The 60,948-nt window shown below is 47.3% G+C and overlaps 1 protein-coding gene across 2 annotated transcripts; it reads right to left on the bottom strand.

The window, feature by feature from the left end:
- Positions 1 to 8,220: 8,220 nt before the first annotated feature.
- On the bottom strand, positions 8,221 to 25,139 carry KCNJ16 (potassium inwardly rectifying channel subfamily J member 16). 2 transcript variants are annotated; one of them, XM_033076791.1, is made up of 2 exons: positions 25,035 to 25,139; positions 8,221 to 9,668 (listed from the first exon to the last, which is right to left on the bottom strand). In XM_033076791.1, the coding sequence occupies exon 2, from the start codon at positions 9,611 to 9,613 to the stop codon at positions 8,342 to 8,344; it is 1,272 nt and encodes a 423-aa protein (XP_032932682.1). In that variant the 5' UTR covers positions 9,614 to 9,668; positions 25,035 to 25,139; the 3' UTR covers positions 8,221 to 8,341. The 2 variants fall into 2 exon arrangements, with proteins under 2 accessions (XP_032932682.1, XP_032932683.1); XM_033076792.1 differs by lacking the exon at positions 25,035 to 25,139 and adding an exon at positions 13,228 to 13,283.
- Between the last annotated feature and the right edge of the window lie 35,809 nt (positions 25,140 to 60,948).

The raw sequence follows: 60,948 nt of genomic DNA, 5'->3' as shown, positions 1-60,948 counted from the left end.
GAGATCTGAAAGCCTTGATGCATAATTCCTGTTTTTCCTTCCCCACCTAGCCCAACAAGGCCAGAATTCCTGCTGGAGACACCCATTCCAGCTCAGAGCAGGGACTGGGGAGGCTCTGGGGCATCCTCCCCCCTGCTGCTGCTCTGCACCACGGTCACACAGAGGCCACCAGCTCCTTTTGGCACCTGGGCCAAGCAGGGATCGTGACAGACCCAAAACAGTCCCTCCCCCATCAGGCAGGGCTGGGAGACACCCTGTGATCACAGATGGGGAAGCACGAGGAGAGAACACACTGCCCAGTGGTGTCAGAGCAGCTGCCTGACACTTGTGGAGCTTCCCCGAGCGTGGGGAAAGGATGTGCAGGATGAGGGTGACATGGAGGGCTCGGCAGATGTGCAGGAGGAGGATGACATGGGGGGCTCAGCAGATGTGCAGGAGGGTGACATGGGGGGCTCGGCAAATGTGCAGAAGGAGGAGGACATGGGGGGCTCGGCAGATGTGCAGGAGGATGACATGGGGGGCTCGGCAGATGTGCAGGAGGAGGAGGAGGACATGGAGGGCTCGGCAGATGTGCAGGAGGAGGACATGGAGGGTTCAGCAGATGTGCAGGAGGATGACATGGAGGGCTCAGCAGATTTGCAGGAGGAGGAGGACATGGAGGGCTCGGCAGATGTGCAGGAGGAGGGTGACATGGAGGGCTCGGCAGATGTGCAGGAGGGTGACAAGGAGGACTCGGCAGATGTGCAGGAGGAGGAGGACATGGAGGGCTCGGCAGATGTGCAGGAGGAGGAGGACATGGAGGGCTCGGCAGATGTGCAGGAGGAGGACATGGAGGGCTCGGCAGATGTGCAGGAGGGTGACATGGAGGGCTCAGCAGATGTGCAGGAGGAGGGTGACAAGGAGGGCTCGGCAGATGTGCAGGAGGAGGACATGGAGGGTTCAGCAGATGTGCAGGAGAAGGAGGACATGGGGGCTCAGCAGATGTGCAGGAGGAGGAGGAGGACATGGAGGGTTCAGCAGATGTGCAGGAGGAGGAGGACATGGAGGGCTCGGCAGATGTGCAGGAGGAGGACATGGAGGGTTCAGCAGATGTGCAGGAGGATGACATGGAGGGCTCGGCAGATGTGCAGGAGGAGGAGGAGGACATGGGGGGCTCGGCAGATGTGCAGGAGGAGGAGGAGGACATGGAAGGCTCGGCAGATGTGCAGGAGGAGGGTGACATGGAGGGCTCGGCAGATGTGCAGGAGGAGGATGATGACATGGGGGGCTCGGCAGATGTGCAGGAGGAGGATGACATGGAGGCTCAGCAGATGTGCAGGATGATGACATGGGGGGCTCGGCAGATGTGCAGGAGGAGGAGGAGATGGAGGGCTCGGCAGATGTGCAGGAGGAGGAGGAGGACATGGGGGGCTCGGCAGATGTGCAGGAGGAGGAGATGGAGGGCTCAGCAGATGTGCAGGAGGAGGAGGACATGGGGGGCTCGGCAGATGTTCCACTGCAGCTCCTCCCGTGCGTGAGAGAACGCACGAAGCCGCTCGGCGGAAAATGTGCATCCAGAAGTGGACATGGCACTGGGGATGAGATAATTATTAAGGCATTTCTATTCTGGAGCTTTTCTGCGCGGGGTTTTACACAATAATAAATGTCAGCGTTGCCGCTCTACACGCACACGTGTTCCCTGGCCCAAACAAACAGGCGGCTCTGGGTCACTGATATGTCCCCAAGTCTGTCCCTTTGGCCACAAATAGCTCATTGCCCTATTTGAAAGGTTCCTGGTGGAGTGCAGCCAGGTTTGCCCGGCTATATTTACCTAAGCTGGCAAATCGGGCCAGCTCCCTCCCAGCCCTGCTGCTATATATAAAGGGGGAGGATACAAAATAAACCAGCGATTGATTTGATAACAAAATGTGTTCTGTGCTGATTGACAGGGCTGAATGTGAGAGCTGTGCCCACACTTCTGGGGATACTGGGGATACTGGGAATACTGGGAGCACTGGGGATACTGGGGATACTGAGCATACTGGGCATTCACTGGCAGCAGGTTGTCTGGTTACAACCCCGCTCGTTTTGGGGTGACACTTTGGGATGGGTGGGGGTCCCGTCCCGGGTTGTGCAGAAGGGCCCCGAGGGGCTGCAGGGGGAGGAGCGGGGCCGGCAGTGGCGCGTCCTTCGGGCCGCTGTCGCCGCTGTCGCCGCTGTCGCCGCTGATGCTCCGGTGACCGCTCGGAGCCCGCCGCAGTTCCGGGCGCTGCCGCCAGGTGGCGGCCGAGGGAACGGGATCGGGATTGGATTGATCGGGATCGATCGGGATCGATCGGGATTGATCGAGATCAGGATCGGGATCGTATTGATCGCGATTGGATTTATCAGGATTGGATTTACCAGCATCAGATTGATTGGGACTGGGTTGATCAGAATGGGATTGATCGGGATGGGATTCATTGGGATGAGATTGATTGGGATGGGATTGATTGGGATGGGATTGATTGGGATGGGATTGATTGGGATGAGGATCGGGATTGGATTGATAGGGATTGGATTGATCGGGATTGATCGGGATCAGGATCGGGACCGGATTGATCGCGATTGGATTTATCAGGATTGGATTTACCACGATCAGATTGATTGGGATTGGGTTGATCAGAATGGGATTGATCGGGATGGGATTCATTGGGACGAGATTGATTGGGATGAGGATTGGGATTGGATTGATAGGGATTGGATTGATCAGGATTGGGATCAACATCAGGATCGGGATTGGGATCACAAAAGGGATTGGGGTCGGATAGATTGGGATCAGGATCAGGATCAGGATCAGGATAGGGATGAGGATGAGGACAGGATCGGGATCAGACTGACTGGGATTGGGACAGGGATCGGGATTGGATTGATTGAGATCAGAATCAGGATCAGAATCAGGACTGGGATCGGGATCAGGACCAGGACAGGGACAGGACCGGGATCAGGATTAGGATCAGGACTGGGATTGGGATTGGTCCAGACTCTAAAGGGAAATGGCAAAAAACAGGGAGAGTGCCTTGTTCCGTGGGAAGACAGTGACAGGACAAGGGGCAGCGGTTTCAAACAGAAGGAGGGGAATTTAGATGAGATATTTGGGAGAAACTCCCCCAGGAGCTGTGGCTGCCCCATCCCTGGAGTGTCCAAGGCCAGGCTGGAGCAGCTGCCCTGTGGAAGGTGTCCCATGGGGGCCTGGATGAGCTCTGAGCTCCCTCCCATCCCAAACCAGGATCCCAGGACACACCTGGGTGGGAAATTCTTGTGCATTTTTGACAGTCCAAGGTAACTTTGTGTTGCTTGGCCTGAAGAAATCACTGAGAGGTGTCAAGGTCAGGGTTCCAAACCCTCCTGGCTTTCCAGGGAGCCCAAACCAAAACTGCCCAACCTCACCCTGCCTTTGCTCTGTGCCCATCCCCAGCAGCTCCTCATCCACCAGGACTGGCCTCACAAAACCTGGCAATCCTGGAAGTTTTCAGCTCCATGAAAACACAATTTCCAGCCCAGATGAAAACTTCCAACTTCTTGTTTTGGCCTGGCTCTGTCACACTTCCCCTTGCCTGCCTGTGTGACTCTGTTGTCAGAGCTTCTTCCTTTTCCCTGCTTTGGGCCCCTCCTGCCCACCACAGACACCAACTCCTGTTTGCAGGTTCCCAGCTCCAACCAGCCAAGATTTAAGAGATAAAATAAGCTTGCAAGCCTTTTTTTCCCCTCCTACACAACATTTCTGGTGCCCTGAAGGGTACCTGCTATTTCCTGAAGTGAGCTCAGACCTCCTGCACAGCGTGTGAGAAACAAGGGATGAACAAGGGGATGAGATCCTGTCCCACATCTGAAACCCAACTTCACAAAAACTATGCACTAAATGACACATGATAACGGGGAAGGAGATGCCAGCTGCCCTAATGAATGGTGGTGAGCGAGGCTGGAAAAATAAATTATATAATAATCTCTTATTATATCCCCTTTGACATAAATTAATCCTGACCCGGAACAACGGTGCTGCTTTCCAAGGGAAAATAACCAGGGTGAAGTTTTAATCATGAGTCAGGAGGCCAGTGCAGGGTGGTTTGTGTTTGCTCTTTGTTGTTTAGAATTTTGCTTCAGCTGGTAAATTTTGTGGAAAAGTCAGGGACGGGGGTGAGCAACTTTCACACAGAAATTCCAATTCCTGCCTCTTATTGGAGCTGCTGAACCTCAGCTTCAGGAATTGGCTTTTGGAAGCCCCAAGGAGATGTGCAAGGCCCTGGAAGAGCAGGAAGGTCCTGTTGTTTCACCATGGAACTGCCCAAAATAGATCCAGAATTCCCCTTGGGCTGGTGGGAATTTTCCCCCAATGAACTGGGAATGGCTGGGGGCTCAGCTGTGTGTCCTTGCTGGGGGATGCACGTGCTGGGGCTTTGGTTGGGTTTCTGAGAGCCTTGTTTGCTTTCTTATTACTCAGCCCTACAGTGGGGATGAAAAAAAATCCCTGGGAAATCCTCAGTGAGAAAGAGGAGATGGGGATGAAGAGTGTCCCCCTCATTTATCCTGGTTTTTTATCCTATTTATCCTATTTATCCTGGTTTTTAATCCTATTTATCCTATTTTTCCATTGTCCAGTGCCCTGCAGGAACCTTTCCTGGGTAGGAAGGATTAAGATCTGGCTCTACCCAGAACAGAGTCAGGGCTCACTTAAATACAAACCTGGAGAGGAGAAGGATCCAGGGAGAGCTCAGAGCCCCTTCCAGGACCTGAAGGGCTCCAGGAGAGCTGCAGAGGGACTGGGGACAAGGGACAGGACACAGGGAATGGATTCCACTGATGGAGGGATGAGGAATTAGGAAGGAATTGTTCCCTGGGAAGGTGGTGAGGTCCTGGCCCAGGGTACCCAGAGAAACTGGACATGGAAACTCAAAACTTGTAGCTGAGGACAAGAAAAGCCCAATGTGCTCTCACAAGGTGTGTGGTAGAGGAATGTTCTTTATTCTGATGTCTTTATTCATTAAAAAAAATAAAGAAGAACTGCATGCTTGGCTATTCATCATTGTTTTACACAGTGTTTGTACTGGGATAAACGAAATTAAAGTAGCAAACAGAAAAAAAGCCAGGCTGGGTGAGAGCAGGGGCTCCCCAGCATCCTGTCTCCAGGACAGGCTGGGATCAGAGCTGCAGATCAAAATAGAAGAAAATATAAATTAGCTTTTTATGAATTAACATGCCCAGGAGAGGAGTTCCTTCCTGACCCTCCCAGCTGACCCAGGCACACCTTACCACACTCCTGTGTTTGTATTTATTATTTGTACCTCTCTGTGCCAAAAAACAAATCCCTAAATCAGCCTTCTGCTACTTTCACTGCCAGCAAAGCCATTCCAAAGGAAGAATTTTTTTCCTGGGGCTTACAGGGAAGAGAATTTGGGGAGGGAAAGGCAGCTGAGCTGCTGAGCTGCTTTGGCTCCCAACACCTGGAATTGGCACTTTGGGAAGGAATGTGGGGTTTGGTCACTGGTCTCAGGAATATCTCACCTCTCCCACCTCTCTGAGTGTGGGATGGAGCAGGGGGAGCTCCTGCAGGGCAGCTGTGCCCACGGGGGACATTCCCTGGAAATCACAGGGTCACAGAGCAGAGCTTGGCCAGTCCCAGGCTGGCCTTGGTGTCTCAGTCCTGACTCTGCTTCCTCCTCCTCCAGGTGTCCCAGAGCACCCCCAGAGGTTACAAACCCTCATCTCTGTCACCCTCACCCTCATTAAGTGATTCCTAATTATTTTCCCTCCCTTTTGCCCCATCTTTTCCTGTCCCATCCTCTCCCAGCCCCACATTTCCCCCTCTCCAAATCCAATTTCTGTGTTTGGGAACTCTTTGCCTCCCAACCCTTTTTAGGGCTGAAACACCTCGAGCCATTCCCCTCCTTCCTCCCTGACAGCTTTTCCACATCTCCCCATCCCCTTCCAATTCCTCCACATCTTTCCCCAAAACGGGTGCCCAGCATTAAATAAAAGCATCCCAGGCAGGACCTGAGGGCATGGAAGGGTTAATTCCCATGTCTGGAAGGTGATATTCCATTTTATTCAATCCCAATGGTGTTTTTTCCAACACCACAGAAGTACTGAGACCCTTCCACATTCTCCTACATTTTCCTACATTCCTTTCCATTTTTTCTAGACTATTTCCCCCATGTCTGCCAGTGTTTAAATCCAGGATACAAGAAGATGGTTTTTTACTGCACTTATAAGTGGTTGCTCCTGATGAATCAGCATGTAAAACAGGCTAATTAATGAGTTTTGGAATAAGTAACACCCTCCAGGCTTCAGTTTTATCTAAAGGGATCATGTTTATGCAGAGACAAGTGCTAGCAAAAGAGAAATACGTTAAAATAATCCAGCAATCCTACTACTACTACACGGAGTAAATTGCAGGGGAAAAAAAAAAAAAACAACACTCAGCAGGCTATTTTTTCTTCATTAAACGTGATGAGCTCATAAAAACCCAATTAATTAGTCAGAATGATGCGAGTGACTCGTCAGACCTAATTTTAGCAGCCTAAAGTCAGCCAGCATTTGCACAGCAGTCGTTTCATCTCCTTCAGCAATAAATGGAGAGGGATGAACACTCCCAGAACAAACTCATCCTGCTGCCCTCAGCTCCCTAAAAACCTGAGGAAGGTGGGGTGAGCTCCCCTGTGGAGACAGAAGAGCTCCAGAAACCACAGAGAGCAGGCAAACATTGAATTTCTTTGCTGCAAAGTTCAGGTGACAAACTCCAGTATGATTATTTTATGTTTGCAGGGTAATTAAACACAATGCAAATGAACTGCAATCATCAGGGGCAAGAGCATGATGAGGCATTGCTCACAAAATAATCACAGAGATGTGCAGAGCACGGAACTTCCACGTCACAGACACCTTCAGAGCATCAATGTTTTCCTTTTTTACCCCAGTTTGAGCCAACAGAGGAATTGTTGGATTTCTCTGTGAAGGATCATTTTTACACAGCCATCTGAGACAAGCATTTTTCATTTTGACAAAATCACCCTGTTTGTTCTCCAGATTGATCTTTGCCTTTGCAAGGAAGTGCGACACGCTAAAAAGAGAAGCAAAATGAAATGAAATGAAAGAGGATTCGATATAAAATATTGCACAGCTCACACCAGACACGATCTTCTCCTCAAGGTTCAACCTGATTTTGCTGATTTTAAACTGGAGGTGTTGTTTTGATTTTTTTTTTAACCTCCTGCATCCCTCCAGCTGCTGAGGGAGTGGCACCTCAGGGAATGGCTCAGGATTAGGGAATGAAAGCTCTCCAGGATCCCACTGTGGATCCCACAGGACTGAGCAGGGTGTGAACAGGTGTCCAAAACCACCCAGGGTCAGTTATTCCTTTGTCTTACAAAGAAATTCCCCAGAGGATCTCTGGGATGAGGAACCATTTGCTGGGATAATGGAGCTTCAGAGCCTCCTGGAGGGACTGGGAATGGCCTTTCCAAACCGGTGAGGCAGCTCTGAAACCCTCCCCAGAGGGCACAGAGGGTTTGTGTGCCCTGCCGAGGTCATTCTGCCTCTGGTCACCGCCAGCCCTGGTCCCTGCAAGGGAAGGAAGGTCACACAGGGCAGGGGCTCTCTGGGCATCCCAGGTGGGAGCTGCTGCCTTGTGCCCACAGCACCCAGCAGGTGTGACAGGTGTGACAGGTGTGACAGGGTGTGACAGGTGTGACAGGTATGACAGGTGTGACAGGTATGACCGGGTGTGGCACGTGTGTGACAGGGTGTGACAGGGTGTGACAGGGTGTGTGTGACAGGGTGTGAGAGGTGTGACAGGGTGTGACAGGGTGTGAGAGGTGTGACAGGTGTGGCAGGGTGTGACAGGGTGTGACAGGGTGTGACAGGTGTGGCAGGGTGTGTGTGACAGGGTGTGACAGGTGTGACAGGGTGTGACAGGTGTGACAGGTGTGACAGGGTGTGGCAGGGTGTGACAGGTGTGACAGGTGTGGCAGGGTGTGGCAGGTGTGACAGGTGTGGCAGGGTGTGACAGGTGTGACAGGTGTGACAGGGTATGACAGGTGTGACAGGCGTGACAGGGTGTGACAGGTGTCACAGGTGTCACAGGATGTGACAGGTGTGGCAGGGTGTGTGTGACAGGGTGTGACAGGGTGTGACAGGTGTGACAGGGTGTGGCAGGGTGTGACAGGTGTGGTAGGGTGTGACAGGTGTGACAGGTGTGACAGGTGTGTGTGACAGGGTGTGGCAGGGTGGGCACACGAGGTCTGGGATATAAACACTGCTGCACACGAGTTCATTGTTTGTATTCGAGGGGAGAATTTGCTGGGAGGGGTTTTAGCAGCAGGAAAAGTCAGATTTGGGACTCTATGGAGAGCCTGCTCAAGGTCACAGCTGCTTTCCTGTAGGAAACCTCTTCAGGAGCCTGGCTGGAAGCTGTCACTGGCTCTTCAGGATCCTCACAACTGGTGACGAGGGCAACAGCGCTGAAGGACTTTTGGTTCGACTTGATTTCCAGGGCTGACTTCTCCGCCGGCTTCTCCCGCGCCCTCTCGGCGCGGCTCCACTCCTGCTCCTTCCTGTCCAGCTGCATGGCGCTGCAGTGAGGCGCGTACACCTCCGTGGTCTCCTCAAACTGCAGGCAGTCCACCTTGTAGTGCTTCTTCTTGACGTGCAGCACGTCGTTGAAGCGGTGCCCCCACAGGATCTCCCTGGGCACGTAGGAACTCCGCGACTGGTGGGACGTGCCCGTGGAGTCGCCCGTGTAGACGAACGTCACCAAGATCTCAAAGTTGTCCTTGGCCAGAGCTTTGCGGTCCAGGCCGTACAAGGGGCTGTCGCCGTCGATCTCGTGGACCACGGTGACGGGCGTGACCAGGATGATCTGGTCGTTGAGCAGCTTGAGGTCGCGGTACTCCATGGTCATCCTGCCCTCCTTGTCCTCGCGGTAGCGCAGCAGCTGCGCGCGCACCGAGCCCTCCACCATGTGGTTGGGCCTGAAGTCCCCGATGCGCCACATCAGGCAGAACTTGCCGTCCCTCAGCCCAACCACGGCGTAGTAGCTGAAACGGATGGTCTGGGCCCTCTTGCGGGCCGTGGCCATCTTGGCCAAGGCCGCGCCGATGATGAAGGTGTCGATGACGCAGCTCAGCACCGACTGCAGGATCACCATGAGGATGGCGAGCGAGCACTCCTCGGTGACGCAGCGGTACCCGTAGCCGATGGTGGTCTGGGTCTCCAGGGAGAACAGGAAGGCTCCCGTGAAGCTGTGCACGTTGGCCACGCAGGGCGTCACCTCCTCGTCGCCGAACAGGTCGCCGTGCTGGATGGCGATCAGCCAGAACGCCAGGCCGAAGAACAGCCAGGACAGCACGTAGGACAGCGAGAAAATCACGAACATGTGGCGCCACTTGATGTCCACCAGCGTGGTGAAGATGTCCACCACGTAGCTCTCCCACTCCCCGAAGATGTGCTTGAAGTAGACGTTGCAGCTGCCGTCCTTGTGGAGAAATCTCTTCTGCAGCCTTTTCACCTCCCTGTCCGCGCTCTCCCGACAGGAGCTGACCTTGTTTCCCTGGATGTTGACAGGCCTGTAGCCCCCACTTTGGTCATTCATCTTCCTCATCTCTGCCTCGCCTCACACAAGGTCCCAGGGGTTGTTGTCTTTGTTCATTGGGAATCTGTGAAATAAAGGAGAAAGTTGGTTTTTTTATATGGTTTTCCAAATCTGATCCCGTTTACTCCGTGCCCATCACGGGTAATTTTTGGAAAGGTACAGGCTGTGACATCCATTACACAGCTCTGCTCAAAACCAGGCCTGGAAATAGGAGACAGCTACAAATTCAAGCAGTTGGAGATACCCTTATCAACCCTAAAATTGCAGATAAAAAAAGAAATCAAAGCCTTCATGGTGACCCTGTTGATAGTAACTCATTTAATGATCCCATGAAGCAACATTAAAAGCAGTCACATATGGCACAAATCACTTAAATTTGGCCAAATATTGGAGGTAATTAATTGTTTTTTGCAATTTTCCTTGTTTTCTCCCATTTAAAAAAAAAAGGGAAAACCCCATTATTTAGAGCTAAAACTTCAGTCACATGGACAGGGAAATTCAGTGCTGATGTTTTAACCAAAAAATTTATCAAATACACAATCATCTATCATTATTTGTGTTCCAGCATTGCCTAGAAAAACCTGCTCTTGTGAACTTGACTGAGCTGGTGCTACAGAGACATGTTTGTTCAATTTGGAGAAAATTATTTACATTTCAAATGAGAAAAGAAACCCCTCTGAGGTCCTGGAAAGCCTCTGAAATCCTTCCTCAAAGCAAACAAAAAAATATCCGGCTGCCAAAAATATTTAAATCTTGATTAATGAGTTTGGAACAAACAGGGAGGGCGTTAGTGGGAGTTGTGGGTGACACAAATTTAGGAAGTGATGTGGATTAGGAGATTCCTCTGTCAGAGCAGAGAAAAACTGAGCTGTGCCATTCCTGGGCCATATTTAGTGACCAAGAACAAGAATTATATTAGAAATTGAGACCTCATCACCTGGAGTCCAATAAAAACCACATCATTTAAAAAGGCAAATCCTTTTCCTGCAGGTCTCCAGCTCATTCCACAATATCCCAACCCTTAACACACAAACCAATCAGAAGTGATGGGGACACAGCAGAAAAAATTCCAATTTTTTGCTAATTTCATGCTGCTAACTGATATTTCTAAAGGAGAGGAAAAAATCCCTAATATTTTTGTGGGAAACCTGTCATTATTCTTTCAGAAACTACAGGTTTTTGATGGAAAAATGACAAGCTCTCTTCCCCTTTTCAAGCTGGTTTCAGAGTTCGGATGTAGGTTTTCAATGGAGTCAAGAAATGCATGGAAAATGAATTTAAGGAAAGCAAATTTCAGAAAAACCAGCTTTCCATGGGGAATTCTTTTCCTCAGGTCTTCGCTCCCTTTGCCTGAGCAGAAATGACTGCACACACTTCCAGGCAGAGGAGAGTCAGGCCCATGGAGTGTAAAATATATTGGATGGACTGGATTAACAGCCCAAGAGCTCTCCCCTCATCCAAGGAACAATGACAAGCATGCAGAGACATTCATCCAAAAACACTTAAAAGCCAAACATAGTTTCCATTTCTTTTTTTTTTCTCTCTTTTTTTTTTTTACTTTTTTTTTTTCCAGTCCAGAAATGAATGTGACATATGGTGTCGTAGCCTCAGAATGTGGCCTTCATTAAAAAACACAACATTAATGTTTCCAAAAATACTTCTTGGAATAGGGTCTTTGGAAACATTCATAGGACTTGCTTTACTCAGAGTTTTAAACAAACAGTGCAGCCTGGTCGATTGAAGACGCTTGACCCAACATTTTCAAAGTCGTATTTAACAACAAACAAAAACTGGAAACTGTTGAGGGTTGGGGTTTTTTTGTTGGTTTTTTTTTTTTAAGGAGTTCATAATGTGAGGTGTGAAAATGGAGTGAGCTGTAACCAGGAGCTGATTTGATCTTAAATAAAAACATTTGTAGGGTTTTGTGTCGAGGGGCAGCTCTGATCTCTGCTCTCTGACAGGCACAGGAACCAGGGAATGCTGGAGCATTGCAGGGGAGGTTTTGTTGGATTTTCTTCCAGCCCCAGAGCTCCAGCAGGGTTTGGACAGCACTGCCAGGGATGCCCAGGGTGGGATTTTGAGGTATCAGGGCCAGGAGCTGGACTGGATGATCATTCCTCCCTCCCAACCCAACATTCCATGATTCTACTGATTATCGACTGCTTCAAACCAGAGCTCCTTGAAAATCCTCCCAAACACCCCAGGCCTCAACAAGGGACTCAACTTCATGAACCAAAGGCTGCTGAGTGGATCCCACTCTTCTGTCACCATCAGAAAATTTCCAAAACTGTGTTTTGCTGGCACCACTTTGGATTTTGGTGGGGATGGTGACCCACAGCAATGGGTCACAAGCAGGACACAGCTTTGTGGTGACTTCTCTTGGGAACTCTGGCTCTACACAGGGTTTCTCTAAGTGATTGTGATTATAGAAATGCTCCCATGGATGTCTGAGATGAGTTTTTGGTATAGGAAGCCAGGTTGGGATTTCCCAGAACAATCCGAAGTACGTCTGCAGTAAGAAAGGGAATGTGCTGCAGAGCTCCCTAAACCAAAACCAAACACCAGCCCTGGAGCTGGATGGAGCAAAAAAGAACCAGAGCAGAGCTACCAGACAAGGATTGCTCCCAGGACCTGAGTTCAGCTCTCTTGGTTTTGTTAAAACTTGGATTTCTCAGAGGCATTTGGCATTGCACGGTGCAGACTTGCCCCAGGTGACCTAAAACCCTAAACTGCACAGTACAAACTGTTCCAGGTGACCTAAAATCCCAAATTGAACCGTGCAGACTTGCCCCAGGTGACCTAAAACCCTAAACTGCACAGTACAAACTGTTCCAGGTGATCTAAAATCCCATTTTGAAGAGTGCAGATTGCCCCAGGTGACCTAAAATCCCAATCTGAACATTGGAGACTGCCCCAGGTGACCTAAAATCCCAAACTGAACAGTGGGGACTGCCCCAGGGGACATAAAACCCCAAATTGAACTGTGCAGACTGCCCCAGGTGATCTAAAACCCCAAACTGAACACTGAAATCTCTGGAAAGAGCCTCCCCAGCCACTCCAAAGCACTGAAAAATTTTATTTTGTGTGTGCTTAAACACAATCCAAACCTGCACTTTTTTCAAGGCCACCTCTTCAAGTCTCTCGAGTGCAATAACAATCATAATAATAAATAATCATGCATGGTGATTAATCACTCTCTGACATTGATGGTGCTCAGAACATTCAGGTCCAATGAACCCTTCAGTGCTCCTGGATTATTATTATTAAATCAGGATTAGGATCTGTCCCTCGTTCCTGGGGACACCATGCAGCAGCCATGTGATTTCCCTGTTCCAGACAGGGAGTTTGGGAACCCAGATGTTCCTCCCTCCCTCTGCTCAGGCACTCTGACTCCTGCAGAACACTCAGAAAAATCTGATTATTACCAAATGATTACCAAAGACCAGAGAGTCCCAAGCAGACTGATGACCTCCAACCCTAGAGCAATTTCAAAAATCTGATTTTCCCAAGTGGAAATATTTGACACATCCCTAAGAAAGGCCCACGATTCCATGAGAGGTCCTGTTACCTGGTAAAGATTAACAGAGGGGGTGGGGGAGGATTTAAAAACATTCTCTACTCACTAAAGCTCGGGGATCTGCTGTTGCAAATGACTCTCAGATGTTGCCAGGAAGCGTTTTCACCTTCCCCTAACACTGACACATAAACCCTCCCCCTTTTCTGCCTTGCTTTTACTTTCTGTGGTTTTTTTCCTGGATTGCTGGGCATGTTTGTGCACATCGTGAGCCTCCCCTTGCATTGCAGCACAGCTGAAGCTCACAGCATTTTTGCTCTCCTTTCCTATAAATGTATTTCCCCCCTTCAAATGAAGGTTTGTCAGAGATAAAAATAAAGCAGCAAAGCCAGGCAGGGTGGTAGGAAGGCAGAAAGAGAGAAATCTCAAAAGATTTCATTAGGGTAAATGGCAGAGTGTTGTTCTAAAGAATAAATGTGTCAGAGTTCAGAATAATTCTTAATTTTCTATATCAAGGCCAGGATTTTGCTGTGTTGGATCCTGAAAAGCTCAGGGAGACACAGAACTGCTCCAGGGATGTGTGTTCAGAACCCCAGATTCAGAACCTGGTATTCTTTATTCTTTATTCTTTATTCTTTATTCTTTATTCTTTATTCTCTATTCTTTATTCCTATTTAATTTCACCCCAAGCAGACAGGGGAGGAAATTCCTGTATTTCAAAGGTCATGAAGCAGTGCAGTGGCAGAACCAGGAACAAACCCAGCACCTGCTTCTATCCAGTTTGCCACAAAGCAAACACCAGCAGGAGCAGATTTTTCTTGTCATATTTATATTTTCGTGTAGCTCCTCTCGAGCTGTGCCAGAGCTGCTCCTGATTGTCAGCTCGCTCAGAGCACTCACTCCAAAGCTTCCAGCACCAAGCTGAGCCTTTCAAAGACTTGCAGGGGATGTAATTGTCAATTTAATCCCGATATTTGGAGTTTAGGGCTCAGTGTTTTGTGAGGATAATCCCTCTTGCACCGTAACCTAATACCTAACAAATTGCTGCTACACCCCTTTTATGACTCCCTTTTCCCACTGTGTAAACAATAGGGGTGAATTTTTGTTCGGTGACAACTCCACTCAACAGCCTGTTTGTAAAACACGAAGCAAAACAATGTGAAGATCTGGGATAATTCTGTTCCGAGATCAAATCAAAAAGAAAACAACCCCAAAGCTCCAGATGGAGCTGGGTGCTCGGTCCCACCCCACACAAGTGGTGTGTGACTCTGCAGTGTTCCTTCAGCCATCACCTCAGTTCCTGCTCCGCTTTGGGAATGATCTGAAAGGTTTCCAGTTTTAGTCATTGTTGTGTAACCCTGGAAGGGTTTCAGAGCTGCGACAAGTCAGAACCTTCGGAGCTGCTTTGGGATTGGCTCCAAGGCTTGTTCCTTTTAAAAAAAAATAATCCACAAACCCTAAATCAATCTATTGCAGGGCAGCATTAAGCTCTTCCTTTTTTCTTTCCTTCCTTCCTCTCACTCTTTTTGTTGCAAAGGGATTTCTCCCTTTCTCACAGCCAATCTTTCTGCTTCTGATCTGTGCTCCCACTGTCCCTGGGTGATCCAAACCCCAATGTCCAGCCTGGACTTGGACATTCCAGGGAGCCAGAGGCAGCCACGTATTGCAAATAAAAAATAATTTTAAAAAAATTATATATATATATATATATATATATATAAATACACACATATATATATACATATAAAAATACATACATATTTATATATTTATATATATTTTTATATAGTTATATATAGTTATCTATAGTTATATATAGTTATGTTTATTTTACAATGTATATAATTGTATATATCTGTATAATAATGTATATATTTTAATATTTTAATAAGTATATTTTAATAATATATTAACATTTTATATTATAAAATTAATTTATATTTTATATTATATTTCTATTTTTATATATTATATTTTTATATAGAATTAAAATAAAATAAAATATAACATTTTAAAAAATAAAATAAAAATAAAATAAAATAAAGTAAAATAAAAAATAAAATTAAATTAAAAATAAAATAAAATAAAATAAAATAAAATAAAATAAAATAAAATAAAATAAAATAAATAAAATGATCTTTAAGATCCCTTCCAACCCAAACCATTCTGGTTCCAATACACCAAACCCAGATTAAAAAAATTACTTATTTCTTAGACTCCTTACTGAATGTCTCCATACAGACAGAACCCTAAAGTATCGATATCAAAGTGTTTGTTGAGCATTTTAAAGCCCAGACATAGACACCAAAGAGCAGCAGAGCTCTGCAGAGATTTTTGAGTCACGCAATGGTGCCGTGATCCCCAGTGGAACAGCTCACAGCAACAGATAGATTGACATTTAATTCATCTAAGTGAAACCAGATCTGCTTACAATAAAACCAATAAAATAATAAAAATAAAAATGAAGAAGTTTGGTCCCTTGAAGTCAGAGAAGACAGACTGGAAGCTGCCCCTTGCTGAAGGCTGGTTGTCCATTTTGGAGCCACAGGACAGGTTCAAAGGGAAGCAGCTCCCTGCTCCCCACTCAGAGCAATTCCCCAAATCCATGGAAAGCTGTGAGTGCCTATTTTAATTTATTTGCACTGTATGCACTGCATGGCTCCAGCCAGGAGCCAGCAGTGGAAACACTGAAATACCAGGAGAAATGGAACGTGCTGGCAAGTGGAAGCTCTGGATTTGGGGCCTCGCTGCCATCCTTTGTCCCAGACACTTTGGCAGGGGGGAAACCTGAAACTGTTCCTGGGGGGAATATCTTCCTCCTCTTAACCCTCAGCTCCCAGCAGCTCCTGCAGGAGGGGACTGGGCACAAACTGGGCACAAACTGGGACCAGCAGGGACTGGGCACAGCAGGGACTGGGCACAAACTGGGCACAAACTGGGCACAGACTGGTCACAAATTGGGCACAGCAGGGACTGGGCACAGACTGGGACCAGGCACAGCAGGGACTGGGAACAAACTGGGCACAAACTGGTCACAAACTGGGACCAGCAGGGACTGGGCACAGACTGGGACCAGGCACAGCAGGGACTGGTCACAAACTGGGCACAAACTGGGCACAAACTGGGACCAGGCACAGCAGGGACTGGGCACAAACTGGGCACAGCAGTCCCAGCTCATCCTCCCCTCTTGGGCTCCTGGCTGTGTGCCCCAGGCTGCCCCAGTACGGCTGAACCTGAACTGGGACTGAACTGGGATGGCCCAGCAGGGAAACAGAGCACCCAGCAACTCCAGAGGTGACCCTGCCCTGTGTCCCAGCTGGAATGGGGCAGCTGGATCCCCCCAGGGCCACTGCCATCCCCTCCTCCTGCCTGGAAATTCCCTGTCCTGCTCCTCTTCCCATCAGTTGCATTTTGATGTTCAAGAGTTTCCATTTCTGCTCCAGCCTCTGCAGCTCCAAATCTTAAAGCTGCAACAGCTGGGACACATCCTAGAGCTGAAAATGATGGAATGGTTTGGGCTGGAAAGGACCTTAAATATCATCTTCTTCCAACCCCCTGCCATGGGCAGGGACCCTCCCTCTGGACCAGGATGCTCCAACCCCCATCCAGCCTGGCCTTGGACACCTCCAACCAGGCAGAGATGGAACAGCTAAAAAAAAAAATGTGTTTTCTATCCAGGCTTCTCTCTTTGGAAATCAGTAACCAACCTGTTCCTTAATTCAGCAGGATTTAATGCAAATGAGTTGTGAGGCAATCAAACAGCAGCACTAATTAGCATTTCCTCCTCCCCTGGCTCACGGGTGTCTGTCCTGATGCCCAGGGAAGCCTCATCCCCATCTTCTGCAGATTCTGCACATCATGGATTTCCCTCAGCCTTCACAGCCCCAGAAAAATTCCTCGAGGAACTTTTCCTCCCCCCCACCCTTGCTGGCCAGGAGCAGGAGAACAGTTTGTTGCAGCTCTGAATAGCCATGATGTAATTAATGAATTAATGCAATCAGTGGGTGAGTGGCAGGTCAGGAACAATGACAGAACAGATCAGAGAGTGCTGAGCATTCATTTAACGGAGCCAACACCCTCAGCTCCGTTATTTGCTGTTCTGTCCCTTCCCAAAACACAAGAAGTTATTAATAATAATCTGGGGATCTGGGGGCGGGCAGGAGCTGATATTCCAGAAGGGTTTTCCAGGCTCAGGAACAGCTTCCCTAACGTCACCCAGAGTAGAGCAGCTCAGCTTCCTGAGCAGGCATGAGCTGCTCTCCTTCCTGTTTGCTGAAGCAGGAGCCAGCAAAGGCCACGGGGACAGCACAGCCTGCAGCCCCTGCATCCCAGCTGGGTCCCTTCTCCAGGGATATTCGACATCCCTGGGTCCCTTATCTGGGATATTCCAACATTCTTGTTCCCCCTATCCAGGGATATTCCAATATTCCTGTGACCTTTATTTGGGATATTCCAATATTCCTGTGCCTCTTATTCAGGGATATTCAAATATTCCTGTGCCCCTCACCCAGGGATAGTCAACATTCTTGTGCCACTTATCTGGGATATTCCAGAACTCCTATGCCCTTTATTCAGGAATATTTAACATCCCTGTGTCCTTATCCAGGGATATTCCAATATTCCTGTGCTTCTTATCCAGGGATATTCAACACTTCTGTGTCTCTTATTCAGGGATATTCCAGTATTCCTGTTCTCCTTATCCAGGGATATTCCAATATTCCTGTTCCCCCTATCCCTGGATATTCAATATTACTGTGCCACTTATCCAGGGATATTCCAGCATTCCTGTGTCCCTTATTTGGGGATATTCCAATATTCCTGTGCCACTTATCCAGGATATTCAAATATTCCTATGTCTCTTCTCCAGGGATATTATTCAGCATTCCTGTCCTCTTTATCCAGGGATATTCCAATATTCCTGTGTCCCTTATCCATGCCTGTAGATGTGAGAAATGTACATATCCAGAGGTTGCCTTTCATTAAAAAATTTAATGTAGGGATTGTTTTAATGGGGATTTTTGCCTCCCTGTGTCCTGCCCAGGGCTGATTTGTGCCCTCCAGGCCCGGGGTTGGAATTGTGTTGTTTCCCTTTGTGCTGCTGAGTGCAGGAGCTCTGTGATGGGAACCGAGCCCATCCTGAGCTGTTTGCCACTGGCTGCTCAGCCAGCCGTGTTTTTCCTGTTTTACTTCTCCAGGCAAACAGTGTGAAGGAGCGAGCAGATCTTATCAGAGCCCGTGTTAACAAAAATACATCAAATAAAAACCTGCTACATTGCAAATGTCAACACTCCACACACAAAAAAACCGATATCTAAACTGCAGTAGGGTTGATTTTATTGCCAAAGCAATTCCCAAAGATTGTTTTGAGAGACAACTTTTCTGTTTGGCCTCACAGGTGCTTTAGGCCTGTGAAATAATAAATGTCTCTCTCATTTATTCCACATTACCTTTACAGTGGTGCTGTCAGCAGAGACAAGAGCATGGCCAAACAGAATTTCACCCTCTGGTTTGAAATTTACTGCCACTGTCCCCTGATTCACTCCAGATTAGTTGGGAGGTGGACAAATGATCAGAATTAAATTAAATTCAGGAGTGATGTGCACAGCCTCAGTGGGAGATTTATCCTGTTTTGTATTCTGTATTTTTCCTGGGTGGCTTTTACTCCTGTTTTCACTGAATAAAATGGAATTACAGCATCCCTTGCTCCCACTCAGAACCAGGGTCCTTCCAAATTCACAGGGATCCAAAGGTGATTAATGAAACCCCAAATCACTCCCAAGGCAAGCCCAGCCCACACCACGAGCTCAGGGAGCTCAGCTCATTTTCCCTCTGGAACATTCCCTGTGGGGCTGAGCTGCATCACCTCGGGATGAGAGGAACTTCGGGAATTGAAGTCTTTGAGGGACACAAATGGTGTTCCCAGGGAAAAAAAAAAAAATTAAAAAAAAATAGACATCACTAAGGTGCCTTAATTTGGGATCACACACAAGGCTGATTATGGGAGGGAAGGAAAATTCGGATTAAGGAGATGAAAAAGTGACCTCAGAGGTGCTGGAACAATGCCAGGAGTGCTGGAACAAAGGGAAAATTATCTGAGAGCAAAAACGGCCAGAAACAACTCTGAGGATGAGCTGATGCCTTTTGGGGCTACCTAGAACCAGAGGCCAGACTAAATTAAGGGAATAAATATCAGTTCTATTTATTGAAGGCATTCAGGTAGATTTTGGGATGGGCTACACCCAAAAAGGACAATGGGTCACAGGTTTCACACTTTTATAAGTTTGGTCCATTTACACATTGGGGGTTAATCTCCCAATTACAGCTCCAGGTAATGAAGGCATTTACTCAAATTTGGTCCTGCAAATATTTTTTTGTTTCCATCTCTGGGGCAGTGAGGTGTCCTTGATTCCAGCCTGGAGAGGAATTGTTGTGTCTGCACAAACTGGGAGAGAAGCAGTGACACTGGGTGTAGAGTTTAGAGTTATGCACTGAGGAATTACAGGATTACAAATAGCTGAAAATATAAAAGCTGAAATGCTGAGGAACCAGAGGCTGCAGCCCAGCCCAGAGCTGCAGGGACAGCTCAGCATCCCTACCCAGGACTGGTGTCTGGAGGAGCTGCCAGGGCCTCCAGCCTCGCCCTGACGTGTGTTGATAATTATGATAATTGTGATCATTTTGATCTTATGCCATCGATCTGCTCTCGGGGTGTTTTTCCAGTCAGGCTCCGAGATCTCTTTGTTCTGCCTGTAAAGCTTTGAGGTCACTCCTCGCCTTCCACACCCTTGGCTGCACCAAGCTCCGAGCCCATTTCCCACCGAGGAAGACAAGAATCAGGTTGTGTCATTGTCTGCCTCAATTGTTCTCCGGGACTAATCCCAAGGAGAGGAATTATTGGGGCTTTGTTGTTGTAAAAGCCTCCCATCAACAATGAGAGGATGTGCAGGGTACCAGCAGTGTGACTGAGAAAAAAAATCTGCTTTTCATATCAAAACATGAATGGGAATCACCTCCATTGATTCAAAAGGAAACTGGTAAAAGGTTCAAGGGCCAGCTACGTGAAATGAGTGCTAAAGGCCATTTCTGATGCCAGCAAACCAGGTGGCTCTGGATTTCTATGTGTGACAGAGGTCTGCAGGGACATCCCAAGGATCCCAACCTTTCTGTGCTTTTGGTTCAGGGTACAGGAACAGATTTTGGCACCCTAACCTGCAGCTCATTCTCCTGCTGCTGGGCATTGAATCCCTTCAGCCAGAACTCTGGGATCTTCCAGAATAAAAGGATCCTTATTGCAGGAATTGGAAAAATGTCCAGGCAGGAGGGATGAAATATTTCCCCTCCTCACCGAACAGGGAACCTTTTCTTCCAGCAAGGTCTTGTCTGTCAGCAAATGCAATCAGGTTTAAGAGCCTGAATTACCCTCCTGGAAATCGCAGGGAATTGTTTTGGTGATGTAAAACCCAGCGAGTGCAGAAGTTCTAGGCAGATTTGGGCCAGCACACCCTGCAGAACAGAACCTCTGGTTTCCAGAACCATTGCTGGTGCCCAGCACAGCCACTCGTTAGGGCTCTGTGCTTGGATTTCACCGGGATTTTTCAGGAAGAAATTCCTGCCAACCCCCTGGGACACGCAGGCTCTGGTGGATTTGGAAAACAAAATGATTAACAGCATTTCCCCGAGTTTTTCCACTGAGCAGCTTCGAGGCCAGGTCTGTCCCAAGCTGAAGAATTTGCAGGAATAGTGTCAACGTGATGTCACAGCGGCAATAAATCCTATTGTGCTGGATTGCATCCTGCCCATTAAATCGCTCTGACCCATTGTCATCCAAGTGGAACCACATTCCACTGGCTGCTCAAAAGGTTCTGATTTCACTGCCGATTGTTGCCAGGGCAACTGCACCTCCATCCAAAACTGCCTCACCAATCCCTGAGCTCCATTCCAACAGGCTGGAGATAAAGCAAAGCACTAATTACTTATTCCCCCTGAAAAAAACCCAAATCAAGCCCTCCTGTTGCCTGAATAACAGAAACTCCAGGAGTTGTTGGAGAGTTACTTGGGTTTTTTTGGTTTTTTTTTTTTTGCATGAGGCACCATGCCTCATTTCTTCGTGGAATAACTGGTTGTGGTGACAAAATACCATGAAAATATTAATATTCTAAGTCTATCCCAGAGCAAGAGTGCACTGGAAATCTCACCACAGGCCGCTCCTGGAAAGAGTCCTCACTCAGTTGTGGAACACTGAAAGGATTTTCATGAACAGTCAAACAGCTGGTGAAGGTTTGTGAGTGGAAATAGAAATATTTGAATTTCCCCGTTGAGATTTCTGGTGGAAAGTGGCCTGTGTTTTATGGCCTCTGCTTTTATTAAGTGAATATCATCTCCGTGGCTCAGATTTGTCCTAATCTATCTCCGAGTGGGACAGAGCCAGGTAGGAAATTGCTCTTTCTCCCAGGACTGCATTTCCTGGAGAGCAGAAGGAGCCATCCAGAACGGGCTCAGTACAGTCAGGAGTGAGCAGGGCCAGGGGATGCAGCCTCTGCCACCCCAGAACTGCCCTGGTGCTGCTGTGCACAACATCTGGAGCCAAGCTGAAACCAGGCTGGGAGAGAATATTCCAAAAGGAACTGGAGATGTTTCGTGAAGTTGTCTCAGGAATGGAAATTTTCCAGCTGTTTTTGCAGTAAAAAAAATTCTTTTATCCAGGTGAGTCCTTTCACACAGCTCTGTGGATCCCTCTTGGTTTTCCCTTGAGGAAAACTTGCCTGAAAAAAATTGTTGTCCACCAAAATTACTTTTTTTTTTTTTTTTACAGTTTATTTGCCAGAGTGTTGATTTTTTATCAAATGTCAGTCCTTAGATCTTCTTTGGGAAGTGCTGACCCTCTCTCCTGTACCACAACAGCAAGGAGAACCCCAAAATTCAATGGTTGCTCTGCTGAACCCTTCCACAGGAAATGAAGGGCTGAAACCCTTTCCACTCTCCCAGTTCTGCACCCACCACAAAGAGCAGTTGAGGAGCTGAACATTATCCCCCCCTGCATGCACGAATTAATCTGCTTTAAAAAGAGGAACCAGTGATGTAAAACACGAGAAATGAACCTTGTGAAATGCAGCACACTGCTGAGCTCCAGCTTTGCCTCCTGCCAGCCAGGACAGACAAATCCTCTCTTACACCTGAGGATGAAGAGTCAAACCAAGCCCTTGCCCTGGTTTAAAAGGCAGAAATGTGAGCTGGTGTTTGCTCTTTTGTGGGTTTCTCTTCTTGGTCCCTGGTGGTGTTTACCAGGACCACAGAGTGCTAATATCATTTAGGTATCTCTCAGGAGCTCACATTTAGCCAGCAGAGAAAGACTTGATGAGTTCCACAAGAATCTTTATTTCACGGGAAGGGTGGTCAGGCAGGATTCTCTCAGAATCATATTTATAGGTTCAGGGAGGATTCAAACTACAGCCAATAAAAGTTTATACAAAGAACAGCATCCAATCTAAGTGAGAAGTTCTAAAGCTGAACTAACCAATTACACAGACTAATTTCTAACCAATTATCTTCCAAAGTGTTGGAGAGTGACCAAATTCTTTAGGAATTTGGCTCAACCTCGGTATCTAGGAATATTATCTATTATAGCAAGTTCCAGGGGAAGATGGCTCTGGAGGAATTGTATCATCCACACTCCTTGTGCTCATTGTGTTTATCACATCAGGGTTGAATTGCACAATGAATTACTGGAAAGGGTGGTCTCTTACCAAACTCTCTCACCAAAAGCTCAGGGTGAGAACATTGGGCAAGAAAGGTGACTAAGAACAGAAAAGGGGCAGAGCATCAGCCAGGCTGCAGAACTTCAGGGAACTCTGAGGTGAGGGAGCAGCGTCCTGGTGAAAGCTTTACACAAAAACCCCTTGAAACGTGTCCTAGAAACTCAAACCCAGCTAAGAGAAAATACTTCAGGATAAAAAGATGTCATGCTATTCATTCACGCCTCTCATTAGAGGATCTTAGTTAAATATGCTAATTTACAAGGTCTATAAAATTATATATAATATTATATATATCATATCATACATCATATCATAATATATATTATATATATTATTAAATATGTTCATTTCAGGGTATGCCACCTTAGCAATTAAAATCCTTATCAAATACTGAAATAAAAGCCCTTTCTCTCTTTATCCCTTAATTTTAAAATGGAGGGGAGGCAGCAGCATCCTGGAGAAAGGTAGAAAATCCCTCAGTGTGAACTTTTCCAGAAGAGAAGAGAAGAGAAGAGAAGAGAAGAGAAGAGAAGAGAAGAGAAGAGAAGAGAAGAGAAGAGAAGAGAAGAGAAGAGAAGAGAAGAGAAGAGAAGAGAAGAGAAGAGAAGAGAAGAGAAGAGAAGAGAAGAGAAGAGAAGAGAAGAGAAGAGAAGAGAAGAGAAGAGAAGAGAAGAGAAGAGAAGAGAAGAGAAGGATGCAGAAGTGCTGTGAGGTTCATTAGTGAAGTCTTTCCAAATCAGGAAAGTTAATTTTCATCCTTTCCTTCTTTCAGTGACTAATTTCTGTTACTGTAACAAGGAGTAAAAAAAGTTTATCCCCACCAAAACTTAAATATTCACTTCCTCTTCTCCACCCACTACATTGATTTGAAAAAGCATTTCCCTCTCCATTCCAGCCCACAACAATACTACAGCAAACACTCTAAAAGAAGCTTTTTCTGTTTATTAAATGTTCATAATCACTCTCTGTATCACCATCCCCACCGGGAATGAGTCAGGGCTCCCAGGAGAACACCATCCCAGAAGAAAGGAAAACACCAGGACTTTGCAAAGGTTTTTGGATCCCCTCTGCATTTCCAGCTTGTGCCACTGCCTGGAGAGGAGCTTTGATGCCCAGCACAGGCACAAGGATTGATTTGAGGCAGTTTGAGAGCAGGGAAGATGCAGAAGCTGGGATTGAATAACTAAAGTCCTGGCAGAGGCATTCCAAGCCACCTTTCAGCTGGCTCTGTGTGCCAGGTGAGCTGCTCCAGACAGGTGAGCTGCACCTTGCTGCAGGAGTGAAAACCCCAGAGACAGCAAGGAGAGGAAATCCTGTCCCCACTGTGCCCCTTGTGCCACCTGCCCCGATCCTCAGCCTGCTCACAAAGTGTTACAGAGCCTGCAGGACAGTTTAAAATGTGTGCTCAGGGTTGAGAAATATGGAAATGGAGGGGTTTCTAAGAGATGAGGAAGATTGCTGTTTTTTCTCTTATTTTTTTTGTGAATTTTCATGGCATGGGAGGTGGGGAACCTCTCAGGGCACAGGTCACACAGGTGCCCATGCCCAGACACTCAGATCCAACCAATTGTGTCCATTCCTGTTCCAACCATCCCAACAAACCCCGAGCAGGCTCCCTGGTGCCTCTGACTCATCCCAAGCACCTTTCTCACACTCTGCCAGTTTGCTGGGGCTGAGCTCAGGGTGCCTGTGCTGCTCAGGAGTGCCCAGGGCAGCTCTGAGCTCCTCCAGGAGGGCACAGAAAGGACAGCAGGGACAGCAGGAGATGCCTGGGGTCATCCCCAGGGTCTGGGTGGTCCCACAGCCCATCCCAGGTGCTCCTGGAGCCCTGGAGGTGTCAGCTCTGGCAGGGTTTCCCTCCTCTCTGACAAGTTCTGTAATTAGAGCCTGGCTCAGCCCTGCAATTACCCAGCTTAGCACCCTCCCTGAACATGGGCTCCAACAGGCGCTGCCTCTCTCCAATATTCAAATGAACAGAGTCCCTGCACACAAACACACTGAGGAGCTGCCAGACCCACTCCAAACACCCCTCCAGCTCAGCCACAAGCACTTTATTCCCACACTGTTCAGTGAGTTTACAGCTCTCTAAGGCAACAGGATTTCTGTTTAGGTGCACAAACCCAAGGAAAAGGGTAATTAATGAAGGGAGAAATGGCTTTACCTTCTTGTCCTGCTGAGCTTTGGAAGAATCTCTGCTTCACTCCCTCATTTCTTTTGCTCTGTCTGTCTCCCTCTCTTCTTGCATGGCTGGACTGACAGGTTGGCAGAGCTGAGAACGACAGGTTGGGTTTGTTTTTTTAGACACAACTCCTCCCCCTCTCAAAGAGAAGGAGAAAAAAAAAAAAAAGAAGGCAAGACTGTTTGGGAAAAGTTCACAGAAAATCCTGTCCTTTCAGCACATTGGAACTGGTGAGAAAAATGTTGCTTTGGGGAGCCCAGCAGCTTTCCAATTGTTTTTCTCAAAAAGGCTCGAGGTCTGCTTTGCAAGAAGTGTGAAGCAACAAAAGGATTTACACCAGGAGCCAAGCTGACCCCAAACCTTCCCCAGTTCCCTAATAACTGATCCAGAGGCAATCCCAGCCCCTTCAGAGGGTGCTGGGAAAGTGCAAAGGGCTTTTTGCAGGCAGCACAGATCTCTTTGGGCCTTGGATTTTCTCCTTGCATCCCAGCACCTGCCTGGGTAACAAAAGTCACCAAGAGATGTCTGAAAATCTCATTTTTCCCCTCAGAACATCATGCTGCATCTGTGCCCTCACAGCAGGTTGTTTTAAATTCCTGGTTTGCTCCATGAATTGATCACATAGAAACCAGCTCAGCTTCTGTCCCTGAGGAGCCCAGAGAGCTGGGGCAGGCTTTTAACAGGTCACAGTGACCACAAAAGTGATGTCAGTGTGAAAATCTTCCACAAAACTCATCCATGCAGTGCTTTTAGAACCAAGATGCAGGCACTGATTTTACCCCAGGGTTATCCATAAATTCTTAATTGGGGCAGTGCCCAATTAATTCAGTGCTGCCTGTGCCTGTGTCCAGCTTTGCTGCTGGCAGCCCATGGCACGAGCATCTGCTCAAAAATGCCAGGAAGGAGCAGCCAGGAGGTTGGTGGGGAAAGCTCCCACCCTCCCACTGCCCTGCAAGCTCCAAAAGATCTGACTGGCACTCTCTCTCAGTCTCTAAAGCTTTTTTAACTTGGCACTTTGGGCACAAATCTGCATTTCCAGGCCTGTTCTCTGCCTCTTCCTTACCCAGCAGGCAGAAAAACAAGCACAGAGCAGGCTGATGACTTCATCTGCAGGAATTTGCATCACAGACTCCTCGAGCAGAGCCCCATCTCCTCTGGGTCAGGTTTGCACCTGGGCTGCAACCAGGAGGATTCAGAGGCTTCCTTTGCCTGCCTCACTGTGCTGAGCACCTGCAGCTCTGCAAAGCCAGAAGGGTTCCCCAAATCTGGGAAGGAAACCCCCAGTTTAATTAAATTAATTTAATTAATTTAATTTAATTAACATCACAGAGTGCTAGATCAGAGGTGAAACCTGCAGGTCTCACACAGAGCCAGGGTGACACCACACCCAAAAATGTCCCATCCAAAAATGTCCAATCCAAAAATGTCCCATCCAAAAATGTCCTTCTGCACTTCTTGAAAACTCAGCTTTATCTCCTGCACCAGGGGAGGGCCACATCCATCTATTCCACCTATTCCATCTATTTTATCTATTTTATCTATTCCATCTATTCCATCTCTTCCATCTATTCCATCTAATCCATCTACTCCATCTATTCCATCTCTTTTATCTATTTTATCTAATCCATCTAATCCACCTATTCCATCTATTCCATCTATTTTATCTATTATATCTATTTTATCTATTCCATCTATTCCATCCAATCCATCCATTCCATCTATTCCATCTATTTTATTTGTTTTATCTAATCCATCTATTCCATCTATTTTATCTATTTTATCTATTATATCTATTTTATCTATTCCATCTATTCCATCCAATCCATCCATTCCATCTATTTTATCTATTTTATCTAATCCATCTATTCCATCTATTTTATCTATTCCATCTATTCCATCTACTCCATCTATTCCATCTAATCCATCTATTCTATCTAATCCATCCAATCCATTCAATCCATCCAATCCATCAATTCCATCTATTCCATCTACTCCATCCAATCCATCCATTCCATCTATTTTATCTATTTTATCTAATCCATCTAATCCATCTATTCCATGAATTCCAGGACTGATTTCCACCCCTCCTGCAGAACACATTCCCTGCCTCAGCATCAGGCAGCTGCTCTCAGCTGTGCTCAGCTCCCCACCTGGGATCACCAGAGGTGACAAAAAACTCACAACTCCTTCCTGGCAGTGGAACAAGCTCCCTGAATGCAGACAGAGCGGTTTTTTCATATTTAACTATTTTGCTGCATATTTTTAGTGTAAACTATTGTTTATAACCAGTGCACTAGATAAGCCATTTTTAAGTGATTTTCTGCAGTCTGTCAAACTTTCTAGAAGTCTTGAAGGCTACTAAAACATAAATTGTACTAAATGAAAAGAAACTGAAAAACAGAATACCAAGAGAACCAAGACAGACGTGAACAGCAATGCTCTAAACTGCAACCAATCATTTTACCTGCAAAGTTCATGCAGACAAGATAAAAGCACCAATCAAAAAAAGTGTAATCACATGAAAAGTGGTTTTAGAATGTATAAATAGAGTTAAAAATAAACAATAAATCGATTTCTGCATAATCCCACTGATTTGCTGTCCAAAAGTCCTTTGTTCCCTCACTCCCTCCTCAGCATTATGAGATCAGAGATCCAAACCCTTCAAAAGATTTGCAGCTTGAAGAATCTGTAAGATTCTTTAGCAAAGGTTTTTTTTTCTCTTTATTGATACAGGTTCTTACTCTGGCACCAAGAAATCTCCAAAACCATGCCCAGCACGATGCTCCTGCTCTACCTCTGGTGTTCTCATCCCTCCTGGGAGTTGTGGAGAGGGAGAGAAGCTGAGCAGCATCACAGGGAGAGGGAAATCTCCGATCTCCAGCCCAGGAGGGTGACAGGTTTGTGTGCAGGGTGAATTAAAGCCAAGAGCCCTCAGTTCCCAGCAAACACAGTGCTGTAAGAGCTTAAAAGCAGTCAATAAATGCACTTCAATTAAGCACTGCAGGGAGGTCGGATTTCTTGTTTTTCCTGTTTCACCAGCAAGCTTCAGTTCAGCCTCATAATGAACCCTGGGAGCACAGCTCGTTACAGCTGCAGAAAAGTTGCAAAATTGCACCCAACTTTGGGTTGTTGTGTTCTGCTAGTTACACTCCCTAAAAAAAAAATTTAAAAAAAAACCAAAAAACAAAGAGGAAAGAACATGTCTCAAAATGCAGGAACTCAATCCCAAATGCCTCGATGGCAGTGACAAGATTCCCATGGTTTCAGTGGGCTGTGGATCAATACAATTAAAATTAAATGACTCAAACTGCTGACTGCAAATGGAAAAGAAGTGAAATGAATAAATAAAGGAATTAAAAAGTCAGCTCATGTGCCCATTCATGGGAATGGGATGTGTTTTCATGGTTACCTGGTGCACTGTGGGTTAAATTAATGATTTTTTTCCCTCTTCTGTGCTGTAGCAACTCTCATCTTTTGGCCATGCATGACCCCTTGCTTAGAACACCTTATTCAGCAGCTGATCAAAGGGATGCAGGTGGCAGCTGTGCCCACAGAGCCAGAAATGGCTACAAAGGACAGAAAATGATGTCACTGTGAATAATTGCACAACCAAAAAGGAGCCAGGAACAACAAGTGAAGTCAATGATAACTGAGGTTTGTAAAGACAATTACTGAGAAAATAAGAAGAGGAGAATGAGAGGAATGAGGAGTTTTTAGAAACTGTGGGCCTGAAAAGGTCAGATAGGGAGAAGTGAAAGAAGTAATGGGGGAGCCATAAATTCCAAAGCAATTCCACTAATTGCACAAACTGTTACTCAAGGCTGTGCTACGTCTCTGGATTTAGAGGAAAAGAAGAGACACAAAGAAAAGAGAAACAGGGGGGTATACATTAGGAAAGGGAATACATTAGAAGGGGTATTTGGCTTTTTGGGAAGTCTGTACCTCTCAAGGATCTCAACCAATGGGGAAAGAGAGAGGGAAATGTGGCAGAAAATTGGGATAGAAGGGAGGCTGCAAAATTTTGAGAGACCCCACGACCTCTCCCTTTATTCCACTGAAGTTACAGGACTCCTCTGTCTCCTTTTTGGACCCAAACCTCTGGTGTTTGTGGATTCATTTTCCTGCCACTAAGATCAATCCCTCGTTTTCACACCAGGCTGGTGTTTCCCACTGATTTCCAAGTGGATCTGTTCCCTGATTCCTGTCCTGCCTTGAACCCCTCCCTCGATGCCTGCAGACATCTCCTGTCCTCTCAGGCTCCTTGGGCTGGTCCAGCTGAGCAGAACCACCCGTGTATTGCAGAGGGACAAAGGGGAAAAAACACATTGCAATCCCCAGCTGTTATCCTTGGAGAGTGTGGATCCCTCAATCCACCCTGCTGTGGGCACTGATCCCAGTCCATCCCCTGAAACCACATCACCTGAAACCTCATCACCTGAAACCCATAACCTCAAACCCATAACCTCAAACCCATAACCTCAAACCCCATCATTTCAAATCCCATCCCCTCAAACCCCATCCTCTCAAACCCCATCCCCTGAAACCCATAACCTCAAATCCCATCACCTAAAAACCCATCATCTCAAACAAACCCCAGCTCCTCAAACCCCATCCCCTGAAACCCATCACCTCAAACCCATAACCTCAAACCCCATCACCTAAAAACCCATCATCTTAAACCCCATCATCTCAAACAAACCCCAGCTCCTCAAACCCCATGCCCTGAAACCCATAACTTCAAACCCCATCACCTAAAACCCCATCATCTCAAATCCTATCCCCTGAAATCCCCTCAAACCCCATAACTTCAAACCCCATCCCCTGAAACCTCATCATCTCAAACCCCATCCCCTCAAATCCTATCAAACCCATCCCATCAAACCCCATCCCATCAAACCCCATCCCCTGAAACCCCATCCCCTGAAACTCATAACCTCAAACCCCATCACCTAAAAACCCATCATCTCAAATCCCATCCCCTCAAATCCTATCAAACCCCATCCCCTCAAACAAACCCCATCCCTTCAAACCCCATCCCCTCAAATCCCCTCAAACCCCATCCCCTCAAACAAACCCCATCATCTCAAATCCCATCCCCTCAAATCCTATCAAACCCCATAATCTCAAACCCCATCCCCACAAACACATGCAGAACTCTTTTTTGCAGCCTGGCTGAGGCTGTTGCTCTGAATTTCCACCCATTCCAAGCTCAATCTCTCCTTTAATTCCATTAAAGCTGCAGGTGCTGGATGTTGGGAGGAGGTCCCTGCAGAGAAGAGCAACTCACTGAACCTTCAGTGCTTACAGAGTTGTGGTCCCACAAAAATCAGCACAAAAGTTTGGGGGCACAGAGGAGCCCTGGGGGTGTCACAGAGCCCCTGGCACATCTGGGAGGTGTTTCAGGGTGTTGGGAATGTCAGGAGGGCTCCAGTGTGCACAGGCACTGAATAATTCACCAAGAAATCAGCTGGCCAGTGTGGAAATAATTCGAAATGAAGTGAGCCCTTAGGTATTACATGAGCTGGATCTCTGGGGAAGGATGTGGATTAGTGCAGCTGAATGGAGCCCTTATTTATCAGATGGAAAAGGTTAATGTCATTTCCTTTCCTCCCCTCCACGGTTTTGCTCTCCACATCCCCATTTCTGGCGAGCAGGAGGTGCAGACAGTGTAAGAACATGTGCTTGATTGTTTAAATCACCAGAGCTGTTACCTGGGGCAGGCAGGGGGGTAAGAAATTAAGATTTCTGCTGGTTTCCTGGGGAGAATTACAGGGCTAGGAAACATAAAACACTGAGGAAAGGAAATGGGCTGTGGAGCACCTGGGCTTTGATTTGACATCCAAGATCCTAACTCAAGCAGGGAATTTGTGCATTCTCATCCACTCTGGTGCCTAATAGGAACAGGATCAAACTAATCTAATATTCCTATTCCATACTTTATAAAGCAAGAGTGCATTAAGAAAGGTCATTTTTTTTTACTCCTTAATGAAGTTTGAATACAGTTAAATTAAGTTCTACTAATAAAGAGTCTGAGCTTTTTTCTAATTTGCCTCTGGAGTCTCAAGAGCTGTTGACCTAAAGATAAATATCAGAGCAGTTCAACTATCTATTATGTGCTCTGCTAATGATGTCAACAAGTTAATTCTAATGTCAACTGAGGAGAAAATTTCCACGTCAGGACTTAGCCTGGGCTAAGAGGAAAATAAAAGCTCTTTCTGTGGTGAAAAGCTCAGGACACCCAGGCTGGTTTCCCTGTCTCTGGCACAGGATATCCTTGGATAAGCCATGCAGGGATATTCCCAGATGGACACAAACCACACTGAATTCCCACTTCAGGAGAATGGGAATGTTTGGGAGTGTCAGGGTTCCACTGCTGTCTGTCCACAGGGGAGGATGAGTGTGGATTGGGGTTTGGCTGCTGGCCACAGCTCTCCTTTCTGCCTGGGCATCTCCTGCACATTCTGCTTGCCTTGCCAGAGCTCTGAGATGCTTTGAGCTCCTCACCACCCTCTTGTTGCCATCAGCTTTTCGCTCTATTCCTCAATCCCAGCCAGGTCCCACCAAAAGGCTCCTGAATGCAGCTCTGACTACACAAGATGTGAAATTCCCTCCCAGTTTCCAGCTCCAACTGCTTCCCTGTGTCCAGCTCCAAGCTGGCCAAACCTCAGGCACTCTCCTTTCCTCTCCCCACATCCCACAAGCCATGGAAAGAAACCCAGACTGAAGGGACAGCGAGGGCCAAGGCTTTGGGGTGATTCTGAGGTCACCATCCCTGACCTGAGGCAGTGGCTTTACCTCAGCTTGCACAGGTGCCTTGAGGACAAAAAAATCCATATTTCAGGGCACAGCAGCAGGGCTGGCTAATTCCAGCTCTGAAGGAAACGGGGGCTGAGCTGCCCATTGACTCATGTGGGATTTACAATGAGCCCTTATCCATTTTACATTGTCCCCAAGCAGCCATCTGAGGATAGCAGGGACTGACTATTAATTCCTCAGTGGGTAAACAATCAGCATCCCAGTTAGGATGGAGTAAATTAATGGATGTAGCCAAGGCAACCCCAGCGTGGCTCCTGAGTTGGCTTCATGGGCTATTTGTGGGCTATGAAAAGAGCTGAGTGCATCTGCTTTCATTTTATTTCTTTTTTTTTTTGCTCGTCCATAAAGGAAAAGCTTTCCTGGACAACCAGGCAGCAAGGATAAAGCAAACAGCCTTTCCCAGAAAGCCAACCTTGACTTTGTTATAATTGCTGTGTAAATATAATCCCACTCATCAATTAAATGCTGCTCTCCAGGGCTGGAACATTATCCATGTTCATGGGGATGGAATCCCTGTCAATTCGCTCGGCTAACTCCGTATTCATGGGCATTAGCCTTGGGGAAGAGAATGTGATTGCCTGAATAAATTCAGCCACCTCCTCCAGCACCCTGGAACAGCTGACAAGAGTCAGGCTGGCTGGAAGAGGGGCTCAGAAATTGGTTGGAAATCCTAATATTCAGCCCTGAGCAGGGGGATTCAGAAATAGCCAGTAACCTCAGAGCTGTCCCCTTGGTCCTACAGGTGTTACTGAGAGTTGAGGTTTCTCCCAAAAGTACTTAGTAAGAAAAAATTCTGAATTTTCACCAACACCCATAAACTCCAGGTGCTGTACTCCTCGCAGATCTCTCCCAGAACCTCGCCCTGCCTGTGCCCAGCCCCTGCAGTGGGGTCGGGTTATTTCTGGGCTGTGTGGATGCAGCCAGCTGCACAGGCCAGAGGGCAATCGCTAATGGGCTCAGCAGAACCCCTGCCCCGAGGGTGACCTGTGCTCCAGCCAGCGCCTGACCCTGCCTTTATGGCCCTTGTTGTGTGTGACTGAACATTCCTCACCATTCCGAGCGGCTCTGCTGTTTCCCCAGCGCTGCTGCAAACTTTACAACCCCGAATACAAGCCGTGAATGGATTTCCCTCTCGGGCAGGATCCAGCAGCTGTTCAACAACAGCCAACACCCCCCTGCAGCAGTTTAGCACAGGGCTGACCTGTGTCCTGCTCATTAGGCTGAGGCAATTCAGGCTGGAGGTGAATTCTGTGCTGGTAAAGCAGAACAAGAGCATGGTGCTGGGGGTGTTAAGCACTGCTGGTGTTTAAAATCTCAGTATTTTTCACAAGAGAGGAGAAAATGAGCTCCATGGAGCAGAGTGGATATTGGGGTGCTCGAGTGACCCCAAAATAGAACAACTGAGGTAGAGAAGGGTCTGGAGCACCAGGAGGGGATGAGGGAGATGGGAAAGGAGAAAAGGAGCTCAGGGGAACCCTCCTGGCTCTGCACAACTCCCTGCCGGAGCACGGACAGAGCCGGGGTCTGCCTCTTCTCCCAGGTAACAAGTGACAGGACAAGGGGACACAGCCTAAGGTTGTACCAGCCTCAGAGTTAGGTCGGATATCAGGCAGAATTCCTTCCCAGGAAAGGCTGCCCAGCCCTGGCCCAGCTGCCCAGGCAGAGTCCCCGTCCCTGGAGGGATTTAAAAGTGGCAGGGCAGGCGAGGGGCAGGAGCAGATCGGGGAAGGGGAGGGGTGGGGTGGGCACGGGTCAGACACGGGACAGATGCGGGATGGACGCGGGTCGGACGCGGTCCTGGTGGGATTGGACACGGGTTACACACACGGGATGCAGTCCCGGTGCCGGTGAACACGGGATGGTTACACACGGGATGGATGCGGTCCCGGTGCTGGTCCCGGTGAAGGTTACATGCAGGATGCACGGTCCCGGTCCCGGTGGACACAGGTTACACATGGGGTGCGGTCCCGGTGGGATTGGACACGGGTTACACACGGGATAGGTGTTGTCCCGGTGCCGGTGCCAGTGAGGGTTACACACGGGATGGATGCAGTCCTGGTGCCAGTGCTGGTGAGCACGGGTTACACACGGGATGGATGTGGTCCCGGTGCCGGTCCCGGTGAGCACGGGTTGGTTACACACGGGATAGGTGTTGTCCCGGTCCCGGTGCCTGTGAGGGTTACACACGGGATGGATGCAGTCCCGGTGCCAGTGCCGGTGAGCACGGGTTACACACGGCATGCAGTCCCGGTCCCGGTGGACACGGGTTACACACGGGATAGATGTTGTCCCGGTCCCGGTGCTGGTGCCGGTCCCGGTGGACACGGGTTGGTTACACACGGGATGGATGCAGTCCTCCGGTGCCAGTGCTGGTGAGCACGGGTTACACACGGGATGCGATCCCGGTCCCGGTGCCAGTGCCGTGAGCACGGGTTGGTTACACACGGGATAAATGTTGTCCCGGTGCCGGTGCCGGTGAGGGTTACACACGGGATAGATGTTGTCCCGGTGCTGGTCCCGGTAAGCACCTGTTGTTTACACACGGGATGCAGTCCCGGTCCCGGTGCCGGTCCCGGTAAGCACGGGCTGGTTACACACGGGATAGATGTTGTCCCGGTCCCGGTCCCGGTTACCACAGGTTGGTTACACACACGGGACACGGTCCCGGTGCCGGTGCCAGTCCGGTGAGCACAGGTTGGTTACACACGGACGCGGTCCCGGTCCCGGTAAGCACGGGCTGGTTACACACACGGGATGGATGCAGTCCCGGTGCCGGTCCCGGTGCCGGTAAGCACGGGTTGGTTACACACACGGACGCGGTGCCGGTGCCGGTCCCGGTAAGCACGGGCTGGTTACACCCGGACGCGGTCCCGGTGAACACAGGTTGGTTACACGGGATAGATGTTGTCCCGGTGCCGGTCCCGGTGAACACGGGTTGGTTACACACAGGATAGATGTTGTCCCGGTCCCGGTGCCGGTGCCGGTGAACACGGGCTGGTTACACCCGGACGCGGTCCCGGTCCGGCGCTATCCCTTCAGCACCACCGCGGCTCCGCAGCCCCGAGCGGCTCCGGCAGCGCTGGAAGGGAAACCCCGACACCCCAGCGGGGCGAGCTCAGCCCTCCGCCGGGAACAGCGAAATTAAAACAAAGAAAAAAAAATAAAAAAAAAAAAGCGCCCTTCTCGCGGTTTAGGTTTCATATGGGTTTGTGCTGGAAAACAAATTAACCTGAGAGGATTTGGGGAATTCGAGCCGGGAGCAAAAGACAAGGTGGAAGTGTCTGAGTTTTGAAAATGTGCCCAAGGTCCCGACTGGCAAATCTTTTCTCTGAAGGCTCTTGCTAAGCTCTTTCATCAGCACTAAAAGAATACAGAGAAAGATGCTTTTTTTGCTGCAGAAAAGATTACCTGGGAATTATTCTCAGTAAAATATTGGTTGTGTTTTCTCCTCTTCTCGAAAAAATGCTTCTGTTCACAGAATTATATCAGAAAAAAACTTAGCAGCCACTAAATCTGTAGATCTCATCTGGTAATTTAATAAAACCATCATTTGGTTTAATGAAGGTTGGAATTAATTTGTCCAAGACTTATCTCTACAACATCAATAATTAATTTTGGGCTGCTTCATAAAATTGGGGAATGGTTTGGGTTGGAAGGGACCTTAAAGTTCATTCCCTGGAGAGAGAGAATTTCTAAACACTGGTGGAAAAGTTGCTTAAAGGACTGGATTTCTCTTCCTGCAACAGTTTGTCATTCACTTTTGGCAACTTTCAAGTCTTTGCTGAACAAAGCAAAGAATTGTGCAGAGTAGATTAAGAATTTTTAAAATCTCCTTCAAGAAACAGGAGCAGGAAAATGTTCTTGGCAGACAAAGCACCCTCACATCATGTGCACAAAAACTCAACATTCCATGTGCTGCAATCCTGTCTTCATGCACTTCAAAAATCCTGATTTTTGAGAACTCTAAATGATATTTCAGTGATAGACCAGTGTCATTGCAGTGGCTTTCAAAGGGATGTGAGGCAATCTCACCTGCTTTGATAGTTTGTATTTTATACTCACAAAAATAAGGAAAAACTTCCCACTAAAGTGATATTTTCCAGCTCCTGTCCACAGCCCCACCTTTCCTTGCTCTTTGTTGCAAAGCATTTATCACCTTTTCTGAGCAATTAAAAATAAATAAACCCTGCAAGATGTCACATCTGGCTGGGGAAAGATGGGAAAAACCCTCCTGGAGCAGAACAAAAAGGCTCTGAGCAGCTCTGAGCCCTCACTCCCATAATAAATCTGCATTTGATCATGAGCTCTAAGTCCTTAAGCACATTGTAGAAATGGGGCAAATCCTCTTTGGGAATTTACTGACTTAAAAAAAAGGAAAAGCAACATAATTCCATTTATTTTAACATCATTAGATGCTGAAAAGGAAACCCTGATCGCATCATGGGATGTATTTCTGTTGTTATCTGTGTGTTCTAAGGCTGGACACAAAGGAGTCTTGTCCTTTGGAGTTGTGTGGGAAATAAGAAGCTGGAGTGAGGAATAAAAACCAGTTCCTACTTTGCACTTTTTTCCCCAAGAAAGTCTAAATTATTTGTTGTCAGGGTAATGGCACAGAGCTTGGATGGGGCAGTGTGCTGGGAAATGAGGTTTGTCTGCTCTCTGTTCCTGTCCATGAAGGAAAATAAAGTGAAATCCAATGTATCCTAATGTGCAGCATGGTTTGGGGACAGGGTTACCAAAAAACCAAACCGAAAATCCCAAAAACCCAACTCAACCAACCAATGAACCAAATCCTCTCCAACATCTCCTGCTCCTGTTGGACTGGGAATTTTGCTGCTGGATCTCACACCTGACCCAAAAAAATCCAAAAAAAATCCCAACTCAACCAACCAATGAACCAAAACCTCTCCAACATCTCCAGGTCCTGTTGGACTGGGAATTTTGCTGCTGGATCTCACACTTGACCCAAAAAAATCCCAAAAACCCAACTCAACCCCAACCAACTAATGAACCAAAACCTCTCCAACATCTCCAGGTCCTCTTGGACTGGGAATTTTGCTCTGGATCTCACACCTGACCCCAAAAAATCCCGAAAATCCCAACTCAACCCCAACCAACCAATGAACCAAAACCTCTCCACATCTCCAGGTGGAATTTTGCTCGTTCCCACAGGAGCAGAGCCAGAAGTTAACTCAGGCATGAGGAGTTTGCTTTCAATATGAGCAAAATAGAATTAAGCCACTTCTTCTTTCCCTAGTTTTTCTCCAGAAGATCCCTCTGGGAAGCTCCTTTTCCACTTTTTTTTTTCCTTAACCACTTCAGCTCTGAAGCTGAGGCAGCTGGACTGGCCTGTGGGATTTTCCAGGAGAAATCCAGGAGTTTTCTTGTCCCTGTTCCCTCCTGGGGTGTGTTTGTGCTCTCCTGAGCATTCCCCTTCTCCCTGCTCCAGTGATCTGGATCTTCCAAACTCTCCTTGCCCTTTGGATGCCACCATCTGTGCTTGCATTTCGTGGCACCCAGAACAAGCCAGGCAAGTTCCTTTAAAGTCTGATTTGTGCTTTGTAGGATTGCCAGACCGAGGGGGAAAAAAACCACTCAGGAAATGGAGAAATCTCTGAGCCCTTAACAAACATTAAACTCCTGATAAAACACGGTGACAAATCCATCCTCTGCTGTCCCAGGCCACCTTTGAACTGACACAAGGTTCTTTGTCACTTGGCCAATTCCCCCACTCTTCTGGAGGCCAGGTTTGGGTTTTGTTCTGTTTTCTGTGCTTGTTTATCTCGAAATCTTTGGGTAAATTGCAGGGCCTGAATCTGGCCATTGTAGGAGGGGGTTCAAAGCTTCTCACTTAATTCATAGCCAAGGTTTCCATTTCCTCAGATCAGGCAACTCTTCATTAATTTTTTTCTGTGCTGTGATTTAGATTTCCAGGGTCACTTGGACCTGTACTGACAATATTCCAATAAATACTAATTTATACCACCAGTACCCCCATTCATTCCAGGATTTTTCAGTGGTGGAGTTGTGACTGAAGTTCTCTAGATGTGGTGGAAGGTCTGGAAATATCCACTGGCCACATCATCATCCCTTGCTAATGGAGCCATGATCCCTGCCTGAACACAGAATATTAGAGTTTTCCAAACCAGAGGACAGAGAGGAGAATTTTTGGTGTCTCAAAAGGATGAATTGGGGCTGAGATGTTCTCTGCCCTCACAGGGATCACCCCTGTCCTACAGGATTTACTCCTGGAACAGCTGGAGACAGGACAGATTTGGTTCTTTTACTGATTTTTCAAACTCCATTTCCATTAAAATGCTATTGTATTCACCAATGTGTAATATTTGTCTAATTACACCATGATCAGCTATTTCCTGGATGTCTGCAAATACCTGTTTAAACTTTCACCCTCAATCATCATTCCAATTTCCTTCCTTGCTCTACTTCAGCTAAACCTCCATTCTGTTATTTTTCATGCCAAATAAAAAAAACATATCTGAACAAGTGAATCCTTCCCTCTGCAGACCAGTTTTGAGCCAGCACAGAGCACACACATGAAATATTATTTTAAAACAAATATTCATGATTTAAAAACAAATATTCATTATTTAAAAACAAATACTCATTATTTAAAGCAAATACTCATTATTTAAAAACAATTATTCCCACCCCAGTGACACAACAACCAGAACACACTGAGATGTGTGGCTCTGTCCTTTTCTGAGGGAATTTGCCTCAGCAAGAAGTTTTCTTCTAGAATTCACTTTACCCAGGAGCAGAGATTAAAAATCAAAGGTGCAGGATGAATGTCAATGGTCCAGCTGGACTGGGTGAGCTCAGTGAAAGGACTGATGCAAATTTAGATTTTCTCTAGTGCAGCCCTGCCTCTCCACAGGGAGAAAAAGCCACAAACCTTCACACACTTGAGCATAAACCACGAGAACATAAAAATTATTCGGAGAAAAATAAACCAGTTACAGAGAAAAAAAAAAAAACCAACATAAACAGTGCACCAGGGAATAAATAAATTAATTCACAGTGCACACTCCTTAACTATGGATACAGACACATCAGTTTGGCTCGGATTGGGATGGAATCAGCTGGATTTCTGCATTGATTTGAGTAAAAAAGACACAGTGAAGCCAAGCTGGTGCTGCCCCAGGAGAGGGGCAGAGCCAGGGATGTGCAGCAGTTTGCAGGGATGGAAAGGACACAAAAGGAGCTTTACCTGTGCCCAGGCTGCCCCAGGGAGTTCTTTGAAGGCTCCTCTGTGTCTCCAGCTCTGTGAGTGTGCAGAGAAGCAGGGCTGGGTTAATAATAAAGGATCTGAGCTGCAAAGGCTCGGGTTAAACATTGACTCTGGAGTTGAGGGGCTGCCTTGAGGAGGGAGCAGCCAGCCTGGGACACACAGGACAGGAGCTGGGGCCACCCTGCACATCCCAGGGCAAGGAGCAGGAAATTCCCCCAGCTAATGAAAGCCCTTCACCATTCAGATGGTTCTGCAAATATTTACCCACGAGACTGGGCTCAGAGAGAGCCACTGATGGACAACTTGAGAATAAACAGGTTTAGGGTAGAGTCTATTTTATTTCATTTTTTTTCCTGTAAGAGGTCTTTTGTTTCTAGATTAGGATGAGGTTAAAGTGAGGATTTCCAGCCTACACAAGAAGTGCAATCTCGTTTTCTGCTGAAGTCACACACTGTGTCCCTCGTCTCTTCTGGAATTCATTTTGCCCAAGAGCAGAGAGAAAAAATCAAAGGTGCAGGATAAATGCACATGGTCCAGCTGGACTGGGTGAGTTTAGTAAAACCTGGTGTAAAGACACAACTTCCCAGAGTGCTACCTCACCCCAGGGAGAAAAAGTTACCTGGAAAAAGTCGGGGTGGGGCAAACCTTCATCCCTCTGCAGCATCCTGACCTCTCAGGATTGTTCCAGCTCCTGCTCTTCCCTTTGCATGTCCAGGCTTTTATTGAAGAGTAATGCAGGCACCTGAGGATGAATTTAAACCATTTGGATTTCTGGGTATGGATCTGCAATCCCTGCACCACAACTGGAGCTTGGGTATGAAATGGGAAAAGAAACCCAAATCTAAAGGGTTGAACAGCCATGAGTTGATCCAAGGTGAGATGTGTCTGAATCCACAGTGGGTTTGTATTTGGATTTTTAAAAAAGGCAATTTTGACTCTTTTAATGCCAGCTCAGCTTTGCAGCACTGGCCTGAGCCAGCAGGGAGGAGCAGGACTGCCCAGAGCTGCCCTCAGTGCCCTTTTCAAAATACCCCCAATGCCCTTTCCAAAATGCCCCCAGTGCCCTTTTCTTTCTGCCCTCAGTGCCCTTTCTTTCTGCCCTCAGTGCCCTTTTTCAAAATTCCCTCAGTGCCCTTTTCTTTCTGCCCTCAGTGCCTTTTCAAAATGCCCTCAGTGCCCTTTCCAAAATGCCCTCAGTGCCCTTTCCAAAATTCCCTCAGTGCCCTTTCCAAAGTACCCCCAGTGCCCTTTTCTTTCTGCCCCCAGTGCCCTTTCCAAAATGCCCTCAGTGCCCTTTCCAAATTTCCTCAGTGCCCTTTCCAAAATGCCCCCAGTGCCCTTTCTAAAATGCCCTCAGTGCCCTTTCCAAAATGCCCTCAGTGCCCTTTCCAAAATTCCCCCAGTGCCCTTTTCTTTCTGCCCTCAGTGCCCTTTCCAAAATGCCCCAGTGCCCTTTCCAAATTTCCTCAGTGCCCTTTCCAAATTCCCTCAGTGCCCTTTCCAAAATACCCCAGTGCCCTTTCTAAAATGCCCCCAGTGCCCTTTCCAAAATGCCCCAGTGCCCTTTCTTTTGCCCTCAGTGCCCTTTCCAAATTCCCTCAGTGCCCTTTCCAAAATGCCCTCAGTGCCCTTTCCAAAATACCCTCAGTGCCCTTTTCTTTCTGCCCCCAGTGCCCTTTCCAAATTCCCTCAGTGCCCTTTCCAAAATTCCCTCAGTGCCCTTTTCTTTCTGCCCCCAGTGCCCTTTCCAAATTCCCTCAGTGCCCTTTCCAAAATGCCCCCAGTGCCCTTTCCAAAATACCCTCAGTGCCCTTTCCAAAATTCCCTCAGTGCCCTTTTCTTTCTGCCCTCAGTGCCCTTTCCAAAATGCCCTCAGTGCCCTTTCCAAAATTCCCTCAGTGCCCTTTTCTTTCTGCCCCAGTGCCCTTTCCAAAATGCCCCCAGTGCCCTTTCCTTCTGCTCTGTGCCACCCAGGCTCTGGGGGTGACACCAGCCCTGCCTGGGCATTGTCCCAGCCCCAGGTACCCTGCAAATCCAGCCCCACTTTGGTAGTTCTGTATTACAAATTAATAACAATAACTAGACTTGACTGCTTGACAAAAAGCAAATAGTTTGGAAAAAGCTGTCTTAAATCTTTCTATCCCACTTCCCCAGACCAAAAAAAATCCCCAAATGTTATTTCTTTTGGCAGCTGAAACCTAATCCTACCTTGGTTAACATAACAGAGAGAACAGGAAGCGCTGTGAAGGAATTTTTCATTCCCTGGGACGTCTTTGATCCCACTCCCCTCCCTTTTCCTATCAGGTAATTTTCAAATCTCGATGTTTCCAGTTAGTCTACAGATCTTCTTGTTTTGTCTACTCCAGGCAAACCTGATTTAACTTCCATTTCAGGGATGAAAAACTGCCCTGCACTGAGACTTTGCTGTTGTGTAAGCTGGAACCTGAGAGCTCCAGAATCCAGGAGGGAATTCGACTAAAATTCACTTTTTTTTTTTTTTTTTAATGGAAAACCAATCATGGCTTTGCTTTGAAACATTACAGAAACCCTAAACAAACTCTTCAAGCATTTTCTCCTGCAGCCACCACTTTTTGTCACTCAGTTCAACTTCCTGACATAGGAGGGAATTTTTTTTCACCCTTTTCCATCTCGATTTGTGCAAAGCTCCAAACTAATTAATGTCTGATTGATATTTGGGTGCTGGGGAAATTATTCCAGTCCCACATAGAATTCAAGGCTATCTCTGCTTTGGGCAGCAAAATAAGTCAGAATTAAAATATTGATGATCCTGAAAGGGTTCATTACCCAGAGCAGCCTCCTGCTGTAGCCATGAGTCTGGAGCACTGCAAAGCAGGAGAGGACAGAAAATTCCTAAAAATCCTAAAAATCCTAAATATCCTAAAAATAATAAAAATTCAAAAAATTCGAAAAATACTAAAAATACTAAAAATACTAAAAATACTAAAAATGTTAAAAATACTAAAAATAAAATAATAAAAAAATAAAAATAAAAATAATAAAAACCATAAAAATAATAAAAAAGACACCAGGATCATCTCAGACCAGTCTCTCTGCCTGCAGAGGGATAAACCACACATCTCAAATAATGCAATATTTCTGTGGCAGTGACAATATTTACACCTTTATTTGCACTTTTTATTCTTTTCATCCACACTTATCCCACAGATCTCCATGAAACCATTTCATCCTCAGCTCCTCTCTTTTTTTCCCTTGAGGAGTTTGTTTGCCATCACCTCAGAATGATTCTCTCCCATTCCCACCACGTCTCTCCTTGGGTTTCTAAGGCTGTGAGAGGAAGGGAGATCAGAAAAAAATTTTTATTGTTTTTAAGTGGAGGATAAGCTGGGAAAACGTGATCCTTCAATCCCCAGCATCTCCAGAGCATCAGATCCTTCTGGTCCCATGGGATCCTCCAAGATCCTTCTGGAATTCTGGGATTTTTGACTGCCCAGCTGACAGGAAAAAGATTTTAGAAAATCATTGAGAAAAACAAAAAACATTGGCCTGACTCTACAGATACTAAGATTATTGATATTTTTATTTCCATTTAATGTTTGTGCTTTCTTATGGAAACAGTGTGTGTTGGGGTGAGAGTTCTTCAGTAAATAAAATAATAATAGTAATAATAATAGTAATAATAATAGTAATAATAAGTAATAATAATAGTAATAATAATAATAATAATAATAATAATAATAATAATAATAATATAATAATATAATGAAAAAAAGACCAATTAATGGGACTAAACTGGAATGCCAGATCCTTTCACACAACTTGCCCTCTCCCAACCAGTTGTGTTTTCCTGCCTGTGTCCCTTCCTGGCTCTCCAAGGGCCAGCAGAGGAGTTGTTATTCAGAAAAGCAGCACAATAAAGTTTTTATTAGGCTGGTTCTGAGCTGGGCAGAGCTGCAGGGAGGAAGCCAAGGCCAAGCACAATAAGGAGAGAAGCTCTGGAATGTGACATTGGCATTTGTCTCCAGTGGATTCCTCACCTTGGGAGGAAGATTTCACTCAGGAAACGCTTTCTTCTCCTTCACTGACAGCTGCAAACAACAGAATTGTTCATCCATCACTTTAGAAATAACTCTGCACCCCACCAAGAGCTCCCCTCGCTGATGCTTTGGTTAAACTTTCAGATATCCTGAGAGATGTGACCCCTCTCATTTCCCTAAAAAACAGTTTTAAAAGTTTTCCCTGCTAAATGCTGAATACTCTCACTCTTTACAAACTGTTGTTGAGATGTTTCCTTTGCCTCTCACCTGCCTGATTTTAATTTCTCTGACTCTTTGGCGTAGCTGGTGGGTGGAAAATGTTATAAACGAGTGAATTCCTTTGCTGTACAGAGCTGGAGAAGGAGCCCAGGGTCAGCTCCAGCCCTGGTGCTCACCCACATATAAAAATGCAAATTCTATTTCCCTGCCATGAAGAGGTAACATTTAGTAGCCAAACTCCCTTTTATGAGTGTCCATAAATGCTGTTTGCATAACACATCACCATAATCAGATTTTTTTACTTGGGCCTGTAATGGGATCTTGTAAATTGGCTGTTATCTAAAGGGTTTATGTTTATTAAACAAGTAAATAGCACAGACCAGTAACTTTCCTGTGGCCAGGCTGCCACTTCTTCACAAGCTTTTTTTTTATTTTTTTTTTTTTTAATTTCAACAGCCCCCTTTTGGTGCCTTTCTCCTCAGGGGAATTCAAGGGGTTCAGACACCTTTCCCAGGAGAAAACTCCAATAGGCGAGACCACAAAAATCCACATTTTTCAGGGATATTTGACAGACTTTATCCCCATATGCCCACATGTTTCACAAAAAGGGTGCATTGGGTTTTTCAGACCTTTAAGAGGAGGATACAAACCCCAAACCAGTGTCACTGAATGAATTTCTGAAGAAATTTAAATTTAACATCACTTTTTTAAATTTAACATCCCTTTAGTCATTGCATTTCTAATAAAATCAATTAAAAACTACACAAAACATTGTCTGAAGAGTATATTCAGAACACTTAATTTCTATAACTGCTGCTTTGGTGGAGGTCATGACTGACAAACTGGAAAAATCCTGATTTTATTTTTTCGTGGGAACTCGAGGCTGGTCTTGACAATCCCAGCCCAACAGTTTTCCTTATCAGAACAAAACACACCTACAGGGCTGTAAAACCTGACATGGGCGTGGGGAAATCAGTTCTCTTGTGAACTGGAGGAGATTATTCAGATTATTCACCTGGATAGGGGAATAAACGTGACCTGAGCTTTCCCACAGAGGCTGCAGCAACTCCTGTACATCAAATTTTCTGCACATTTCTTAGAGGTTTGGGGGTCTTGCCCAGGGATGACATTTTTGATTAAAACTTGAGCTAAGCCAAAACCACAGATCCCAAAACCTCTTCAACTTTCCCCAAATGGGAATCCAACATCTGAGCTGAGCCTGATCTCCACCACCAGGGAACTTTTTCTGTGCCCAGCTGGGTTTGTTCCATCCAGAGGAACCATCCCAGGAAACCACTGGGGTGATAAATAATAATAATAATAATAATAATAATAAAATAATAATAATAATAATAATAATAATAATAATAATAATATAATATAATATAAATAATAATATAATATAAATATAAATATATTAATATAATATATTAATATATTTAATATAATTAAATATAATAATAAATTCTAGGTGTTCTAGCTGTTCATTGTGTCCAGCTCCCTCCAGATGATATCAGTTTTATTTAGTGAGCAGCCACGTGCAGGTCCTGCACACCTAAAGGGATTTACAGCAGTGGAAACTATTTGAGGAATTGCAGGTGAGGCATTTCACAGCGCCCAGGGGGATTTCTGACCTGCTCATAGTGCAGGAGGTGTTTGCACAAGGTCACCCACAGCATTCAGAGCTGTCCCAAGAAGTGCAGGCAGCAAAGAGCTGGGATCGAGGAAGGAAACAACAGGAATTATTTTATTGTATCCCTCACCCTGTGGATAAAGCAGGCTGGGTCTCCACCTGCAAATCCCCAGGGGATGATTTAGGATCACAGGGATGCTCCATCCCTTCAGGATGCTGAGGTGGGAAGGCTCTCCAGAAAAATTGGTGTGTGTGAGTTCAGCAATGTTTGCAGGCAGGACTCAGCATCCTTGGTGTTGCCCTGCAGGCAGGGAAAAGCTTTAGCAGCCACAGAGAAGTGAATAAATAGAGATGGAACAAGGCAGGGAGCTCCTCTGCTGGCAAATCATTTAATTAATACAGAGATTTCAATCTGCCACACAGCACAGACAGTGTGACCTCCCTGAGCCCAGAAGAGGAGCTCTGTGCAATTAATGAGCTGGTTAATTATCCAGTGAGTTCTCCAGAGTGAGGGAATCCCCTGCTCTGTTCTGGGGGTGAGGGGCTCTGCACCAAGGGGCAGGAGGGGTGCAGAGCATTCCCTGCTGCTGCTGGAGCTGCTCTGGTGAGCCCAGCCAATAATCCCCTCTGCACTGCAATTTCCACCCCAGAATTGCACAACGAGGCACCCCAGGCCGTGCTTTTCCAGGGGATTATTGCACTCCACTGAAAGCTGGAGCCACTTGGCCTTTGGCCTCCCACAACCACCCAAAGCTCTCAATAATCTCCAGGGCTCTGCTCCCTGTTGTGTCTTTCTCAGACAAATGGAAAACACATTTTCACTTCAAACTAATCCCCATTAAACAGTGCTGAGACCAGGCAAACCCTTGAGCTGATTCTAATAATAATAATAATAATAAAAGAACATATTTAGAAACAAATTAGCCTGGTTAAGTGAGGCACTGCAGGATCAGTGTGTGAAACCAGATGGGATTTGCTGCTCTGGGTGACCCCAAGCACAGGAGACTCCAGCACAGGGTCCCCAAACCAGTTCAGAGGGTGATGTGAACTGGAGTGGGGGCTCCTCAGGGCTGGGAAATGAGGGAGAATTGTGGGTTTGCTGGGAGAGGAGTCCTGGACAGGCTGATGCAGAGAATGGAGCTCTGTGAGGTCACCCAGCTCAGAAAGGATGTGGAGAAAGCCCAGAGTGCTCAGAGGGATGGAGGAAGGATGAGACAATTGGGGTTGTTCCCCTTGGAGAGGAGAAGCTTTGGGGTGACCCCACTGTGGCCTCCCAGGGCCTGAAGGAGCTGCAGGAGAGATGGAGAGAGAGAATTCCCAAGGGATGGAGGGACAGGACACAGGGAAGGGCTTCACACTGACACAGAATAGCTTTGGATGGGATTTGGGGATGGAATTCCTGCCTGGCAGGGTGGGTACCCCTGGCACAGGGTGATCCAGCTGGATCCCTGAATGCCCAAGGACTGGACATTGGGGTTTGGGTCACCCTGGCACAGTGGGACGTGTCCCTGCCATGGCAGAGTGGAGTGAGATGATCTCAGAATTCCCTTCTCATCCCACAATTTAACACAGTGATTTACTGAGACCCTGAGCAGAGTGCTACAAGTCAGAACTTCAGTTTGGGGCTTTTTGTTAGTGAAGGAATCGATTTTTTCAGCATGATCCATTGAGCCCTTTCATCTCAATTCCATTTTCCTGGGCCACCTCCACTGTTTCATCCAACAGAACGCTCCTGGTGTGCCAGGTGTGGTGAAGCATTCCTGGGCAGCACCTCTGCCACTGATCCAGAACCCCCCAGCAAACCCAAACCCCCTGAGCCACCCCCAGGGAACATTTTTGGGTTGGTGTCTCCAGCTGTGGCTTGGAGCGTGGAGCAGAGCTCTCCTTGCTCGCCAGGCATTGTTTTGAGCATCACTGGTGTTTGTTTGGTGCTGCTTTTAATTCTGGGGCTGTTTTTGGGAGCAGAGGGCTCTGCATGGAAAATGCTGGGTGAGCTCTCTGTTCTGCTCCCACTGCAACTTGTTTTTAATTCTCCATTCTCCACCCCAGGCACTGGTTCCATCCAGAGATCATTTAGGATGTGTGAATGTCTTGACAGCCCATTCCAGAGCCCACTGAGGCTTTCTCTTTCCTTCAATAGACTTTGACTGGACCACAAGTAAACAACCAGGAAATCTGAGTTGTTTTAACCTTTGTTCTACCTTTCTCCTTTCCTGCACTGCCTGTTACTTCATTTTTACCTCACACCTATTTAATGATAAAACTTCTTTCAGTTAGGAGTCACGCCTTGAATTTTTCTCCTTTTAACTTTTACAGGTTTTGATTTATGAGTTCTAACCACCTCCAATGGCTCAGATTTGTTAAGTGCAAATGCTGACAGAGTTAATTTTTGTCCCCTGCTCCTTTGCAGGAAACAAGAGGATAAATCTCTCAGGGTTGGGTTTTATTTCCCCTGGCTCAGGAGATGGACAGCAGGCTCCCCTGTGATCCCAGGATGGAGGGGGAAGGCTGTGCTTCAGGAGGGGCTGTGCTCTCTTTTTGAGGAGCTGAGGAGCAATACCCACCTCCTTTGATGCATGGAAGATGCTTGGGAGGCTCTTGCAGCTGAATTTTCCAGCTGGACATTTCCACCTCCATCCCTGTCCCTTCCCTGCCCATTCCTGCTAGGAATGATGCCACGAGGTGCTCAGGGAGCAGCAAATGGATAAAAAGGATCCAAAATTTATTTATTTGGCTGTGTCCTTGTTCATGCTGCAAACAGAAAAAATGGATTGCAGTGTGTCACCTGCAGCCCTGCTCAGCCTTCCCTGGGGCAGACTTTTATTCTTCTAGGCAATCCTGCCTGGAAAACAGAAAAGTTTCCAGCTCCCAAAAGTCTGAGAGGGTGGCAGGCTTTGCTCTGCAGTAAATTCAGCTCAGACTCAGTGTTGTACCCTGCAGCAACGCTGGGGCCACGTACCTGGGATTTAATGGCTTTTATGATGGTCCTGAACAGAAATAGTTAGCAAATAGTAGTTAAAATTCAAACAGCCATTAAAGTCTGGTCCTGACAAGATGCAACTACTCTGTTACTAATGGACTTTCCCCCACAAGGACACGTTTGTTAGAGGAAAATGTTTGAAATGTTTGGCGGGTTGACAGTAAAAAAAAAAAAAAAAAAAAAAAAAGAAAGAAAGGAGAGAGCAAATTCTAAAGTTCTGAGGAAGCTGTGGTGGCAGGAGCAGGCTGCACACATCAGCAAGGTCCCTGAGCAGCACAGGAACGTTTTCCATGAGTTGTCTTTATTTAACCTGATCTGCTGAGGAAAAGCTGCTGGGAGTTCCAGGAATAATGTTTGAGCACTCACTCCATCACATAAAGCCTCTGGAGGCTGCTGGAGCCTGCAGCACTGCTCTGGCACACCAAATTATCCATTCTGGGAGGAGAAATCCGCTCAGAAACGCTCAGGTGTTTGCACCTAGAGGTGCCCATGGTGTGGCAAACACAGCCCAGAATTTGGGGCAAAGTTTGGGAGGTTTGGCAGCAATTCCCAGAGACATGAACCTGCACGAACTGCAAGCTGTAGGTTGTAAACTTTCTTTTGTCCCTGGTAGTTGTTTACCGGGAGCTGAGAGTGTGATATATCAGACCATCTCTCAGGAGCTCACATCAGCTGCTTGATGTGTTCCACAAGAATCTTTATTTCATGCCAAGGGTGTCAGAAAAAATGCACCTCAAAATAATGTTTTTTAATGTGTGTTAAAAATGTTAGCTGAGGCAGAGCTTTCCAGTTCAGAAGGGCACACAGAAGGTAGTTTAAATCCTAGAGAGGAAATATTTGTGAAAATGGAGGAGTCAGGATTTTCTCTCCTGTGTAAATTTTCTTTTTGTCCCTGGTAGTTGTTTTAGCAGGAGCTGAGAGTGCAAATATGGATCAGCCATCTCTCAGGAGCTCACATCAGCCAGCAGAGAAAGATCAGAGCCTTGCTTGTGCTCCACAAGAATCTTTATTTCATGGGAAGGGGTCAAGCAGGATTCTCTCAGAACAAAGGGCAGACAGTCACATTTATAGGTTCAGGGGGGATTGAAACTACAGCCAATAAAAGTTTATACAAAGAACAGCATCCAATCTAAGTTCTAATTACACAAACTAATTTCTAACCAATTACAGTAATTTCACGAATACAAGCCGCACCAATTTGACCAAAATTTTGGTGGAAACCCGGAAGTGCGGCTAATATTCCGGGGCGGCTAATCTATTAACAAAATTCTAAAAGCTGCCAACACGGAAGTGAGAGCCCGCGGCAGCCCCAAGCCAAGCTGGAGCCGGCCGGCCCGGCAGAGGTGGGAAAGCCTGGCAGAGGCGGGGCCAGCAGTGTGGGGGCGGGCGGCAGAGCCTGGGCCAGCAGGGCGGGGCAGGGGGGCGGCAGAGCCTGAGCCAGCATGGCGGGGGAGCCCGGGAGAACTGGGGCTAGCAGTGCAGGGGAGCATGGCAGAAGCAGGAAGGCCGACGGGTGGGGCTGCCTGGCAGCGGGGGAAGCCCAGCAGAATTGGGGCCAGCAGCGTGGGGGAGCCCGGCGGTGCGGGGGCCTGCAGTGCCGGCCAGGGCGAGGAAACGCGGCGGCGGTGCAGACGGGAGGGGGCGGCCGGCGAGCCTGGTGGCGGCGGCGGCAGCCCTGCGCCGATCGCGAGCGCCGCCGCCGATCGCGGAAGCGCCGCGCCGATCGCGAAGCGCGCCGCCGATCGGAAGCGCCGCCGCCGATCGCGGAAGCGCCGCCGCCGATCGCGAAGCGCCGCCGCCGATCGCGGAAGCGCCGCCGCCGATCGCGAAGCGCCGCCGCCGATCGCGGAAGCGCCGCCGCCGATCGCGGAAGCGCCGCCGCCGATCGCGAAGCGCCGCCGCCGATCGCGGAAGCGCCGCCGCCGATCGCGAAGCGCCGCCGCCGATCGCGGAAGCGCCGCCGCCGATCGGAAGGATCGCGGATCGCCGCCGCCGATCGCGGAAGCGCCGCCGCCGATCGCGAAGCGCCGCCGCCGATCGCGAAGCGCCGCCGCCGATCGCGGAAGCGCCGCCGCCGATCGCGAAGCGCCGCCGCCGATCGCGGAAGCGCCGCCGCCGATCGCGGAAGCGCCGCCGCCGATCGCGAAGCGCCGCCGCCGATCGCGGAAGCGCCGCCGCCGATCGCGAAGCGCCGCCGCCGATCGCGAAGCGCCGCCGCCGATCGCGGAAGCGCCGCCGCGGGGCGGGCGCGGCGCTCGCGAGGCGCGGCGCTCGCGAGGCGCGGCGCAGGGCGAGCGAAAGCGGCAGCGGGGCGGGCGGCGAGCCCGGCGGCGGCAGCCCTGCCAGCCGGGCGAGCGAACGCGGCAGCGGGGCGGTGCTGACGGGAGAGGGGGGCCAGCGAGCCCGGCAGCGGCGGCAGCACCAGCCGGCCAGCCCCGCCGAGCCGTGGCGCTGAGCTGGGCCACCCGGCCCCGTCGGCAACCATGAGCGGGCCGAGCCTGCCTGGCCCCGCCCCGAGCCAGTAAAGCCCGCTATGCCGCGATCCTGTTACTAATTGGCCAATTTGTGAAAGCTGCGCACGGATTCTCGCGACGAACGGAAGTGCGGCTAATATTCGGGGTGCGGCTTATCTATTGACAAAGACAGCAACATTGTCGAGGCACCGGGGGTGCGGCTTATAATCCGTGCGGCTTGTATTCGTGAAACTACTGTATCTCCCAAAGTGTTGGAGAGTGACCAAATTCTTAAGGAATTTGGCTCAGCCTTGGTATCTGGGATACCTCATCTATTATAGCAAGTTCAGGGGAAGATGGCTTTGGAGGAATTGTATCATCCACAGTAGGTAAAGAAAATTTTGGGTTTGTTCTTCATCTAGGAGCACTGAAACTGGAAACAAGTGGATATTTCCCATCAGAACTGGGCTGATTTTTGGTTTTACACTGGATTTACTCCCTGTTGTTCCATGAAAAGGTTTGGAACAAACTTCCCTGAATGGGTCAGCACCTGGATGAGCAGAAGGGTTTAATGAATTTCATTATTTACTGGCACAAAGACGTATCCTGGGGGTGACAACACTCAGAATTTCCCCTCTGCCCCACCAGATTTTCCAGCTGTTCCAAGAGCTCTGGGCTCAGTGCAGAAAGGGCTGGAGGCCAAGGTGTGCTTTGTGCTCCGTGGTGTCATTTGTTCAGAGCAGTTAAGAGTGTAAATAATACAAACAACTTCTTTTAAAGCTGCAATTTAAAAAGATAAAAAACCAAAACAAAACAACACCTCGGAGTAATTAAACTTAATTTTGTTTCTAATTACGTGCTGGTGTTGAAACCACTCCAGAGCTACTCTTTGCACGGTTTTTTTGAGTTCTCTTTGCCAAATGAGCTCTTGGAGGGACAAGTGGAGATCTAATAAACCTCCTGATGCTGCTCTGCCCCTGGAATAAGGAACTCCCAGAGCCTGTGATCTGTTGGTATTTTTAATTCAGTTTTTAATTTATTGTTCTTGCCTTTAATTTAAGTTTCAACCCCTCAGCAGCTGCCTGTACCTGATCTAATGTTTCATTTGCAGATTCATGCCCAAATTGCCCAGAGTTTTACACATTTTGGCCAGGTTGAACATGATTTAAAGCTCATTAGGCAAATTAGCATCAATGTCAATGAGAGCAGATCTCCCTGGACTTCCAACCTTGGCAACCACTTGCTTATTTCTTAATTTTCAATTTTTAATTTTGCTGTATTTCTGTTTAATTCTCAATTTTTGTATTTCTTTATAGATTTATTTTCACTCAACACTGTGCACACTCAATATTAAAAAAAAAAAAAATTCTGAAAGAAAAACCTGATCCAGTGAGCCAAGGCCACTTAAAAAAAAAAAAAATTAAAAGATTTTCTTAAAGAAAAACCTGATCCTGTGAACCAAGGCCACTTTTTTCTTTAAAAATTAAAAGATTTTCTTAAAGAAAAACCTGATCCTGTGAACTCAGGCCGCTTTTTTCTATAAAAATTAAAAGATTTTCTTAAAGAAAAACCTGATCCTGTGAACTCAGGCCACTTTTTTCTATAAAAATTAAAATATTTTCTTAAAGAAAAACCTGATCCTGTGAGCCAAGGCCACTTTTTTCTTCTATATTCTGCCCCGTGCTTGCCCACACTGCATCCATGTAAATCATGGGTGATAATAAAAACTTTTGGAGTGTTTCTGCATTCTGCTGGAGGCTGGAAAATAAAATTCAGCTCTGATGGGCCACCCTCAGCCTTTGTGTTCTCCCCCAAAATTCATCCTGAGCTTCCCCATGATGAAGTGGACGTAAAGAGGAGGGAGAAACCTTCATCCTCCCCTATAAAAGCTGCAGCTGGTTTCCTGTTTTTATAGAAAGCAGCGGCAGATTTGCTGTAAAAGGGTCTGAGCTCTGCTGTTCACCTTGAGGGGTGATGTCAGAGCCGTAAATAACAGCAGGAACACGGAGCTGTCCCGTTGAGAATGATGTGAAAAGGAAGTGGGGAACAGATAAACCAGCGGGTTGGACATCCCTGCAGTGAGGGATAGCAGGGAAAAGGGAAAAGGAGAGAAGGAAATAACAGAATTTCTTCTTTGGAAGTCACTTGTGTGTTCTGATGCTCAGCAAAGAAGGATTTCAAAGGTATCAGTGGTTAAAGGAACTCTGGTGCATCATTTCTTAGTTCCAATGTCATGTTTGGTGCTCCATTCCACTGAGGAAAAAGAGTTGTGCAGAATATCAAATTAATTGTTAGATTTGAAAAGAAGAAATGTCTTTCAGCTAGAAAAAATAACTTACAGTAATACAACAGTAATGATTTCCTGTCTGGGAATATTTCCTCTGATAGAGTCTAGAGCTGGATTAATCATTTTCCTCTGTTCATAACCACATCTTCCTCTTTTCCCTTTTTTTTTTCCCTATCTGTTTTATTTGGATCATGTAGCAAAAATTCTTGCAGTTGGCATTTGTGCTCTGACACTGTGTTATTAAATTTCCATCTCACTGCCATTACTCAGTCCCTTGGGACTGCTGGGTTCTTCCTCTTTGGTATTTCCCTCCTTCACCATCTGTGTTTCAACCCTGACTTTTCAAGAAGTTCAGCACCATTGATGCAAATTTAAAAATCAGTTTAATTTGAGGATTGATCCCAAGGAGAGCTGTAGCTGCAGTCTTTGATTAAAACCCTTTCCCTCCTTGCCTTCCACTAGGCTGGATCTTTAGTTTAATGAATATCCTGGAGGATATTCCCTGCCTCTCTGCATGTGGTGGTTCAGGTAAATTTGCCTCCCCTATCTGGAGAAGCTCAGTAAACTCTTAGCAGTAAACAGGTTCACAATTAACCAGTGGTGACCTTGGGAAAAGCTGCTCTGCTCTGATCCCTTCTGCTGGACAAGTCTCAGTGCCTGGCACTGCCACTTCAACCAAATATTCCATGTGCTCCTCTGCTCCTGGTGCAGATTCTCCTGTCCCACCACTCCCACTCATTCCTCAGCATTTCAGATTTTATATTTTTTGTCTGTTTGTAATCCTGAAGTTCCTCAGTGCATAACTCCAAACTCCACACCCAGTGTCACTGCTGCTCTCCCAGTTTGGGCAGACACAACAATTCCTCTCCAGGCTGGAATCAAGGACACCTCACTGCCTGAGGGCTCAGAGATGGAAACAAAAATTATTTACAGGACCAAATTTGGGGTGAATGCCTTCATTACCTGGAGCTGTAATTGGGAGATTAACCCCCAATGTGCAAATGGACCAAACTTATAAAAGTGTGAAACCTGTGACACATTGTCCATTTTGGGTGGGCTTCATCTGCTCTAAATGTACCTGAATGCCTTCAATAAATAGAACTGATTTTTATTCCTTTAATTTTGCCTGGCCCCTGTTTTTAGGTAGCCCCACAAGGCATCACCCCCTCAGGATTTCTGGAGCTGCTCTGCTTCCCCTCCCTCCCTCCCTGCAGCCCTGGCAGGGTTTGGCTCCTTGGAAGAGCCCAAAAGGGAAAGCAGCAGGGAAGGGAGAGGGTGAAACCCTGAGCCCTGTTCCTAAAACCCAGCAGCACAGTCACAGGAGGTGAGCTCTGTGGCCACGACTTCCAAATCAGCTAATTTTTGTGGTTTTGATGGAAAACTCTGCCCAGGGCTCTCACCTGTGTCCAGTTTTTGGCACCAGGAGTGCAAAGGGCTGCAGGAACACAGACCTGGGGATATTCACTGTGGATGGAATCAGCTCCTCTGCTCTGGTTTGGTTCAGTGTCTGCTGCCCTTTCAGGGTTTGGGGTTTTCTGCCAGGCTCAAATGGAAAAAATGGGCTCTTCCTTTGGGAGAGGGAGCCAAAATCTCTCCTGGTTTGCTTATTTAAATCTCCTCTCTGTCCAAACAACAGGATGATCTTATACTTGTGAGTGACACTTGTTCATGAGAGAAAGTGCTCCCAGAAGAGCTGGAAGCTGCTGCAGTGCTCCTTTTCAGCAGTGTGGAAATCCCTGCTCCCCTCAGACCCCACCGTGGCACCAGGGAATTCTGCTCCTGCAGAACAACTCCAGGCAAACCCCACCAGATCTGTAAAACAGCCATGGAAGGGAGATTTAAGTTACATAAGTGAGATTTTTTTTTTTCCTCAAGTCTAAATTAATCAGTGGTCAGCTCAAGCCATGTGTGACACGAGGAGTTCCAGCAAGCTTAAAAAAAATCATGCCAATATTCTATTTCCAGAGACTCATTATGCACATATCATTTTCTTAATCCACTAAATCTGTGATGACAATGATCTCTTATCCTTTTCTTTGTACAAGGCAGAAGAGTCCTTACTCATCCCAGCAGCTTAAAGGCACTGGATGATAATAATAGCAGGAGTAATTTGTGCCTCATAGTAATGAATTTCATGGGTTGCTTTGTTTTCTAAAAGCTGCCTTTTCTTCTCGCTGAATTTTGCTGCCATAAAGTTTGTGGCAGGCTTATTATTTTAATATTATCACTTGGGGTGAGTAGGAGCTAAGTTTGGTGCATTCAACACTTCCAGGCTCTGACTTCACTGCCAAAAATCCTGCGTGGATTCGGGAGAGACAAAGGCTATAGAGCAGGAGGATGTGCAATTCCAAGGGATTTTCCTCTGTGGGATAGCTGTGAAATGGTTGTTTGCAGATGCAGTGCCCAGCTTGTTTGTTCACAGCTTTTTTCAGAGTATAAAGCCATTGTGACCCACGGATCTGATGAGCTGCAAAACGCAGAGGAGGGAATTGTGCCCGGCAATTCGTGCATTAATTCAGTGAGTTACGTTTGAACTGCACACCAGAAATCCAGGCAAGAGTCATTTTCCTTCAGAAATACAGGAAACACTGGATTTAGAGATACATTTAATGCTAATTTATTTCACACTATTCACTGCTATTCATACAGGCTGTGTAAGTGCTAAAAAAGTATTTCCTGAGATCCTTGGTTGTGACAAATGTTTCCAGTTCTTGTAATTTGATCAGCACTTTAATGACCCCGTAGATAAACTGGTGATGTAATGAATGAGCTCATGCACTTTAAACTCGAGCTGAATATAAAAACCTCGCTTAAATCAAATGAAAACTTTGAGGTTCTTAGTGGAGAATGCAGGCAGCACTTGAGCCTTTCCTCAGAGAGCTGCCACATCAACTTGTGCTGGAAGGAAACCTTTCAGAGCTGGAAGGCAAACTGGGATTGCTGGTTTGCACTGGTTTGTGTGTGTTCACCTCTGCTCCCCCAGGCTGAGGAGGGAGAGAGCCCTTGGCTGCCCTTGGGCTCAGCAGCTCTCAGGCACTTTCCAGACCCGTGTGGGATCCAGGGGACCACCTGCCCAGGTCCCTGAGCAGGTCTGGGAGCACCTGCAGCACCTGCAGCACCTGCAACACCTGCAGCACCTGCAGCACCCACAGCACCCACAGCACCTGCAGCACCTGCAGCACCTGCAGCACCCACAACATCTGCAGCACCTGTAGCACCTGCAGCACCCTCAGCATCTGCAGCACTCCACAACATCTGCAGCACTCACAACACCTGCTAGCACCATGCAACACCTGCAGCACCTGCAGCACCCACAACATCTGCAGCACCTGCAGTACCTGCAGCACCTGCAGCACCTGCAGCACCTGCAGCACCTGCAACATGTGCAGCACCCCCAGCACCCCCAGCACCCCCAGCACCTGCAGCACCTGCAGCACTCACAACATCTGCAGCACCTGCAGCACCTGCAGCACCTAAAACATGTGCAGCACCTGCACGCATCTGCAGCACCCACAGCACCTGCAGCAACCTCAGCACCTGCAACGCCTGCAACACCTGCAGTACCTGCAACAACCTCAGCATCTGCAGCACCCACAACATCTGCAGCACCCTCAGCACCCTCAGCACCTGCAGCACCTGCAACACCTGCAGCCCTGCCCAGGTCCCTGAGCAGGTCTGGGAGCACCTGCAGCACCCACAACACCTGCAGCACCTGCAGCACCTGCAGCACCCACAGCACCTGCAGCACCTTCAGCACCTGCAGTACCTGTAACACCTGCAGTACCTGCAACACCCTCAGCATCTGCAGCACCTGCAGCACCCTCAGCACTTGCAGAACCTGCAGCACCCTCAGCCCTGCCCAGGTCCCTGAGCAGGTCTGGGAGCACCTGCAGCACCCTTAGCACCTGCAGTACCTGCAGCACCCACAGCACCTGCAGCACTTGCAGCACCCTCAGCCTTCCTCCCCATCTGCCCATCCCCTCTCCCTGCAGGGACTTTATAGGAAGGTGACTCGGGGAAGTGTCATTGGAAGGGTAACTGGGGATTATGGTGTGTCCCTAACACGATTTGACAGTCTGGGCCACCTTCCTGTCCCTGCACAAAACACACAATCCTGTTTTCCCTCCCCTTGCCTAAATACTGCTTTTCTGAGCCCTGTTCTCCACGGTGGGGCTCTTTTGATCCAGATCAGTGTAGACTAAGCAGGATTATAAAACCAGATTTATCCAAGGCCATAATGCTGCAGTTGCAAGGAGCACTTTCCAGTGGCTGTGAGGTGCTTAATCTTTTAGATTAACTAGAAATATCTATGGCTTTAAAGCGCTGGTTTGCGTCACGTCCCGAAAGCCGCTTTATGTCGGGAAACATTAGAACAGTGATTAAAAAAATTGTCTGTGCCGGTGGATTCTGCACGAAAACTGGGAGGGGAAAGCATCAGCTCTTGACAGCTGAGTCCATCTTCATCCTGCCAGGATTCCAGAGTGATGGAGCATTCCCTGGGGATGTGGGGAGAGAGAAGGGAATCAGCAGGAATGCGCTGGGGACGTGGGATGGTGGAACAGCAGTGGGAGTTTTGCACCACTCAGTTTGAGATTTGTCTCAGTCTCTTCTGCCTTCACTCAGAGCCAGGATCAAAAAATACGTGAAGGACACGGATTTTCTCGTGTTGGCTTGGTTGTTGATGAAATCTTATCTAAAGTACAGAAAGTTCAGCAGCACTCCCAGCCACCTGCTGGAGGTGAGGAAAATGGAGAGAGATCCAGCTGCTGCAAGGTCTTTTAAAGCTGAAGTCCAGTAGAGAATTAACACCTGTATTATTTATGCTTTTAACCCAACAACCAAATTCCCATGACCCTCAGTGTGGGAACTGCCCAACCACAAAATACTGCCTGAAATCATGAAGAAGGAATGTGAACACTGAGACACCACCCAAAATCCTCCACCTTGTCCCATACCTGTTAGTGTATGATAAAAATCTCAAATTCAAACCCCTTCACCATGTGAAATCACACACTTCTATTTAGCTACACACCCCTGATTTTAACTCCATCACCCAAATTTGGAGCCTGCTCCAAGGCCTCAGGTCCAAAGCAGTGATCCCCAGGGGGTCAGTGTTAGAAAGCACAGAAAGCTCAAAAACCCCAGGTTTGTGGGATCCAGCAGGACATCACTTCCTCACCACTGCCCTCACTGGCCCTTTAGACCCAAATATTAGCCAGAAAATCAAAAAGCACCCAAATAAAAAGGTATGGACCAGCAGCAAGAGTTTCACTGCCAGCCCCTCTTGGTCTCACCTTGCCTTCCCTCCCTCTGCCCACCTCCAATCCTCCCACCTTTCCCCATCTCCTTCCATTTGCAGAAATTCCTGATTCCAGCCCGATCTGAGACACATCAGAGTCGTGGCTGGGATTTAAACTGCAGGAATTCCCACACCAGGGACCCCAGCTGGGTCCTGTGGAACATCCCATGCCCTGCTCTGGGATGGATTTTCCACCTCCAAACACATTCCCTTCTCCCTCCAGACTCGCCTCCAGACTCCTGCACAGGGTTTGGAATTTTTATGAATTAATAAAGTCACCCACAAACTCCTGGGTTTTTTTTATTGCCCTGAGATCATGGGGACAGCAGTGAAAACTCTGTCCAGGTAGGAGAGGCTGGCAGTGCTTCTCCTGGTGATAATATTCTAAAAAAGGAAACAACCAGCAGAAAAACACTTCTATAAATTTGTTTAGAGAACATCCAGTGACCGTGAATCCTGCTATAAATATCCCAGGCTATAGGTTTCAGGGATTCTTTACCAGATTGGTGCCGTGCCTTGTCACAGACCTTGGTAACAGGAGCCTCGTGGTGGTTGTGATAAATTGTTTTTATTCCTTATCTGCCTCTCTTCCCTCCTTCCTTCCAGTTCCACGGGGCTGTTACCCGTAATGTTTATTCCTCACCTCATGGAAAATTTTGACCGAGAAAAAGATCACTTCAGTTGGAAAACCAAAAATGTCCAGCCAAAACCAACGTTTTCATTGTTTGGCTGAAAATGAGAGGTTTGCCATTTTAAGCTTAAAGTTTTTTTGGTTTGGAGCCAAAATAGTTTTGCTTTTTGCCCAAAGTCTGCAGTAAAAATTCCCAATTTTTCAGGGAGGCAGACACTTGTTTTTACATCAACAAGGGAAAAAGTTAAAAACCTGAGAGCTCACCAGAAGTTTAGACAAAAGCAGCTCTAGACAAAAGTCCTTTTTCCTTTCAATAGTGAATGAAACGTGTTCCAGGTGCTGTCCCTGCTGCATGGGCAGAGCTGCTGGGGATCCTGTGCCCAAAGGATTCACTGCAGCAGAGGTGGCTCCAGGTGATTTCCGTGCTGATGGCACCTGGGGCTGTCCCCACGCTGTCCTTGTCCCCTGTGTGACAAATCCCAGCTCAGGGAGGAGCTGGAGCTGTGATATCAACCCACAAACTCTGATTTTTGTGGGGGGACACCCTGCTCACAGCCATGGCTTTCCATCCCACTGGGAGTGGGATTTTCCCTGTTCCATCCCTGAAGTGACTCCTGAGCCCCAACAAGGAATTAAACCACTGAAAGCTGTTTATTTCTGACACCACACAAGAACTCCTCTAATTCACACCCAGGGGCTCCCTTGCCTCTTGCCTTTCTGCACACATCTCTTTCCAAGGATTTGCCATTTTCTGGAGGGCTGAAGCAGCATCTAAACCCCTGATTTCAGCTGCAGAGGTGAGGAGAGGATTACTGCTCCAGGTGTCTCGTGGGTGCCTTGTGCAGAACTCCAGGCTCCACAAACGCCAACAAAATCAGTTTGGAATCAAGAAGAGGAAAAAGGAGCAGGAACTGTAAATGTAAAGAAATTGGAGGAGCTGGGCAGCCCATAAGTGATGACTATTAAATCACTTTTCAATAATCCAGGCTGTTGTTGGGTTTCAACTGGCACAAGGACACAGGAGTCACCAGGATGGCAGAGCCATGGCATTCCAAACAAATATTCCAAATGGACATTCCAAACAAAAATTCCAAATGAACATTCCCAAACGAACATTCCAAACAAACATTCCAAATGGACATTCCAAACAAACATTCCAAACAAACATTCCAAATGGACATTCCAAATGAACATTCCAAATGGACATTCCAAATGGACATTCCAAATGGACATTCCAAATGGACATTCCTGGGCTCTGGAACCTTTGCTGCTCCTCTGTGACAGGGGGAACTCAGTGATGGTTTTTATTCCATGAGATCTTTGTGGAAAGGATCAAGCCAAGGAGGAATTATCCACCATGGGTGATGTCCAAAAGGATCCTGAGCCCAGAAATGCCCAGAAATGCCCAGTGCCCTGCTGGGAATCAGGCAGATCGTGGCAAGAATCGAAATCTGGCATTTTTGGTTGCCCTGCATTTGGCTGGGCTCTGAGTGGGTGCCTTTATTTTGTTCCCTTGAACTCCAGACACATTTCAGCCACACTTCTCTCAGGAAATTACCACATGGAAAGTTGGTATTTTCGAGCGATTTCCATGGAGCAGTTTCCAACTGGATGGAGATCCTGTGCAACCCTAGACCAAGAAATGACAAAACCTTCATTTTCTTACCCAGGCTGTGTATTTGTTACCCTCCACAGCAGTGCTTGGGCTCGGTGTCTGTGTGTGTCCCACTGCACCAAAGCCACGCTGTTGTGCTTGGCTGGGGCTGGGGGTGAGCAGTTTCAGCAGGGCAGGGACCAAAAAAAACGACTTTGATGTGTGAGGGTGGCTGAGGTCACTCAAGTGCCACCACAAAATCTCCTGATATGAGCATCAAGAGTGGCTTTTGAACTGCATCTCCAGGCACTCCAGGGCCTGAGGTGAACTCCAGAGGGAAAATATTTGATATGGATTTGATATCAGCAGCTGGTCTGGTGAATGAGATGAGTTTTAAGGTCCCTTCCGTCCCAGTTCTGTCATTCTGTGAGTGCTGATTTAAACTTCAGTTCTGCTGTTTTGGTGGGGAATTTCAAAGATCAGCTTTGATCAGCCAGAGGAGGATCACTGAGTTGTTTGGGGTGTGGAACTCTGCTCCTGGCAGGAAAGGCTGAGAGAATTTTGAGTTGTTCAGCCTGGAGAGGGAGAAGCTTTGGGGTGAGCTCAGTGTGCCCTTGCAGGGTCTGCAGAGATAAAATGGAGAGGGACAATTTGCAGGGATGACAGGACACAGGGAATGGCTTCACCCTGACACAGAGATTTAAATTAGATTAAATATT

This window comes from Catharus ustulatus, chromosome 20 (assembly GCF_009819885.2).
Source record: "Catharus ustulatus isolate bCatUst1 chromosome 20, bCatUst1.pri.v2, whole genome shotgun sequence".
Lineage (NCBI taxonomy): Eukaryota > Metazoa > Chordata > Aves > Passeriformes > Turdidae > Catharus > Catharus ustulatus.
The sequence above is the reverse complement of the archived record's forward strand: the minus strand, read 5'-3'. Positions and strand labels throughout refer to the sequence as shown.

What these genes read in the sequence shown, in the direction of transcription:
- KCNJ16 (XM_033076791.1), bottom strand. Translation starts at nt 9,613, where the DNA reads ATGAGGAAGATGAATGACCAAAGTGGGGGCTACAGGCCTGTCAACATC.